We start from the raw sequence: 72,089 nt of genomic DNA on the forward strand, positions 1-72,089 counted from the left end.
GAAGTACCAGCAAGGAAAGAGGAAAGCCTTGGTGTCTTAGAAGCAAAAAGGGTAGTGAAATTCAAGAAGAAAGTAGCTAACGACGCCAAATGTTGCTAAGCAATCAGGCAAGCATGAGGACTTAAAAGTGTCCACTGGATTTTGCATCTGGAAATTATTATTGACATTAAAAAGGGCAGTCCCAGAGGAGCACAGGGGCAAGAGGCAGATTTCAGTGAATTAAAGAAGTGACAGTAGCAACTGCTAGTGTAGGCTACTCACTTAGGAGGTCTGATTATGAGGTGAAAGAGAGGGATGGGGAATTAACCACTGCAAAAGATACAACATGAATAATATCTTTATTGATGGGAGATGCCTATGCATGTTTGCATACTGGTGGAGATTAAGCAGAAAAGAGGAAGTTAAAAGTCTTTAAATGAGAGGAGCTCACTAGGGGAGAGAGGTATAAAAGGACACAAGAAAAGGTGGGCTCTTGAGAGGAGATGGAGATAGACTTGTAGACATATAGGAAACACTGTCTCTTTGGAGAAACAAGATGTATAAGGAGAAAGGGGGAGTGGAGGGAAAAGGAGGAAGGATGGAAAAGTCAAGGAGAGAAGGGTCAAGGCTGGCTCTGCCTGTAAACATGTTGACAGTGGGAATGTGAGGTGGGGAAAACCCAGGCCGGAGTGTTTTCTGTGCAGTCAGGTGCAGGGTCAGCCTCTGCTGAAAACGAGAGGGGATATGGGAAAAATATGTCCAAGAGGAAACTTGGAGACTTGGAATAGGAAACGAAGTTGACCAGAAACACATAGGGCAGCAAATGGTGTGTGTTTTGGTCAAAGTTGTTCATCAGTCTTGGAATGATCTGGTCTGGGGGATGGGGATGGTGGATTTTGTTTGAAAGGGAGAATAGCAAGGACATTTAAGGCCATAGTTGCAGCTAGAGTAGACCATGGGGACCAGGCTGGAGGGAGGAGTAGAAAAGCTAAGAGGAGAAGCCTGTCTTGACTAGGGTCAAAAGGAAGCCACCTAGGAGCCAGCTACCTGTGGAAAAAAAAAAAAAAAAGCACTGGTAGAGAAGGTAAAGGCATGACAGGGGAATAATTACATATGATAAAAGGTGAAGGTGAAGAATGCTTAAGTAGAGCAGAAACCAACCCTGCTGAATGTGGCCTAGAAGACAGACTGATGACACAAACAGTAGTGGCTAGAGCTGCAGTGGAGAAGATGGCTTCTAGTTAGCAAGACAGGGTCTCTATCACCTGTCACTAGATGGGGCCCTTCCCAATATGTGACCAGGCAGTTGTATGTGTCATTGGGTGGCACAAGGACCTCGACCTTCCATGATTGCCATTTGCAATGTGATCATGTTATACAATTCAGAGATTACTCACCCATCCAGTGCCTTGATGTTTAGGATACCAAAAGCTGCTCATGAGATGAAAATGTAGACTGGGTGGAAAATTCACATGACTAGCTACAGAATTACCACTAAGCAAGTGCCAATCTCCTCTGAGAGTATCTGCTCACAAACAGCACGGTTTTTCATGTTTAGTTTTCCCCATAGAGACCAGCCTGCAGCTGTAGGAAAGTATGTACAAGACTATAGAATGTCCTGCTCTATGACCAAGGCCCTGAAGTCCCATGTTCATGGATAGCAGCATCCTCTATATCTGCCTATCAAATCAACGGCAGTACTTTAGTGTGTGCACCAACAGATTCTGTGGAAATTATTATAACAACTAGGCTGTGTCCTGTTTCTGATTTTGGAGCAAACCCCAGGATGGCACAATTTCCCCTTATGCCTGTGGCCACAATGAGGAAGCATGTGGTGGGGGGTGGGGGTGTCAGGAGACACATCTAAGCAACAAGTCAACAGAATTTATGAAGCACCTGAGCTGTATTAAATAAATTTGAAAATGTGCTGCCACAAAAATGGGCTATTCATTATATTTCTTTACTCTTTTTTGATCCACAGACACACAGCCAACCCCATTTGCCTACCTTGCCTACCCCACCATTCCCAGACTCCTCCACATACCCACATGACAAAAGATGCCTGTGTGCCTGTGAGGTATGAAGGTTAAAGGTTAAATACATCCAAACCTCCTAATCCATTCAAATGGCAAAAAAAAAAAAAAAAAAAAAAAAAGGGAAAAAAAGAAAAGTATTCACCACCTGCCCCCTTCACTCACCCAAGGCATTCCTGTAACAGGCTTCTCTATGGCTCTCAGATTTGCAAATTGTCTCCCATTCAATTCCCTTGAGCAGATGTTTATTGAAAACTTCCTAGGTGCTCAGCATTAAAGAGCATGGGCTCTAGAGCCAAGATATGCAAGTTCAAATTTAGACTTTGCCAGTTTGACAAGTTAACTTAAAAATCCCTTCGTTAGTTTCCTTCCGAGAAAAATGTAGAGAACGGTAACACTCTACATCATAAGATTGTTGTGAGTATGAGACGAATCATGGAAAGACCTTAGCATGCCACCTGGCAGACAATGAATACTCAGCCAACGCTTGCTATTTCTAATGCTATCCCATTTTTAAATTTTTATTTGTTTATTTTTTAAATATCTTATTTATTTGAAAGAGAAAGCACATGAGGTGGGGGAGGAGTAGAGGGAGAAGCAGACTTTCATTTGAGCGGGGAGTCCCATGTGGGGCTGGATCCCAGGACCCTGAGATCATGACCTGAGCTGAAGGTGGATGCCTAACTGACTAAGCTACCCAGGTGCCCCCTAATGCTATCAAATTTTTTAAAAGTACAGTATATGATATAATCTTGCTCTCACTTTTGTGTAGGGCGGTAAGAGAATGACAGAAGAGAAGTGAAACAAAACAGGTATAATATATACTGAACTGTGTAAATAATCTGAATGAGAAATAAATCAGTGTTAGAGGTCTCATATAAAACAGCTATATGATACAAATTAACAAGAAGTAGAAGGGCTCAACTAAATAAAAATGAGAAAAGGGGACATTTCAGAAAAGGATTTAAAAAAATAGACCAAGAAGGCATAAAGATAGGAATGATTGTATAAGGCAGAGGGAAAGAAGGAGAACCATATGCCCTCTAAGCAACATGCTGAAATTCAGGGAAATTGGATGGAAAGATTGGCATTCCAAAGCAATATTGCAAGAACACCAAAATGTGATAACTGTGTCTTGGTGAGTGCAAGACACACACTCTGGCATGTTGGGAAAGAGAAGTCTGGTTCTGTGATTCTGTCTATGAACCTCCTCCAGTTTTCTCACCACATCACAAACTCCTGAAACAGACCATACCTTCCTCTTCGTCAAAACCACAGCTCCTCACTATGACTGACACAAAGCAAGTATTCGATAAATTACGATAAATTGTAGGATTAAAAGAAATGGAGGGAAGAGGGGAGGAGGAAAAGAAGGGAAGGAAGGAAGGAAGGAAGGAAGGAAGGAAGGAAGGAAGGAAGGAAGGAAGGAAGGAAGGAAGGAAGGGGGGAGGAAGGAAGGGGGGTAGGGAGGAAGGGGGGGAGGGAGGAAGGGAGGAGAAAGAGGACTTTTCTATGTCAGAGCAGGTGGATATAAGGCTGCTCCGGGAACAAGGGGTATGTATCCGACTGGACAGCCCCCCACTCCTAATGAGGTCTGTGAGTTTTTACGGGGAGGAGACTCTTTCAACTCCTTGTTTTTGCTGCTGATTGAGCTTGGGCTGGAAATTCCACCATTTTTCTCCCCTTTCGCTTCTGAGGACTGTCCCAGGGTATTCCATTCAGAAGCAGCCCCAACCCTAAGGAGGCAGGTCTGTGCTCCAGGCAGATTATTAAGTATGCTATTTTTAATGCCATTAAGCAGTTAGGTGCCAAAAGACGAGCTAAAATAAGAGTGTAACTGAGCAATGAGATGGAAGCTGAGTAACTTCATGATAGAAAACAAATGTAGCAGAACAGACTCCCCTCTCCTTTCCTCTTTCTGTAAATACGAAATTTACTAACACTTCAGCTTTCCTCGGCGAGCTGCAGAAGGCTGGAAATATCTGTGTATATAGTCGCTGTGAGCGCAGCAAGAATTGAAGACTCTAGGTGGTAAACAGTAGGGGCTCATCACAGTCCCCGTCAGTAAGGACCGCAGGCGACCGTGATTGGTCTCCTTGAGGAGGAAAGGATGCTTCTCGGAAAGACAGAAATCTCCACCGGCCGCTCCAAGACCAACGTGGAGAGTGAGCCAGGAAAGGGACCAGGCGCTTCCCCTGCGGGAGGGAGCCTGTAGGCCTCGGGGTTAGCAGTGATCGAGCCAGCGCCAGCCGGGCCCTTCCCCGGTGAACGGTTCCTCCACTTGTGATTACCTGAGCTTTGCATGCTTTCTGTGTCAGAAGATTTTCAGTTCTTTTCAAAATTCCACGCGCAAGCCACCGGGGCTCCGAACAACAGAGCGGAGAAATGGGAAGGAGTCCTACCAAGGGGGAGGGGGTGGGCAAAACCAAAGCCTGAGCCTCATCTGTTTCTTTTTTGTTGTTGTTTTTTAAAATAAAGCTGCAATTGGCCTGGCGCGATCTGATAAGCGTCTTATTATAAACTTGAACATCACGATGAGAGATAAAAAAAGATGATGAAACTTGCAACTAAAAAACAGAAAGAAAGAAAGAAAGAAAAGGGGTCTAAATGACTGGCAGTTCCCATTTCTTTACAAGTGTTACATTTCAGTCCCCTGCCACTACCACATGTTTCCTGTTCACAGATAATTTGTACAACATATTTTATCATTCAGTTTTAGACACAGTTGAAAGGCTTTTGCCTAAGGCTTGGAACACTTTGAAAATTGTATACCATTTGCAAGGCTTTCTTCTGCTTCACTGTGCAATTAGGTGACTGTCTTTCTACAGACGTCGAATTTATCATTTATGGGATAGTGGATGTGTGTGTGTGTGTGTGTGTGCGCGCGCGCGTGTGTTTGTGCGTGCATGTGTGTTTAAAACCAAGGTGAACTGGAGAATGAATGGGAGTAGTTTTCAGTAACCTACAGATGAGGGATTGAAGAAGCAAAACCGGGATTTCAGATCCTTGAAGAACTAGAGTTTGCAAACAGCAAGTGGGTTTTCTCCCCTAAAGAAACTGGGTTCTGGAAGGTGTTAGTTCCAAACGGTGTTTACATATTTACTAGGCTCCGCATTCTCTACTAGTAGTTAAATTATGGTGTAATGATCCTAAAGAAACCCAGTGTCATTAATCTCTGGGAAAGCGATTGCAGAACATTTTCTTAGCTTCCCCTGTCTGCTTCTTTGCCCTGTCTTGTCGGAGTCTCGCAGTTTCCCTGTGAAGCACTGACGTGCTCAGAGCTTCCCCTGGTGGAAGTTGCTGGCAAAAGGTGTTCTAGCCAAGAAGGGAAAGTCTGGGACTTGCTCCCAGGAATGGGCTCAACGGAGTGTTCAGTTGCCCAAGAACAGAGAGTACATAATGTGACTTGAGGTTCTGATTGAATTTCCTATGAGTTTCTATGTTTTACATAACCTGAATTTTAAAGTCAGATTTGATAAAAGATAACTTATTCCCATCATTATGCCACTTTGTATTTTTCCACTGAATAATGCAAACGAAAAGAGAGAGCGAAGGAGCCTAATTCAACCCTGCCAAGAAGAGGCTGACTTCCCTCTGAGGTTGAACTCCGCGTCTATCATTAAGTGGTGATGTGCTTTCCTGTATTTTAAAAACACGGCAAAAAAAAAAAAAAAATGGTGTTGGGAGAGTCTGAACAGCATTTATTCTTCTGATGAGAGGATCTCCAGTCCTGCATATGCACTTTCAAGGATTTCTCTTCTTTCCCGGTCAAAAAGCAAACTTCCCATGTTAATTCCCCTTGGAATGTGTTTCTCGAATTCCTGTTAGCCTATACATCCCAACCGTATCCGTGTATGTGTTTTAGGTGATGAGGATTTCCACCGCAGGTTCTTAAGGAAGGTTTAGAGAGCTGACGACAGTCCATTAATAAACGTGGCCACTGTTGATAATTATGCCAAGGATGACAGATTTGTAATTTGTGTCGGGGGTGGGAAAGAAGCAACAGAATTTGAAATCGATTTAGAAAATCTTCACCAGCCTAAAACAAAACTTAGCCTTAAACAACGTGAGTAGGGAAGGGAAACAGATAATGCTTTGTCTGGCACTGTTATTTGTTTCAGGAGACATTATCGGCCCAATAACATTGAGTTTTTGCAACAACTAATCATTAGATTTAAATAATTTTATAGTCCATATCACTCTGAATGCTAAGTAGGCTAGAAATGCCAGAAACGTGTTCTGATGTAAATCTATTTAAATAATTGCCTAAGTAATACACTTTCTACGATTATGTATTACAGATACACACACACACACACACACACACACACAATTAACAATTATACTTAAAGAATAAGTCCACCTAACCATAATGACCCTGTCGATTCAGAAATAGGAGCCGGTCCAGGGAGAGCTCCGAGGTCCCCCGATTCCCACAGACTGTTTGACTCTCTTACCTCTTTAAAAAAAAATTAAGAATAATCTAAAATAAAGCCACTTAGAAACGCTATCCTCTGTAAGTAATAAGAAAGGACGATTAAAGCTGTACAGACATTTTTTAGATTTATACATGTGCACAGAGCCAACACCAAGGGGTTTGGGTCAGTCAGAATGTCATTGTAACAATAATTTATGGAAGGGCAGCCGCAGACGGAAGTAGCAAAGACACCAATGGCTGAAAGAGCCATCCTGAATAAAGTGTCACTTTCCTTTTGAAATCCATCCAGGACACTCTGCAATGACATAGACTTTTGGACCCAAGAAATCAGGATAGTCTAAGTAATCATTTTAACAAAAGCCTGCTGTCCCCAGGGGCACCTGCCTGCTGGACATATGCACTCAACACCACTGCTTCTCAGCAGGGCTCACTCACTGCTTCTTCCAGTTTCTGGAAGGCAGTCACACAATTCTGAAATATGTGCTTTAACTTTCCTAATCAGCTCAGCTCATGGGGCTTACATGAGGGCCTCTCCTAGCTAAAGAGGCCATAAGGGACTCCACCATTCTTCACTGGCTGTGTAGGGATGGAAGTGGAGGAAGGGGGTTCTCTTTTTAAAACTGTTGCTTCCTTAACATATGGCCCAAGTAAGAGCAAATCCTCAGAGATGAGAAAACAGCATATTTTAAAGATCTGATCATCTTATCAATATGGAGTTTGAAGAAGATTTAGGGAGAGTCAAAAATAGGCAACCTCCACCTAATAGGCAACCTCCCAGATGCCAAGTTCACGGGCCTATGTGCCATGAGGACTGGCCTTCCCAGGTGTGCAGGCCACTGAATTCGCATGCAGGAATTGTCCTGGAAAGTGAGCCACTGTGGGCTGGGCTTAAAGAAGCAGGACTCTCTTGGGAAGCCTGAGTGGCTCAGCGGTTGAGTGTCTGCCTTTGGCTCAGGGCGTGATCCTGGAGTCCTGGGATCGAGTCCCACATCGGGCTCCCAGCATGCAGCCTGCTTCTCCCTATGCCTGTGTCTCTGCCTCTCTCTCTATCTCTGTGTGTGTCTCTCATGAATAAATAAATAAAAACCTTTAAAAAAAAATAAAGAAAGTAGGACTCTCGGGATCCAGAGTTGAACCTATTCTTGCCACTGACTTTCTATATGACCTTGGACAAATCATTTAACCTGTAGGTGCCTCCACTACAAGGGTACCCTGATTCTTGGTCAAGATGCAATTTCAGAACAGAAACTCCATCTTAATTTTTCTTCCCTTTTCACTGCTTGATCTCATCATTGCAATGCAGCGGGCTGCTCTCATGGCACTTTGTGATTAACCTACCTGACAGCGGTATTAGAAGCCCTTGTTGTTCCCGCTGGGCTGACACAGTGCACACCTAGCAGGAAGGGGACTCTCCTGACGCTAGGACGTAGCCAGCTCACTGTACCACACAGGGGAGCTCCCCTATGGACTAGCCAGTGTGCCCCTCACCACATCACCAAGCAAGTGAACCAAAGGGTCTGACGTCAACTTATTTACTCTGTGCCTCAGCCCTTCCGTGACTGTTGGCATACACAGATAGCAATATAGTCATACCTCCTGAGTGCAAGAGAGGAGGAAACATGCTGCTTAAAACCTCCTCTTGGGGCACCTAGGTGGCTCAGCGGTTGAGCATCTGCCTTTGGCTCAGGGAGTGATCCTGGAGTCTCCCGGGATCGAGTCCTGCATCGGGCTCCCTGCATGGAGCCTGCTTCTCCCTCTGCCTGTGTCTCTGTCTCTCTCTCTCTGTGTGTCTCTCATAAATAAATAAAATCTTAAAAAAAAAAAAAAAAAAACCTTCTCTTTGGTAGGAACAGCTCTGAATTCAAATCCTGAAGCTGCCCTTTACCAGGTATGAGACTTTCAAGGACCCCTTGAAACTCCCATTATCTCTACTATAGCATGTGGAGAGGAATAACCCCAAACTCTTGAGTCCTGAGAAGTAAAGGGCACATACGACATGTCTGGCATGCACATGATACTCAATGACCCATGACTGTTATAGATTTGCCTATTTCAATCTTCCATTTTTCCAATGGCCCTTTTACACTCCATCATTGAGACCAAGATTCTCCATCTTTCCCTCTACAAATATGAAAATGCAGCAGTAATGCTGGAGATGTAGCATGAGCCCTGGTCTCAAGAGTCTCTGTTCAGTGCTTTTTCTCCCAAACGACATGGTGCTCCTCCTCCCCTGCTTCAAGACTGGTAGGTGACATTTGGTGCATTCTCCACATTCTGCTCATCCCCCTGGTTGCATGGCTACCTGGGAGCTCAGGATTCCATTTTATTTTTGCATTTAAGGTCTGCTAGTCAATAAGCATTTTGGTTTACTTCATTTGAGTTCAGTTGGACAAACATCTCTTCTGGGATCAGAAATCCTGGCACCCATGCTAGACTGGGAGGTAAAAGATGAGAAAAGAGTGTGGATAGTATAAACAATTGGCCTAGGATCACACAGCTACTGAACAATGCAGGGAATTGAACCCAGGCCTGCCTAAATGAAGCATGGTCACCATTGTTTGAGTGAGTGGGAAGACAGACAATATGCCCAGATTCTAGATCTTGACTGCCATGTAGGGCAGGGTTATACCAAAGTGCAGATAAGGGCCCTCAGCCCTACCTGGTTTTATAGGGATGGCTTATGAGCTAAGACTTTGATGTGCATGAGAGAGATCTAGGTGAATCAGAGAAAGACAGTGATCCAGGAGAGGGTATCCAAAACAGGTTGATGGAGGCACTGAATATATGGGGATGAAGAGTGGACAGACCTACCCACAAAACAGTATTACTTGGCCAGCTGGCTCTAGTGTTTCCTCCTTAATTGGTCTGGAGGGAGCCCAAGAATTTGCATTTCTAGCAAGTTCTTAGGTGATGCTGATTCTGCTGGTCCAGGGACTGCTCGTTGAGAGCCTCTGGCCCTAGGGCATGATTGCATATATGTCTTCCCAAGATAGAGAATTGAGGAAGGTCCTTACTTTTCTCTTAACATTCCCTATTCTAGAAAGAGCCAGATGCTTCAGGTTTCCTTCTGTGACCTGAGTGTGAGGTTGGAAATTCCCAGCACGACTGCTACTCCAGAATGAAGTCTTGGCATGACCTCTGTGGGTGTGCCCTGAAGAGACACCAGGCATTTCTCAGCTCTTGGGGGCACCGCAGAACACAAGCTCTTATCTTTACATTGTAATAAAGAATCCCTGCACTAATGGCATCCACTTGCCTCAGCCAGTAATGGAGCAAGTACAGAAGTTTCTTGAGCTACTTCAGGAAGTAGCACCTTGGTGCTGCTTTGGTGCTCAGGGATAATAGACTGCACCCTACCATTGACACAAGCTGTCTTCTAAGTCTCAAGTGTTTAATATATTGAACTCAAAGGCTTTTAAAACATTTGAAAAACCTAAGAATGTCCCGTAGAAATCAGATCTATTGATCTTACGATCTTCCATTTCAGGTGCCTCTTTAAACCCACGCACATATTTTCCCCATGTATTCTGCAACTGTTAATTGGCTTAATAGTACTCAATTTGTGTACCATTTTTGGAATGATTTTATACATCAGGTACCTGGTTATATTAAATTCGACTTTTTTTTCTAAATCTAAGTTCTCCCAGCTAATAGAACTTAGAGGAGCTATGAAAATTAACTTTCTTTTCAAAGAAAGTCTTCATCCAATATCACCCTATTTGTCAATTCTCATTGGCTGCATGACAAAAATAATCCAATTTTTCCTTTCCTTGAGTATTTCTTTGATTACTATTCTTGTGCTTTATAAAAAATGATTAATATAGTAGCTGTTTCCCCACGGGAAATGCAATAACTCACACTGCATTATATAGAAAACAAAATAAAGAAATGGAAACTTACAAAACTACACAATACTTTAATAAAAGTAGACCCCAGTGGCCCTTATGTTCCTCTGAATACTTCCAAAATCTCCAAAGTTCATTAGAGGTCACGTCCAATGGATTGCATTATTTTTTGTGCTGTACCCTACATATCTTTAAATTCAGACCTGACACATTCAGTGTATTTTAGGCTGAGAGTAAATTCAAACTCCATGTTTCCTCACACATTTTCTCAATATAATCACTGTAAGTGTGATCTCACAGTGGATACCATTTACTTTTGTTGAGAGGTCAACATTAATTGAATAATCATAAATACAAGCTTCCTGAGAACTCCTTTAAAATACAAAGTTTAGAAGGGCAGAGGCATGGTTCAAAATTTAAAGTGCTCTAAGTCATGAATTTCAGACATAAGTCTTATGTTCTGAATTCTATGTTTTATTCTAGAAATTTCCCCCATGTCTAAGGAAGGATTGACACAATTTCATGCAATAATGAGATACCTAAAGACAAGGTGTGAGATTTTGTGGGTAGAAAAAAACACTAAGTATCAGGTTTGCCTCTGAGCTTGAAAACACCTTACCAGCTATGCCCAGGACAAGCCCTTCCCACTCTGAGCCACTGTCCTCACCTCAAAAAGGAAATAACATGAAAATAATCCTGTTAAATAAACAAGGAAGTGTATCCAAAGAGCTTTTAAAGCAATTTTGGGGTCCCAAGCTGACTCACTCAGTAAACCATTCTTGGGATTGTATTGTATTTTGGGATTGTATTTTGGGATTTGTAAATTTGAGCCCCATATTGAGTATAGAGATTACTTAAAAATAAAATCTTGGGGCACCTGGGTGGCTGAGTCAGTTACACATCTGCCTTCGACTCAGGTCATGATCCCAGGATCCTGGGATTGAGCACCATATGGGACTCCCTGCTCAAATGGAGTCTGCTTGTTCCTCTCCTTCTGCACCTCTTCCCAACTTGTGCTCTCTCTCTCACTTGCTCTTTCTTTCAAACAAATAAAATCTTCATAAAAAATAAAATAAAATCTTTTTTTTAAGTAAAGCCATTTATAAACTTTAACAAGCTATCAGACTTGCCCATGATGTTGAAAATCCAATGTGCTTTAGAAATGCAACACACAGACTAATAGATACTGCTTTGGTTGTTATACCAGGACAAAAATTCTAAGTATGAATTCCCACTTTTCCTTAGTCTCTTTCCTACTGCTAAATGGAGATCATCCCATCTTTGTGTCAAATGCAGCATGTGTTCAAATACCTCACGATCATCTTTCACAGGAATTCTTTCCAAGTGAGAAAGCAAGTAATGGGGTCATGGGCTTTCTGAAGTAATACAACCCAGGCTGCCAGTGTGATTTTGATTAGTAAATTCTGTCCTCAGTGTTACTGTGTGTGGGTAAGCTGCAGTGTATGATTTCCTGCATTTTTCTGAAGGAAAAGAGGAAACTTAGCAATAGCTATTTTATACCTGCTCCTAAGAAAAGATCCCGAAATTCACATGGAGTCATTTTAAGACAGCCCACTGCTGTCTTAAAATGCAGGCAATTAATCATGATGCAAATGACAAGCCATGAATTAACATATAATGCAGCCTGATCTCTGCGGTCACAAGGTTGTCATCATCCCTGTCACTCTGGTCATCCTCCTCCTCATCTCCATCATCCATGGCAGAAGTAGTAAAATATGGCAGAGCGGGGAGGGAAAGGGGGGGCACTGATCTCTTCTGTTTTCTTTCTTAAAAAATCCAAGTCAAATGAGTATCAGACCAAGCCAAGCTGGCTTATAGATTTTATCCTATGTTGAGAGAAGTTTCTATAGCTCTTTCTATCCTCTTCTACATTTTTTTAAGTCCTTCACTCAAGTATTGAGTCAATCACACACAAAAAGAACACATATGAAGGTATATATGTCTGTCGTTAAACATCGTGTTCTTGATCTGCACATAGTACCTCACATTATTCCAGATGTTGCCTGTTTACTATAGGGCCTCAGTAATTCGTGTTGGCATTAACAAAATTCAGAAGTATGGAAATAAAAAAAATCTTTTTTTTTTTTTTTCAAGTAACTTTGATTCACTCTTTAACAAACTCAGGTTGCTAACAACTTTAGCTACCCTAAAATTAGACCTCATCTGTAAACCATTAGGGTAGATTTTAGAGCAAAACCAGAAATTTTTGCAATACATTCTTCTTTGGCAGAAATCACTCTGCCTATAAGTTAATTCGGGTAGTATTGCCATGTAGTTACTCATGGCTGGATTGTACATAGCAACAAGGGGAAAAACTCATATTAGCTTGGTGAATAAGAAACGTTCCATTGAAATGCCAGAATAACAAATTAGCTGATAAATAAGCTGCTCTGGATTCAGAGTGTCCAGAAGGGCCTGGGAGTCAACACAGCTCACTCCTTGTCTCATGTCTCCATGACTTCTAAAAGCTTGCTCATAGGAGATGAATTTGGGAACAGAGTTTGGTGGATCTGGTTATAAAAAAAACAAAAGTACATCTCTGGCACATAAACTATTTTCAAGTGCTAATTCCAACATGAGTGTTTTAGACATGTAAAGAGAAGTTTTTAAATTATTATTATTTAAAGATTTTCTTTATTTATTTATGAGAGAGACACAGAGAGAGAGAGAGGCACAGACACAGGCAGAGGGAGAAGCAGGCTTCAAGCAGGGAGCCCGATGTGGGACTCGTTCCTGGGTCTCCAGGATCACACCCTGGGCCGAAGGCAGGCGCCAAACCGCTGAGCCACCCGGGCTACCCATGTAAAGAGAAGTTTGATGGAACAATAGACACTGTGAATCTCTCCGCAGCAAGAAGCCACTTGAACAGAATCTATCATATCTATACACACATGCATGCACATACATATATGTACACGCACATGCACATTCATATTTGCACAGGTTGAAATCTCGCATTCCAACCTCTATGAGTGAATTATAAATTGCTAACACCTCCAAGACCAGGAGTAGGAGGAATTGCTTTCTCAAGGTGGCCACTCTGTGGAATAACAAAAAAGCTTTGTGGCCAGAGGGGCCTGACTTGGACATAACCACATAACCAAAGCCAAGTCCCCCAACCTCTCAGATCCTCAATTCCTTCTTCTGTAAACTGGGGATAAAAGCATACTTCATAATGAAGACTTCATGAGTTATGTCCAAGGAGCACCCCCAGCCCAGTGGTGTTCAGAAAGTGATGCAAATCATTAAGGGAAGTGCAGCAATGCTTGCAAAATGACCCACCTAAGAGTCTAGCCAACTTCCCAAGGAAGAAAGAGATCGAGGGAAGGGATAAAAGAATCTGGTTCCACTTCATGTGAAAAACTCAATCAATAAGACAAGGAGGCCTGTCACAGCCCAGAGGTCCAAGTCTTTACCCTATTTCAAAACAACTGCCTACTCTCTTAGCCAGCGAGCACATTTGAAGTTCTACCAAACTGCAAGTCACATGCTATAGAAAATAAAGGGATTTGTTTAATTTTTCCATAGCATCGTGCTGTACATGGAGTGAATAAAACAACTTACCATCCTTAAGCTAAAAAAATGGAATTATTCTACTGCTTCTTCCATCTCCAGGAGTACAAGTGAACAGAGAAGCCCCGTCCTTAATCTCTCCATCCTGGAACTTCTGGTTTCCCATTATATAGACAGAACTTTGGATCTACCAAAGACCTGGTGGGCTGCTGGTGGCCCAGAATCCAGCATGGTGAGCTTCCAGTCATCTTGCCGCAGTCCTGTATCCCTCTCATCTTCTTGATGACTACCGTATTTTATTTAGTTTGTAAGAGACGTGCTTTCGATCTATCTTAGAATTCCAACACTTTTCAATTCTTTATGCTGTTGCTAGCCCTGTACTGACTGTTCCTTTTCTCACCCTTTAGGCCTTTTCTTTCAGTTTTCAAAATATTTAGTGGACATTGCAATTTCTCTTCCTGCAGTTCTCCATCAAAGCAGCAGCGTACAACGGCAGTGATGCTGCATGCTCTGATCCACTTCCAGAGACTGTTGGACACTCATTATAACATCTTAGGACACTGTGCAATTGAATCATATTCAGGAAATCTCATTTTCTACATTTCATCTTCATTTCTATTTTCTACATTTCATTCAGGAATGTTCTTTCTACTTGGTTGATCCATATTCTGTCATTTCACTGTACCTCATATAAAATTTTAGGAGGGAAAGGGGGAAAGGAGGAAATTGTGAAGAACAAAAAGAGGAAGTTTTGCTACCTGGATTCCAACTCATTGGATTTAGAAAAAAGATTTGCTTCCCAAATTTGATCAAGATTAATGAAGACCACATATGTTAAAGTGCAAATTTAATTTCTCATCATCTTCTTTTTAAACATTTGAGATAGAGTAGGTTCAAAAAGTGGATCTGAATTTGATGTATCATCTGCTATAGCGCAGAGTTCATGTGGAGTCTGGTGTGTTTTATCTGGTCTACATCTGCCCATGGCTTTAATAATTCAGTTCGTTCTGAGTTTGGGGCACGTGTGTTTGTGAAGGTTCTCTTTTGTTCAAAGGGATTTTCTGTGACCCAAATCACAGGTTCTTCCTTTAACTGTGTCCTTCCAGCTCCACACAGAAGATGTCATATTTTTATTTATAAGGACCTCCTCACCACTTTTTTTCTGTATAGTGGATATAAATCATTTTATCTTAAAAATTATATTTTCCCAATGTTTTTACCATGATTGAGTCTGATGCCCTCAGGAGCATTTCTTTAGAAAGTGCATATTTCACTGAAAATCATCTAAAATCCAATTGCACTGGGCTATTAATCCTATTTAGGTTAAAGGCATGTTTAATTATCCATTTACTTTATTTCTTACCAAAGGACTTCAGGACCCTGATTTATCTCACAGAATCACTATCTTAGGTAACTGCTGCTCTGGTACTGTTTAAAAGAATCCCATGAGATTGATGCTAGGACTTCGCAAAAAAAAAAAAAAAAAAAAAAAAAAAGGAAAATGAAGAAGAAAGAAAGAAACAAAGAAAGAAAGTATAATTTATTTTGGAAATTACATTGATTGCAGTTAAATCTTTGTGAAAGAGAGGAGGATTGAAATAAGCATGAAAGAAAATGTTTCTGCCCTATCCCTCTAACTTCCATAAAGGGTATGGCCCATAAACACTCCTGCCTTTGCCCTAATCACACCCCCTCCTTCTGGAGACGAAGTGAGTTACCTGATGCCAGACTGGAGATGTGCCCATTGGTGTGGCTGGCCCTCTCCCTTTCTGGAAGCCAGGTCCCCACAGGAAGCAATCATTCTTGGCTCTCCTCTGTCATTTGTTTCACAGGAGCAGACCCCCAGCCGGGACCCACACTGCCTATGATTGCTGGAGTTCTGTAGTGGAAAGCCTACTTTGCTGCACACCCAAACCATGTTCTACAGAATCAGCTTTATGACAAGTTAGGGAATCTAATTATAGACTCCATAAGAGCCCTCTCCTTCATAATATGTTGCCCTCCAAAACATGCACATATAATTAGTGATCTGTGGCACCTTCCTCCTCTCTGTTCTTTATCGCCCAGCCAACCAGTGCACCCCAGGTCTGGACCCAAAGCACTTTTCTGTAGTCACCTGGGGATTATACATGGCCCCAACTTTTACAATACTTCCCAACATCTAACCTATATCTCTCCCTTTATTGCTAGAGTGTGGAGTGAAGGTAAGGTAAGTAAAAAGCACAGTGTTCTCAGCATAGAAAACATTTGACAAATCCACAATGATGAAACAATGATGATAATGCACTTTAACACTTGAGTTACCTGGGACTATCAATGGATGAGCTGATCCAGATGGCTAAATATTTCTGGAAGCTGTTAAAAAATAAATAAATTCAGCTGAGTAAATTTAAAGATCTAATTGGCTTTATTGAACAATTCATGAATCAGGCAACATCCCATCTAGCAAGGAGAAAAGAACTCTGCCAAGCTGTAGAAAAGGAAAGGTTTTTAAAGGTGGAAAGGGGCCAGAGAAAGAAAATTATTGGCAAAGAACTGATTGTTTCAGGAAAGATGGCCTTCCCAAAAAGAGCCAAAGGGATCTATCAGGTGGGTTATCTCACTGGTGCTGACTAGATAATTCCATATTAACTGGTTAAGGTTTACATGTCTGGGGATGAGGTGAAGGTTGAAACTGCAGCTAGTTGAGGTATTAAATCTTGGTTTACTGACATGGGGCTTAGCATAAGTGACTCCATTTGAGACTTATTGTCAGTATCTTTTTAAACAAAGTCAGTGAAAACCTAATAGCAGAAAGCCAGAGTTCAGATCCTGGCTCATTTTGTTCACCTGAGGGATTTTATAGAATCTACTCCCCTTTTTAAGACACTTAATTAATATTCAAATGGAGAAAACAGCTAGCCCATTGTAAAGATCTGCTGAGCTAATAAAGATGAAATGATGTGATACTATGAGTAGTATTCTAAATACTTGAGAATTAATACCTCAAACTAATAAAACCTTATTTATGTCATTATAATTTAACTTCTAATAAAAATAATAATTTGACCATTTTTAAATTTTTCTCATTATAAAACAAGTACATACTTAGAAGAATTTAGCATGAGAGAAAAAATTAAAATCACTCATAAATTCCACTATTCAGAAATATTCTCTTTACATGGCACCATCATTTTATCTGATTGTTTTAAATGTATCACATACAGTTTTTATCTGGCCTTACGTTTAGCTAACTCAGTGGTTCTCAAGGGAAATGATTTTTGCCTCCTCCCCCAGTGACATTTGGCAATGTCTAAAAGTATTTTCTTTTTTATGTGTATATGGGTAGGGGCATGTTACTGGTATCTAATGAGTAAAAGCAAGAGATGCTGCTAAACATCCTACAATGCACAGAATGGTCCCTCAAAATGAAGAATTATCAAGTCCATAACGTCAATAGTGCCAAGATTGAGAAACCTCAGGCTAACCTCATATCCGAAAGCATCAGGGCAGCTTTTCCTCCCCAAAACAGTCACTGTTATTTGGTGCTGTTATCCACCATGGGATGGATAATATTTAGAAAAACTATTAGAAAATTGAATGGAGAGGATACCAACTGCCATCTGATCTCCATCGTTCAACTCCAAATCCATAACATCAATACATCATACAAGCGTCATTGCAAAAAAAAAAAAAAAAAAAGCCAAAACCATCATCCACCAGGCCACACATCTGATTAACCACTTTGTATAAGTAGTTATTCATTATAATTCCCAAAATATCTAATTCTATTAAAGATTTCTCTCCTGACATTTTCATCTTGTTATGGGAAATTTCTTAGATTTGACATTATTTTCTCTGACAATTTGTTCAAATTAAAAAAACAACCAGTCTCCACTTCCACCTCTTGGATCCTTTCGTCCATCTCCCCCTCCCCAGTCCTGAGCCACCATCCACTTTAGCATTTTGTTTTCATATTCTGTTTCTATTAGATTGGAAATCCTGATGGAAGGGCATCAATTTTTATTTCAAACTATGTAAATACTAGGAATGAGAAGACCTGAATCCAGTTTTCTTTCTTACTCTTTATCATTAAATAGGTTACTTAATCTCACATCCCATCTGCTTGGATATAAAATGATTGAGTTCCAAGAATTACCCTGATGACCTCAAAGCATTGCTATAAAGTTCAAATGAAAAGATATGCCTTGAGGTCTTTGCAAAATAATCAAAAGTGAAGACAGTAAGTTTGCAGTAGTCAGAATTTAAGATGGCCCTGTGGATCTGCATTGCCAGAACTCATGTGTAATCCCCTCCCCCAGGGTCTGGGGCTAAATATATAAAATCACGTACAATGATTAGAATATGGCAGGAGAGACAGGACATCACTTTTAAGATGTGATTATAAAAACACAATGGCCTCTGCCTTAGACGCTCTCTTGGGTCACTCACTCTGGGAGAACACAGTTGTGTGAAGTAGCCTTGTGGGAAAATCTATACAAATGAGCTGTGGGGCCTTCCAGCAGCTGTGTGAATGAGCTTAGGAGCAGAGCCTACACCATTGGAACTTTGAGACCAGTGCAGCCCTAGCTAACACCTTTGATTACAAGCTAGAAAGAGACTCTAAACCATAAAGACACAGCTAATCCATTCCCGGATTCCTGACCCACTAGGAAATAATAAATGTGTGTTGTTCCCAAATGCTAAGTTTTGGGGTTGTTTGTTCAAGTGTCAGTTTAAGGTCTCCTACCATTCCTCAGCATACTGATGATATTCCAATGGTTTTGACTGATCTTTTCTTTCAGTTCTTCGGACAAGGCCCTCTGCCATCTCATAGTCTGCTCTCTTCACTCTGGAGTCCCAGAGAGAAGTATGGTCACTGACCCTTTGAAGGCAGCAAACCTTTGGGGAAGACACACATCCTTTAGCAAGCTTGGTGAGAATTTGAAGTTTCAGATGTTAATTCAGAATCTATATTGTTTGTCACTACCTTAGAGCTCTCTGCTTCAAGTGATAAGAGGTGCAAAAGAGAAAACTGGGGGGAAAAGTGAAAGCTTAACTACATCTTCATATTCAAATATTAAAGAATGTCCTTAAAAGTGAATTGCTATATAATTCAGGGAATACTATTATTTTTAGGGAAGTTATACATAGAACCGATGAGTATCTTTGGTTATATTTTCTCTCTTTTTCACCATGTTTGGCAACAACATTGTTTATCAATGTATTTAGCTATGCACCTTCATTTCTGTAATTATATTTCAATATATTTGACTTTTCTTTGCATTAAGTGTATCCATGCTGTAAGGTGCAACTTCTGCATTCCTTTATGTGGACATTACTAATAATACTGAGAGCCAGTTTAGTCTAGTAAATGCTTTTTTGTCTCTGTTCCTCAGTTGCTAAAGTCAACCCATGAATTAGTTTTTATTTTACACACATTTATGCCTTGTGTCTTTAGAAATGCCATGAATTCTCAATTATCTGTGTAGTTTTAGTGAATTGTATGAAGAATTTTAAATTTCCTGGAGTTTCTGCCTCTGTTCAGCCTGTTTTCAATCAGTTCCCTTTCTCTACTTGGTGATTTTGTACCTGTGAGTACACATATCTTTATATTTTGATATTAGCCATAATAAAATGACAGAAGTAGTGCAAATATGATGGAAATCTGTGCTTATTTAGTATATTCCCTGGGAAAAAAAAATAAAAACACCTCTTTAATGTCTGTGCTGTGGGTAGATCCCTTTACTAATTCAGCTAATCAAGTTTTAAATGCATTTCTGCTCTTTCCTACCCCTGTGCCAAGGCTCATGGAAAAAGAAATGTAGGAAATAGTATGGAATTTGTGTTGGTAGCACTTTTGCTCTACATTTACAACTGTGGCAGAGAGATGGTTGTGATTTTAATTTGAACATGAGTAAAAATAAGACAGACCTGAGGACTCAGGAGAAGAGATAGAGTGGGGTGATTTTTTTCCAGGTACTGTCCCAAATTCTCCGATTTATGTCACTGGAGATCTGATCACTGTATCTTAATATTGAACAGGAAAAAAAGGTAAGGCGTTTGGTACTCCTGAGCAGAACAGAAGGCAGCTCATTTCCTATCGTCATGGAACTTCTGAAAATTTCAACAATAATGTATATTTGATGAAAGAGATGGGTTTTCGGCCTTTATGCAACTCTGTATTAACATAGCACACTTGGTACGGTGCCTGTATACTTCAGTGATAAATGGCATCCGTTCAGCTTTTCCAAACGCAGAAGGAAGGATAATTAAAACCATCCAATCTCTTATCTCAGAGATGTGTGAAGATTAATAAAATGATTTCTGTAAAGGTCCCTGAGCTTTCGGAAAGAAGAATACACCATACAACGTATTACTATGTAGTTTAATCTGTAGTTATGCAAGGTAGTTTATAAGCACTTTACATCAAATGAAAAACATAATTAGTGCTACATTAATGCTTCAAAGGTCATTTTATACACAAGGCAATAAATGTAAAATTTGAGGATTTAATCATGAATTAATTTATTGCACAACATATGTTGTGTATATTAAGAGATAGGTTTTAGAATTTAATTAATAATAAAAATGATGAAATAAGAACAATGCAGGTGAGCTACTTGGTTTTCTTCAACTCAAAACTACATGAAAATACATTGAGGCATCCCTTACTGCTATTTCTGTGTGAATTCCAGAATAAGGACAGGCTTCAGCAGACAATAGAGTCAAAAGTTGGAAGAGAACTTGTTCCAACTTTTAATCTAGTTGCAGTGGACCAGCTGGATTGGATTTGAGAGAAGGTAGAGGTGAATAGATTGGATTGGTCTGATGCACTGGTTCACACAAGTAATACGGGCCTGGACATTGATAGTGATGGTGAAAATGGAAAGCATGGACCAGAAGAAATATTATTAAAGAATAGCCAGGTCTTGCAACTAATAACACAAAAGAGGTCCTTTTGCTGTAGAGACACAGCCCATATGGAGATTTGGAACAGGGCCGTCTCAGTGCTTTGGGGCTGCTATAACAAAACACTACAGACAGGTGTTATAAACATTTATAAACAGCAAACATTTCTTTCTCACAGATGCAGAGACTGAGAAGTCCAGGATCGTGGCACTGACATTTGATATTTAGTGAAGGCTTCCTGGTTCATAAATGGAGCCTTCTTGCTGTGTCCTCAACATGGTGGAAGGGGCTAGGGAGCTCTGCAGGGCCTTTCTTAATAATGGTACTGACAATATTCACCAGGGCTTCAGCCTCATGACCTAATACTCCCTAAAGACCCCACCTCCTAAATACCATCACACTGGGCATTAGGTTTCAACATATACATTTTGGGAAGAAGACATTCAAATCATAGCATTCCATCCCTGGCCCCCCAAAATTTGTGTTCTTCTTCCATGTCTCAGCTCAAAAATCTAAGTCCAAAGTCTCATCTAAATAAGACATAGGTGAGACTCCAGTTGTGAACCTAAGAAATCCAACATGTTATGAGCTTCCAAAATACAACATTGGGATTGGCATAGGAGAGATATTCCCATTCTGAAGGGAAGAAATATAAAAGGAAAATGAGTAATGGGTTCAAGGTAAGTCCAAACCTACAGGATAAACACTAAACCCAAGTCTCAAGAACCCGTCCTCCTTGGTTCAATGCCCAGCCTTATGGACCCACTAGTGTGGGAGTTGGGCATCCAAGACTCAGGGAAGTTTTCTGATCCCATGGCTGCTAAGTCCAGCCCACACAGCCACAGTCAAGCAGTAGAGTGCCTACATCTTTCCCAGGAAAGAATCGAATGCCTTGACTCTATAGGTCTGAGTGGAATTGGTCCTGTCTTCCAATCAGCTGGGCTTTGCCTTAATGGAGGCTCTCTACAGCAGCCCTACACCCATAGCAGCCCTCTGCCTGGGTGGCATAACCTGCTAGCTGGGGAAGCCTTGGGTGGCTCCAGCCTGCTCAGTCCCTCAAATTCTAGGTGGAGGTAGCTATGCCCCCTAAGCTTTGCTGGACTCAGTGCGTACCACCTTGGGGGCCTGCTAGAGTCACATCTGGGGCAGCTGAGGAGCATGGCACCGGAATTTAGGGAGTAGAGCCCATAATATCAGGAGGTGCCTTGCAGGGACGGCTTCCCGTTTGAATTTGTTCTGATCCCCAGACCCTTGGATTCTGAGCCTGAGAAGGGAGAGTCAGCCCTTAAAGTCTGAGTTGCCTTGGGGGTCATTCTTCCATTATCTTGGACAACAATGGTTGGTCCTGGTATGTTTAGGTGGCTGACTAATCTCCCCATCCATCATTTTCTTGAATAGCTTTTAGCTTCCAAAGGGATGGCCAATCCACGCTCACATCCTTATCAAATTTGGCCTCCCCCTTTCTGTTCTCTACCAAGGAAGCTTTTTTATGCCTTTCGATATGGTTAGGCTGAGAATTTTTAAACTCATATTCTGCTTCCTTTTTGATGAATAATTTCAACCTAATTCATTTGTCTCCTGTGGCGCCTAGGTGGCTCAGTTGGTTAAGTGTCTGCCTTCAGTTCAGGTCATGTTCTCAGGGTCCTGGAATGGATCCCCATGTTGGGCTCCCTGCTCAGTAAGGAGTCTGCTTCTCTCTCTGCCCCTCCCCCCACTCATGTGCATGTGTGCGTGCATGCTTGCACACAATCTCTCTCCCTCTCTCTCAAATAAATAAAATAAATCATTTCTCTCTTGTCACATTTTACTATAGGCATTCTAGAGATCCCAAGTTGTACCTTTAAGAATTTGCTCAAATATTTTCTCAGCCAAATATCCAATTTTATTGTTCACAAGTTCTACTTTCTACAAAACACTAAGATATGAACACATTTCAGCCAAGTTTCTTGCCATGTTTTCATAAGGATTGCCTTTCCTTCAGTTTTCAGTAACATTTTCTTCATTTCTGTCTGCATTCTCATCAAAATGGCCTTTAACATTTATATTTCCACCAACATTCCATTCAAGACCATTTAGGTATTCTCTAAGAAGATCTCAGCTTTGTCTAGCAGGCACTTCCAAGCTCTCTTAGCGTCTATGCATTACTCAATTGTAAACTCTAACTGCTTCTACATTTTTAGGTATGTGTTACAGCAGCATTCCTACATTTTGATGCCAGTTTTCTGTATTAGGGTTCTCCGGAGAAAGAGAAGCAATGGTAGGTAGGTAGGTAGGTAGATAGATCTAAGGGAATTTATTATAAGGAATTGGCTCATATGGTTAGAGGCTGTAAAGTCCCATGATCTGCAGTCTTCAAGTTAGAGAACCAGGAAAGCCAGTAGTACAACTCAGTCCGAGTCTGAAATCATGAGGAATGCGGTGCTGATGGTATAAACTACGATCTGCATTTGAAGGACTGAGAACCAGGACAGCTGGTGTCTGAGGAATGGGGAAGGTAGATGTCTTAATTCCAACAGAAAGAGAATGAATTAGTTCTGCCTTTGTCTTTTCATTCTATCCAGGCCCTCAAGGGATTAGATGATACCCACCCGTATTTGGGAATCCCATCTGCTTGACTCAGCTCACCAATCAAATGCTAATTCTTTCAGGGGATACCTTGAAATACACACCTAGAAATGATGTTTTACCAGCTCTCTGGGCATCCCTTACCCAATCAAGTTGACACGTAAAATTCAGCATCGCAAGTGCATTTAAAAGAGCTTTCAACAATGATGGAAATGTGCTATATTTACACTCTCCACTATGGTAGCTACTAGGCACGGGTGGCTATTGCATCCTTGAAAAGTGATGTGTAGTGTAACTGAGGAATGGGTAAAGTAGAACTTCATTATATTTAATTTTGATTAATTTAAGCTTAAAATGAAAAAGTCCCATGTGGCTAATCATGATCATATTGGTCAGTGCAAATGAAGAATAATTAATAGCATCAGAAGTGCTGTTAGTTGGAATAGAGAAGCCAAGGCCAAAAGTTTGCTTGGGAACTGGTAAGGAGCACAGACCGTGCATGAGTATATGACAAAAGAAAAAAACATATTGTAATGTCATGTTGTGGAAAATGAGGATAAGAACTACACATAGGCCCTTAAAAGAAATTTATGTGAACTCTCCACTATCCTTGGTGCCCTTCGGAATTCACTGTTTGTCGTCTCTGTCTGTCTGTCTGTCTCTCTCTCTCTGCCTCTCTCTCTTTTTTGTATGTATCATTCCTCTGGCACATCTTCCATTCACACTATTGATAGCCAAACACACTACCCGGAGGTCATGTGAGGGAGGAAGAAATTCAGACCTTGTAAAATCAAGCAGATACTAAAACCTCAGGGGCAGAATTTCTTGGAGTGAGTCTATCCCACTTCCTTAGGTCCTCATACCAATATTTATTAGTGGCACATGCCTCTGCTATGCAAGCCCCAAGTATCCTACGATATAGTCAGAACAAATACATGGAATAAAATTCAGAGAACAGTAATAAAGGCTTTTCACGATCACAATAATAACTCATAAAGGAGTAGACTTATTTGGTGCAAAAAATGTCTTAAGTTACATCTGCTAACCTAACAGAATCAAAGTACATCTTCTCTTCCCCTACATCCCAATTTCCAACATCTCCTTGAGGTTAATTTGAGGTTAATATGTAATTAAACAGTTTACTATCTACTGGAAGTTTGCTTTTTTTTTTTTTTAATTTTAGCTACTTTCCAAGAAATAAATAAAATGTGTCCCATATTGTTTTGAAATTGCAAGTTCTGTAGGCATGATAAAAATGAATGTGCATAATGGAAAATTTTCAAGATTTTTTTAATCTCAATGGATTTTATAAAGGTACAAAATATTATATCTGCATACATGGGAGCAATTTACTTATACCATGAGCATATTTGTACAAAAGTTGATTACTTCTGTATTTATAGCTTCTGGTTGGCAAACAACTTCCAAAATCCGGCATACCCTATCAGCATTCTGTTATATGTAACCATAATAATGAAACAGTTTACCAAGTGCATCCCAGAAGTATGAGCCTTCAACTTATATGTGAGTAAGGCTTTATCACGATGTGATATGACGGTATAAGGCCCTTTCCGGCTTCAGTATTCTATGGGTCTATAATGTTCAGTGAAGGAAAATGCCACACATTGCTTATTAGATTGTTTTTCAGTTCACAGTTACAAACACAAAAATGTCTGTTAGATTTGTTTCTACACTTTTCCTGGTGATGATGTAAAGGTATGATGGGTTCAATTCACCCTGTGCTTCTATAGTGATATATCCTACTAATGAAGTAGTTTCCATACTATATTATTATCCAGGCTGCAGGGAGATAGGGGGACACACTTCAGGTAGATCTCAAAGCTTCCTTGCTTTTGCCTTGACCCAAACAGTTTGGTTTTAATGTTTCATCTGTTGACATTTCTTGTAAGATTTTGTTACAAAAGTGGTCTAGTTTAAGATCAAAGAATAAAAAGAGACCCTATATTGCAAAGACACACACAAACTACACATTTGTATAGACACGCACTACACATATACACGCATGCACACTCAGCAGGCATCTGTGATTTTTTCCTCCCACTTGTTCTAGATCCACTCCTTTCCCATCCCTACCCTGCCCTGTATTCCAGGAGGCTAGTTTCTAGAAACAAGTCATGAGCTTCCTTGTGTGTTGCCCCTACATCCACATAGATTTAGGCCAAGGGAGGCCTGCAGGAACCCTCAGAGCAGGAAAGATAGAAATCAAGTATTTCTCTCTCTTCTCTCTCCCTGCAGAGTTCCAGGGGATGGCTGTGTCCTCTGCAAAGAGAAGAACTATCCTCTCCAGGTCACTAAGTGGCCCTTTCCAGGTCCTACCAGGCCTTGTGTGAAGATAGTGCACTACCTTTTTCAATCTCCTAAACCCTCATCACAACTCTTGTAAAGAATAGTTTATCAAACTCCTCCCAAGTGGGGACGTTGGGTAGCTCAGTGGTTGAGCATCTGCCTTTGGCTCACAGTGTGATCCTGGGGTCCTGGGATCAAGTTCCACATCAGGCTCCCCAGATGGAGCCTGCTTCTCCCTCTGCCTATGTCTCTGCCTCTCTCTCTGTGTCTCTCATAAGTAAATAAATAAAATCTTAAAAAAAAAAAAAAACTCCTATCAAGTAACCCAGGTTGAGTGTCATTTGTTTCTTGAAGGGACTCTAAATAATAAACACATGAATACTCATATACATTGAGTTATATGCATATGTGAGCACACACACACACATACACACACACACCTCCAAGCAAACTACCACAATATCAAAAATCACAGTAAAAAAATTCAAATACCATTGAGAAAGGAGAAGATACTCATCAATCCTATGCTTAATTTCTCTAAATGTATTTTTTTCCTGGATTACATAGGAAATTCACTTTTACAGAGATACAGTGTTGTTTTAAAAAAATATGAGAATCAGTTTATTTAATGCTTTGGGGTTTTTTTTCAATTACTCTTTTATAATATGGATTGGACATTTCCTTCAAATCAGTAATAACACGTCTATTAAAATACTTTTGGAAAATGCTCAAGTGCACAAATATGTATGTTTAAGGTAATGGAGGAAACAGGAGTATAGTATAAAATAACAAAAATTGGGAAATTCTTAATGGTAATCATTAGGGAAACACATGTTTTAATGCTATGTAATAGTATAGAAAGAATACAAAAAATAAAAATATAATCTGAACTAAAAAGAGGTTGAAACAGGTTGAATTAATAATAATGTATATGGTATTATTCCCATTTGTTAAAAAAAAATCCCTCATGGCTGGGTGTATTATAAATGTGAAGTGCTATGGGTGGTTCTGCAGGGTGTTTTGAGTGGTTGTCCCTAGAGAGGAGGTTGCAGGGTGAAGGGAGCACCAAGGTGGTGGTGAATGGGGATTGCACACAGTTAAAAAAGGGTGAGGAGAGCTGAAATAATTGGAAAATAAATCCAGTAGATGAATCCAAACTACGTACCTCTAATAGTATTTTTTCATTTCTTAATTTTTTAGTGTAGGTGAATATGAATGAGCAAGTATGGACACATTTACCTGCCCATGCCTGTTGTTAGAATTGTGTATGTGGGCATTTTTCCTTGTGTTCTTTTATTTTTTGTTGTCCTATGTGTTGGTAACTCACATCACCCAAAGCTCCTTATAGGTACTTTTACAAACTTGTGTTTGGATGGGAAGGTAAATTTCCTAATTTATCTTACTAATTTTATACCTTAAACTTCATTTTTTAAAATCCAGTTACAACTATTTTCTCTTTATAAACCATTATTAGTCAAATTTAGGGACTATCACTCAATTGTAGGTTTATGGAGAAAAGTAAAAATTCAGAATAATAACTTAATATGGAATCATCTTGATAAGTTTTTCTCACTTTGTTTCATTTTCCAATGTTTTAAAACTTTCCAAAATATTTTTCAAAATAAAAGCAAACAGAAAAAGCTAATCTTTCACTGGGGTTGCATGTTTATATATTCTTTATGTAAAGTGCTTTATGAATGCTAATGAATTATTTTATAAGGTGAAAATATGACCAAATAAGGAAATCAGGTATCCTTTGCTATGAAGAAATGAAAATATCAAGGCGATATAATTTAGAAAGCAAATAATATTGCCTAAATCCTACAAGGAAAGTTTTAGAAAAATAATATAACAGTAGTTATCAAAATTTGAACTAGTTTAAAATGTTTATTTTAAGCGTGTTTATTTTTTGATAGTTCACATTAAGTTAGTATAGTTATAAAATTATAGTATATAATTTTATTTATAGTATATAGTACAGTATAAAGTTAATACAGTCAAATTTCGGTAATAGACCAGCACTGGCATGATTGTTTCAATATGAGCTAAAGATATATTTGCAGAAGCACAAAAACAAGTAGAAATAAATGTAAATGGAAACCTGACTGGCATACATTCACAGAAAATACGAAAAGTTGATGAAAAGTCTGACAGGTAAAAGCTTAAAAATGCTTAAAATTTTGAAAAACTCTCCCATGGTTTTCAAAAATAGCCCATATGTAAAATTAAAAGGTTGATTGCAAAATATTCTTTTTATATTTGTTTATCAGTGAATTTTCTGGTAATTCATCTACTTTGAACCTCTGAGTGATTATGTAGGATTCAAGACAGATAAAAGAAAACTAAGCAGGAGCCGCATGATGATATGGACCTTGTATATCATCCTAAGCCATTTGCTATAAGGAGGGTTATTGTATGGTTTTGAAAGTAAATGCTTTAGGTTATCTGATGTGCTTTTTGGAATGATTCTTTTATCACTGAATGGAAGAAAGGTGAGATCAAGATCACTATCAAACAAGTCAAGTTAGTTAGAAAATTATGAAGATAATCCAGCCGAAGGAAAAAATGGACAAAACTGAATGAGTTAGAATCAATAAGATTTGAATACTGGGTATAGAGGAAAATGAGCCTAACATAACTGCCAATCTCAAGAAACCTGTGGGTAGCAAAAGAATCTCCTTTGTCCTTTAGGATGTCACTTTCCACTATCCTTTGTATATCAGTCTCTCCCTACAGTGATCGGAGCCCTGTTGAGACCAGGAATGTATGGTTACACCAATTATCAAGGTGAGGGTCATCTTAACATAGGCTTCGACTCTGGACCTTTGGCTGGAGGAGGGAACACTGATTTTCTGTCTCACCTAGAGCATTTGTCTAGACCCATTCAGAGACAGTGATTGTCAGGAAATAACTCCAAAGCAGGGTTGTGATTGGTGGGGTCGACATGCAGTCCCACATTTTAGCTCAGGAGATATGGCTCCTGAAAGTCAAGCAAGGTAAGCAGGTACAGAAAGCACAGATTCTCTAGAAGTAGTTCATGCTATTTTGGTCTGTGACAACATAGATTTATTAGGAAATCAACCAGCAGGTGGGAGGAGGTACCCTGACAGTAGTGCGGAACTGCATCAGAGGAACATCCGCTGACATGGAAGATTGAAGTAGAGCATCATATATCCACCAGCTTTCTACTGCATGCCTGAGCAAAGCTGATCGTCACTCAGTGCATGGAGCGGGCAGTCGAGAAAAATCGACCTTGGAAAAAAACATGGCTAGGTGGATTATCCCACCTTTTAACATGATTAAATTTTTAAATTGCTGAGAAATAACATTCATGAGACAGAAAACAAAACAAACAAAAATGCCCAACTTACTTGAAGAACAAAGGAAACAGGGAAGCATCCAGAGAAAGTTCACTAAAAATGACACAGGGTAACAAATACAAGAAAATTTCAAAGCAAATCCTCAAGAGAAGGCAAGATGACAGGTCTCTCTCAATCAGGAGCACTGGACAATGAGGAGGGAGGAGGTTAAGGTAAATAAGCAGTGAGAATTGATAAAATAAAAAACATGAAGAAGGAAAGAGATTATATTAAGAAGTCTAACAAGGAGGGGATCCCTGGGTAGCTTAGTGGTTTAGCGCCTGCCTTTGGCCGAGGGCATGATCCTGGAGTCCCGGGATCGAGTCCCACGTCGGGCTCCCGGCATGGAGCCTGCTTCTCCCTCTTCCTGTGTCTCTGCCTCTCTCTCTCTCTCTATTTCTATCATAAACAAATAAATACATAAATCTTTAAAAAAAAAAGAAGACTAACAAGGAAAATAAAAATACAAACTAAAAGAAAATCCAGATTAAATGCAATAAGGAACAGAACACATAAGGTAGGCGTCTAATAAGTGATGGGACAAATTTGTGAGAAGCTTTTCCAAAGCACAAGAAAAGTTTAAAGAGAGTTTGATTAGTACCAAGATCATTTCTATTCTTGAAGAGGAGATGAAAGCAAATAGATCAGAAGCAATAATCAAAGAGATGAAAGAGTCCTCACTAGGCAGATTTACAGTTGCTCACCTTATTGTAGGCAAAATTAATTAAAAATATTTCCACAGGTGGTATTCCTGAACAGAGAGAATTTAAAACATACCATTTGCTTTCACTCTGAAAATTAGAGCAGTAAAACAATAAGGATAATATAAATACTGGAAATGTCTAACATGTTTTGATATCTTCACATTGTGCTAGTGGTACTAGGCACATTATGTGCATGGATCCATTTAATCGTGTTATTTTTCCTGCTTTACAGATGAGGAAACAGCCTCAGAAACGGCAAGGAACTTGACAAAGATCACACAGTCAGCAGGCATCAGGAGTGAATTACAAAACTAAGTCGTGTAACTCTGGCTTTAGAGCTTCAAGAATATTTTTAAAAACTAAAAATAGAAAATCTTGTAGAATAGAGCACAGAATAATAATAATAATAATAATAATAATAATAACTAAATAATAATTTATAATAATTATAAATTATTATTATAATTATATATATTATTATATAATAATTATATATTATTATAATAACAATAAATAATAACTAAAATGTACACATTCCAAAATTGATTAAATATATTAGTTATTGTAAAGGGAAAGGAATTTAAAGGTTTATGTCCATAAACAATGAGTGGCCCAAATACTTTATATAGTTCAATTCTTCCAGAACTTCAAAGTAAAAAAAAAAAAAATTATGTTTTTTCAAATGTTCACAACACATAGAAAATAATGATTATTTTCACAAGTAATCTTGATACCAGTATCTGACAAAGGTAGTGACCAAAATAAAATAAAAATGCAGAACTCTTATATAAACTACTAGCAAATCAAACTCACCAATATATTACAAAGGACAATATTCAGTGACCAGCTTTGCTCAGAAATGCAAAAGGCTTTCACATTAGAAAATCAAAATATGTGACATACTGCATTAAGAGCAAGAAAAACTGTTCAATTTAAGCAGTATAACTATGTGGGAGTAAGATATCTTGATGAGAATGGAAACTGTAGTCTTCCCCTAACAAAACACTCACACACACACGCACACAGAATGCCAAGGCTTTCTTTCAAGACTTGTGCAAACTGACAATTCATTATCCATTCTTGATTTTTTAAAACAATAATAATTTTCCCAATTTACTAATAAAAGTATGCTTCCTTAACATTGTATCTAATGGCAAAAAGCCAAAAAAGTTTTATGATGTACTCAGAAATATAAATACATGTGTGTATTATTGCAAATGTTTTCCAATTGTTCTAGCCAGTTTAATAAAGCCATAGAAAGAAATGAGGTATAAGTAGTAGAAATGAGATAAAATTATAATTATATGTTGATGATGAGATCGCCTATCTATAAAGTTATAGACTCAACTGAAAAACAAAATGAATATGAAAATCTAATAAGATGGCCAACTCTAACACACACACACAAAAACACACACACACACCAAACATGAGCTTTTTCATGTACCAGAAATAACTAGAGAACATAACTGAAAATGTTTCTCTTCACAAAGCTAATACAAAATATATCCAGAAACAAGATTTTAAAAACTGAAAGATTTCAAGAAAATTCTATCATTTACAATGAGGAATGAGACAAACCTTCAATAAATAAATGGTTGATATATCATTCTTGATGGAGAAGTGTGATTTTATAAATCTATCAATTATTCCTAATTATAATTGTGTTTATAATTTATCAATATTTATAATTATAATTTTCCAATAATATAATGTAACATAACTTATTATCATTCAAGATTTGTAATATAAAATTGTAATTGTGAATATCATTCACAGGCCAAAAATACAACATAACCTTGAAAAAAGCCTTAGTATTTAGAAACATTTAGTATATGACATTGATAGCATTTCAGATAAATAAAGGAAGAACAGAAAGTTTGAAAAATTGTGTTATGACATTGGCTAGCCAGATAAGATTATCTTTCATGAAAATGTTCCATTCATAAAAGTAGTTTTATTTTTTTAAAGATTTTATTTATTTATTCATAAGAGACACAGAAAGAGAGCCAGAGACATAGGCAGAGGGTAGAAGCAGGCTCCTCACAAGGAGCCCGATGTGGGACTCAATCCCAGGACACCAGGATCTTGACCTGAGCCAGAGGCAGATGCTTAACCACTGAGCCACCCAGGTGCCCTCCATTCATAAAAGTAATTTTTTAAAAATCACGAACAAATGTTTAAAAGTGTGAGACTCATTTTGAGAAAACTCTAAGTAGATTCAGGTAATCAGAAATGAATTCAATAGTCCAAAATGTAATGCATCAGAATAGTGAATACCTTTTCAAGCAAATGGCCAAGCTAAATTTACAAAGTAAATGTCATACTACTACATGAAATTTAAAATATTCGTGCAAAAGTATAAATGTATGGGTGTGTCAATAAAAAGGTAAATGATAAAAGAGAAAAAGAAGAAAAATACTTGCGATATGAGATTTCAAATGATTGCTAATTTCCGTGAGCATAGGCTTTTGGAGCACGATTATACAAAAGCATCAAAAGCCTTAAAAACCTTTCTATTACTCCGAAAAGCATAATGTTTCATCATCAACTCTTGGGAAATTTTCCTAAGAAATTAATCATACATATGTGTATGTATGTTCAAAACTTGTCCACTAGGACTTCATTGCAGCATTTAGAAAGGTTTTTAAAAGTTGAATCAATCTGGTTGGTTATGCCAAATCAGTGATTCATAATTGCCTGCTTCTTATAGGGATGTGCGTGGGCACAAGAGAAAGCCATCCTCTCCATGATACCCCCAAAGAATCTCCAATACAGATCTACCAAGAAGGGTCTTGTAGGGGAGGTAGTTCTCTCCCCTTCCTTTACGTAGGACCTGTCTTCTGGCTCTTGATGCCTGCCTCGTGAATTTTCCAACTGACCCTTCACAGCCCTCTTCCATTTTTATGCACAGAGCAGTTTGGCTATGCCCCCACTCCTCCCTCCAAATTGGTCCACTCAGACCAATAGCATATCCAGCAAACCCCAAGCTCTTGAAAGATGAGAACTACCTTCATCAGAAGACAGCAGAGGCTTGCAAATAAAATGTTTCTTTATAAATAAACTAACTAGCTATCCCTAATAAATATTTATGTATGTATAAAAATGTATATGTGTGCGGATGCATATGGACACATACATAATGACTAGAATATGCATTCATCAGTTTCATAAGATCTTCAGTTTCTTCTGTGATAGACATAGCTCCATCCAACAAAAATGTATTCTCTGCTTTCCCAGTTATCTTAGGCTCCCAGAAACAGACTCGGAGAGAGAATTTAATGTAGAAACTGTACTGGGGCGTGCTCTCAGGATACACACGTATAAAGAATGAGAGGCAGGAGGCAGTCGAGAGAGAAGTTGACACACATACAGTGCACCTGATTTCTCAGCCAATCCTGGAACCGAGACTGCCCTTCAGGAATTTCCCCAAATTAATTCTAGGGGCCTGGGTGTGTGAATTCCTGCCCTGGCCACCCAGAAGACACAGAGAATGCCCAATGAAAAGAACCAGCTGTGAGTCTTCAGTTCCCAACTTCAGAAAGTTCCCAGCAGCCTGAGTCGGAGTACCACCAGATCTTACACAACTATGTGGAGAAGTTGCTGGAAGAGGTTGCTCTGACAAAAACGACCTCTGGAAGGACCAAGGGTCGAGCTCTCACCAGTAAAATGTGTGTGGAAGTGATGTTTGCTGCTTTGGGGCAAGGTGGTGAAAAATAGGCAAATCTTCCTGCATTGATCAGGAGAGGCTAAGCTAGGCTCTCATAACAAACTACCCTCAAATCCCACTGATTGAGCACACAAAAAAAGTCTATTTCTTGTTAATATGATGTCCACTGTGCGTTCAGACATTTCTCACAGGCAGCTGTTCTCTATCTGGTGACACAGGGACCCGATCTGTTTCATTTGTTTGCCTCTGTTTTCTCAAACATGAGCCATCCATAGTCACTGTGCAAAAAAGAGACTGAAGAATTAAATTGTGCTGGGGCTTCTCACTGTCACCTCCTGGAAGTGACACACATTGTTTCCACTCACATTTCAATGGTCAGGGCTGATCAAATTAACACCACATAATGGCAAGGGACAGAGAAGTGTAGTCTTCTGAGAATAAGAGATAAGAAATGGAATCTCATGAACACAGCTTTGCCTCTGCCACATTTCTCCACTCATTTCTGGCTGTCTGCTAGCAAAGCAGAAATGATACTAGCAAAGCTAGACCCGCCTGGCTTGGTCTGTAGAGCAACTCTTGATCTCAGAGTCATGAGTTTGAGCCCCATGTTGGGTATAAAGATTACTTTAAAAAAAAAAAGCGGAAATGACTCTTCTACAGGGGTCTGATCATTTATCTAGGATTTGCCTTTATAACCAAAGCAACGAGATCACTGCCTGGCAGGTAGTAGGTGCTCAGTGTTTGTTGTGAAATATATGGCCACTGACCAAAAATAAGAGCAGTCAAAATATCCAACCAAGCTCAGTGCTGCAGAGGAATCTCTGTTGCTTACTGCTGCTCTTAGAACACCTATACTTGTAGCTTGACCTTCAGGACCATACACATTGCGACAGAACCCTCCTCTCTGGGGCCATTTCCTATCACTTGAGCACACGTAGTTTGTAAGATCGTTATACAGAATTCTGTGTGATTTTTTGAACAGTCATTGTGTCTTTTCTCACACTCCTGACCTCATGCCTAGGCAGTACCCTCTGCCTGAAATGCCATTTTTCTCTTTATGCTCCTAGCCAACACTAGCTCAACTTTCAGGATGTAGAATAAATGTCTTCTCCTTTAGAAGGATTTCCGGTAAATAATCTCTCCCCCCCCCCACCCCCATCTCTCTCCATAGTGCTTACCCACGCCTCTGCCTCTGCCGCGGCATTACAGCTGTGACCTTGCCTCCAGGCATGTTCTTGTTTGCACATCCCTCTTTCCCATGAGACTAGAACCCAGTGAGGGCAGCTTCCTCTTTGCCCTAGGATCATATTCAATTGTCTCATACTCCAGGATTCTTTCCTATCACCTATCGCAGTGCCTGACACTGAACAGACATTTCAATATACATTCATTAAATAATTACCTAGGGTCGAGTGGGAAGACTTTCTTCTTTTCCTTCTTGTGCTTTAACTTTTGAGGTTCTTGTGCCTCTGCTTATTGAAATTAGGACACTTAATACTTGAGGCCTACGGAGGGCTCAGTGACTCCGCCTCCACCGGGGCCTTGTCTGAAGCTGAGGTTTGGACTCTCCTATGGAATCTGGGAAGCCCTGTTATCTGGGGACCTGCAGAATAAGCCTGCTTGCTCCTTTTGGTCTGGGGGAGGGGCGGTATGCCATAAAAGTAACACTTAGATTGTGGTCCATTTAAATTATCTGAAAATGTAACCTGGAGCTCTTGTCTTGCCACCATCACACCATCAAAAAAAAAAAAAAAAAGAAGAAGAAGAAAACAAAACAGCAAACAAAAGCCATACCAAAATTGTATTGCTATTTTCAGGGTCATATTTTCAATTGTCTTTACAATCTAGTCATTGGGGTACTTTTTTTTTTTTTAAGATTTTATTTATTTATGAGAGACACAGAGAGAGAGGCAGAGATACAGGCAGAAGGAGAACCAGGCTCTCTGTGAGGAGCCCGATGTGGGACTCGATCCTGGATACCAGGATCATGCCCCGAGCCGAAGGCAGAAGCTCAACCACCGAGCCACCATTGGGGTACTTTTAAAGATGCTTTACAGGATATGGTAAATTGGATTTAAATTTCTTAATGTAATTTATTTTAAAAATAGGGAGAATTTAATGGGCTCAGTAAAAAAAAAAAAAGTCTAACTCATCACATTTCTCTCAGTGTTAAATGTCTTTCAATGGGAATATTGTCACGTGCTAGTAATTATGGAGAATATAGTTTTCAAACATCAAGTACAATAAAAATTTTGAGATCTGAAAATTTAAAGTAACCTCTTAAGAATTTTAAATTAAACCACTACTATTTGATTTTTTATTATCAAGTCATCTCTAACTTACTCCTGTGTGCCTCACCCTCAAAGGATAGAAGTTATGTCATATACATGAACACACACCCACATACACATTTGATTAACCTTTCTGTTAAATATTTAGGTAGGTTATTTTATCACAATTGTCAGTCATGTTACCTACAAAGGTTTTTAAGATAGTTCTGTGCTCTTTAAACTTTGAGCGACTGTTGTAGGTTACATAAGATTCATGATGATATAATCACTTATCTTTAAAATATTTGTTTCTAAATAAAGTGTTATACAGAAATACATTTAATGGAAACAGACTTTCTAACCTTTTTTTTTAGGAATCTAAGATATAATAGGGAATTTTAAATTCAGCATATTTACTCTTGACATATAATTTCTGTAGATCCTTAGGTATAATCAGAGTAAGAAATCTATCAATTAAAACTATTTATTATATAATTTCATCCAGCCACGGGAGTAGATTCTTATGTACGTATATCATCTGGAAATATGTACTCATAAAAAGAAGAAGTCTATAGCTACTTTTATTCTCTTGGTTTGAATAACATTTTGTGTTTACATAAAGGACATTGTAGCTAATCATCTATTTGTAACTTACCCACCCATTCTTAAACTCCAAATTTTATAATTGCTGAGTAACTGGGTAGGAAATATTAAATTTGTATATAAAATTGCAAAATATTGTAACATAAATTTTTAATATTGAGAATATGAATATTTTAGGAGTAATATATTTAGACATAAAAATTACCACAGTGAATGTAGCATCACTGAATTTTAAATATTTCTAGATTACAATTACATTATATAATATTTAGCCAGAGATTCAACAAATAACATTTAGTCCAGATTTTAAATACTTGTTTTTATTTCACACTTACAAAAACCTATGGATTTTTTGGATTTACAAGTCGAATTTCTATTTTATGTATTCCCACAAGCAAATCCTCACTTTTCCATTTTTCCCCATGGGGGGAAAGAAACAACATCAATGTCAAAATCCTCTGAAATAGAAAGATCCAGAGAGCTGGCAAACTAGACAGTCACGAGATCAAGTTCAATAGATTATCCGAGGAGAATTGCTAACTTTGTGTAATTATTTTAATATGTATCATTAGGCCATATTTTTTGTAGTGTGCAGTTTTACATTGTTTCCTTGTTTTTAGCCCAAGGACATATTTCAGTGTCATAATTTGTTCCTCTTAATGTGACTATTAGTTGTGTTTTAGGAGTGATTTGTAGATTTTTTGACAAGGGACCAGGGTTCTTCATATTATAAATAAATTACAGAAAATCGGACCCAAACTACTATTACTCATCATTATGCTGACAATTTAGAGAAGTCGCAGCTCATGAGCTTTGCTGACTTACATTTTCAGTCCCTCCTCTCTCTCTTAAAAATTTCTGTTTCTCCATCATTGTTGACAGGGCTTTCTCCTCTATAAATGGCTTGCCTATTACCACTGACCTGCCTTGCCTGCATTAAAAAAATGGTAAGGCTCGAAGGGGCTCCATCTTCTGGTCTAAAACCATCTCCTAACGCCTGAGCAAACCAGAACAAAGAGGATCTATGGTTGTGCCTACTGACTTAGTCAATCCATCTAAAGTCTCCCTTCATTTTCAGGTGAGAAAACTGGGACCAGAGATAATGAGAGCCCATACAAGGGGTCTCAGCTGGGAGACCTGCCAGCGAGCCAACCACCATCCGAATGCCACCAGGTTTCTCATCCCCAGTCCTACATCTCACCTCTACTAGGCTAGGAGAGATGGTGCATTAGTGGTGAGTAGAGTAATGTTTTAGCATTTCTTCATCTAAAATTACCATTTTAGTTTCATCAGCCAGCGAGACCATAACAAAGTGAAGTCTGAGACCAACACCACACTGTGGCACCAAGACATTACAAACTCAAGCGTGTCCACCTCAGTTGGCTAGATGTTGCAGGTGCATATTTGCACCTGGGGAAGATGATACCTCTAATATAAGGCAGAGACCAGCTCCCCAACATTCCTTTTATTTCTTCTCTCTCCTCCGAAGCACTGAGTACAATTCTGATCCTTGGGAACCGAGACAGCTTCAGGCTGTCAGCCCCAACAGAAGGCTCCCTCGTAAAAGGATGAGTATTATGTCTCTTTCATAAGAATTAAAGATCTAATCTGACCACAGCTCCATTGATGCTGATCAGGGAGAGGGGCTTCTTCACAAATGGAAGACACATGATTACCTTTTATGGGTGAGATATTCTAATTATTCAGTGGGGATTCATTTCAGGTTACAGGATTTTTATTGGAAATCATTTAATTTTCAGTACCTGTCATTTGAAGTGGACAACGAAGAGGCACATATAAGAATTACTGGAGCACAAGGCCAGGCCCCCTGCAATTTGCATACACCCATATAATATAATTTTTATCTTCTTTTCACATAGGAAGGTTGCGAAATTGCACATATCATCCACAGAATGCTGCATAGCATATTGGTTGGAGCAAACCATTAATAATAATAATAATAATGCAGGAAATTCAATTTTAGGAACTGGCTATATTTATCCACACAAGAAAAGCCTTAGATGCTAACTAGAGCAAAGTAGAGCAAAGGGAGGGGAGAAAGTATATTTTCTCCTGTTCTACATTTTTTTTTTTTTACTGTTCACCACATCCAAATGAAACCTAGTGCATAATTTCCCACAGCATACTTGGTCATTTTAGTAATGAAGATTAAACAAAAAGCAGACAGATAAGTAAGAAAAAAACTGTAAGCAAATAAGCAAGAGTTGAAATCTATAAGTTGTTTCACTAATGTATGCCACTGGTTGATCCTAGGTCTATTAAAGCAATTTGTGAAGCTATTACGTTTGGTTTGTGCAGCTGAGGAGTATCACCAGAGTCAGACAGCGAATACTCTCGCACGAAGCACTTACACTCGTGCCTGCTCATATCCTGAGAGATGCTGTTTGTCACCATTCAAATGAGGCTTCCAGAAGACACCTTGTCTTCAGAAAATATCACCTTGTCAATAAATTTGCATTTCATATGTTGCAGAATTATTCTAGGAAGTGCCTTTTAGAATGGCGTTCCTAAGGCACTGCCTTTCCAACTGTTTAAGATTCATACAGCTTTGCCTTAAAGGCTTCTTCTCAAGCTCCCTCTGCACATTTTCCACTCGCTCATGTTATCCTGTAAACACCACCACCACCCAGGCCAGGAAGAGACAGATGAGATCCCCGGGACCTTGGATGTCAAGTGACACTACTTTCCTTCTTTGGGAGGAGCTGTGGGCCTGCCCCCAGAGGAGTCGCTCAATAAATGTGGATAAAGAACTGATGACTGTGAGCTGAAATGGAAGGATGGTGAACATCCATACTGGCGATGAGAGAGAGGGCTGGGGGTGGGGGTGGGGGGCACACGCAAAAGGACGCCAGGGCAAGACATGACCACGAGACAGCTATGGGCCTTCTGCCTGAGTCCTTGCCAGCAGGTCCTAGCATCCCGATCCTCGACTCCAGAAATACTGATTAAATAGGTGGTCATTAGAACGGATTTGTTCTTCTATGGACTCTAACATAAGCTTCAACATAGCCTATAAATGAGGGCTTTGAGGAACATGTAAGGATTAAGAGTATGAGAAGAAGGTAATAAATTATTGTCAAAGGTCAAAGGGACCTGGCACCTTTCTAATGAATTCATTCTTTACTAACTGAAGGCCTTATCACCCTCTGAAATTTGTCCGTTGCCCACTATGAGGTTAACTTGGATACAAGCACGTCAAACCAGTGGCTTACAGGTATGCATGACGCTCTATTAAACAGGACCGTTCCCTATCATCATGTCCTCTTTGCCAGCTCACTCAGTGATCCCCGACCAGCCTCCCAGCACTGAAGTCTTCAATGCACACCACCTGTGAGCAGGGATTCAGGGAACATCATCTGAAGAGAGCCCGGTGTCAAAAAATTCATATCGACACTTTGATCACAAGCAGCGTGGGACTGAAAAGTTTTTGAACAACAAACCATTTGAGTGTGTGTAACGTGCTTGTGAAAATATTCAAGGCATAATTAGATAAATAACAGATCCAGTGTCTATTTTTACTTTGCCTTGATGAGAAGCTTTGCAGGAGAGACTGCTGGTAGTTAATTCTCCTTAACAACAATCTGTGTAATCACAAACCCCAATTAGCCGTGCCTGTTCTATGCTATACAAACTATTTCCTTAGCGCTTCACATCACTACTTTGTAATTAGCTTTCATCTACACGAGCTTTGACTAAAAAAATATAAAAGAGTGTAAGTGATTGTACTGCCACTCAGTATTCTGAGAAATAATCGCCTGCGATTTCAATCAGATTAATTTTATCACCCGTATTAAGGAAAATTACCTCCCTCTTCACTCTCTACAGCTGAGGGCTATTTCATTTCCTGAGATGTTCATAAAAGCATAATATAAAGCAATCTGTAATTGTAAATATCCTTCCCTAATAACTTTGAGATATTTCCTTAATACATCTTTACATTTGGAGTTTCCGTTCCATAAAATACAGTAACAAGTGCTCTATTATGTTTTAAGTGTGTGCTGTTAAGCTGGACAACTCAGTGCTGTCCTTCCTGTTTTTACATAGGGTTATATTTAACTTGCAGATAATGGGAACAAGGTTTAAAAGTGATGGAGCGGAATAATGGCGTTACAGCAATAATATATCTTGCCTTTGTGAGGAATAGAACTTTACAGCCCTATTTCAGGTCAGCCAACACTGATGCCATTTTTCACAGCCTGACAATTTCACCTTCACCCAAACTCCAAATGGGTTTTAAACACCCTTTCCAGCCAAGACACAGGCTTCTTGCTACCGGTGTGTCCTTTCTTGTGGACCCCTTTGAGAAGAAACAAAAAAGGAGGGAGGGAAAAGTGAGGAAAAAAAAAAAAAAAGACTATCCTTGAGATCCCCAAATGTGACAATCCAAAGGGTGGAGACCTTCTGCTAAGAGTGAGTGATCACAGGAAGGGTTTCGATCCTGGATGTGAGGGTGTATAGAACTTCCTACTGGACTCAGGGAATTCTCACAGTTCCCTTTATCAGGCCCAGAGCAGACAGGTGCTCTGATGTGGTAGCAGGCGGCCGCCTGTGCCGTGCTGAACACTACACTGCAGCCCACTGCCTGCCTGACAAGACGATTTATTAGGTGGGTCATTCCATCAGAGCTGTAACTGGAAGGTGAATTTTAGAACTGCTCAGGATTCTGAGCTCAAAAGCATGTCAGAGCCCCAAAGCTGGGGACCCTGGGGAGTCTACTTGAATCCTTGCTGATAATATTAAAATATAATTTGTATCCTGAGCTCCCAATCCATAGTTTCATGCATAAAAAGTCTACCAGCATCTAAGACCCAGCACACCTAGACAACGCGCACAACTGTATATATCTGTCCTGGTGGGCATAGGTCATTTAAATTTGATAAAGACCACAGGGGGTAGGCTGGCGAGGACGGGAAGTTCCATTGCTCTGTGCAGTGGACCTTGAATTGTTCTCATATAGTCAGGCCCCGTAGGGAAATGAAGTGTTTAGACGGCTTTAATCTGCTCCCCTGCAGCAAACACAGTGGCTTTTGCTAGCTCAACTCAAAAGTGTTCTCCCTTGCTTAACATTCTTCATGCCTCTCTGTCTCCTGGCAGGTTTGCACAGGTTTTGTGGGGTTTTTTTCCCCCTGTAAAATCATGTAATGTGGACCAAAACTTTGGAGTTCAAAATGGGAAAGGGAAAGAAAATTAAGTAAAAACCATTTGTTTTATTCTCAGTCTTCCAATGTAAGAGACGATGCAACAGAGACAAGCATTTGTGTGTGCAAGAATGTGGCATGAGAACAGTAGAGAGTGCCCATTTCCCATATTGCTAGTTTTCTTCAACAGTGTTCTGACCCCTGAGTACTGAAGTAGGCGATACTGGGGAGTATCACCCGAGATCTATGGCAACCTGTGACATCTTGCTACCTCTGAGGACAGGCCTTCCAGGATGTGAGCAGTGGAACAAAACTGAGACCCTGCAAACTAATTAGCTCCTTCACTTTATTTGCCTCGTTGTCACTGTGGTCAAAAGAAAAGGCTTTAACATGTGTTCTTGCCTTGTCTATTTTAATGCTTCCATCGTGACAGAAGACCTTTTAGAACATGAAGATGTCATTTGCAATTATGAAGAAGACTTGGGTTTGTGCATTGCACAAGAAATCCAGCGTCCTCTCAGACACTGCTGTAGGGCTGCCATTCTGTGGCATTGACTTGAAAACATCAGTGAGAACTACATCGAGTTGGAGTCTAGCATAAAATCCTGACCCTGACCCAGGAAACCTTGGTTTATGATAGCTAAAGACCTAAGTCCTACTTTAACCTACTGATTACGCCTCCCAACATTCCAATTACTCATGGACTGTTGCAAGGTCAAATAATTTAGGACCAACATATTAGAGATCAAAGAAGTATGTGTGTATGTAGGGGAATAAAAACTTTATATGGCACAAGTGGATGCTTCCAAAAGAAAATCTAAATTTTGAACACCATTCTGTTGGGCATTAAAAATGAAAGTGGTCTTTTGGAGGAAGTTGGATCTTCTGCTATTTTCTCTGAAGCGCTACAGTGCTAAGGAAAATCCAAAAAGCCTACAAATATATATAGAAACATATATTCACACCAGTCAAGCTGGTGAGTGAGGATCAGAGATGACCAAAGAAATGAATAACACTTCAGGTATGACCATCCATACTGTCCTGTGAGGTGGGCTCCCTTAGTTTTCCTCTTTGCTTTAATGGAGATCAAATAACACAACCAACATACTTTTCTTTCACAATGTAAGAAAATTATTCAGAGAAAAAGATTTAGATATTTAAATATTTCTTAACCTGTGAATTTTGTAAGCTTGTAAAGGGCAGTTTGGTTTAGAGTCATCACTTTCAAATAAAGCTTTCAAGAGTTATGACACTTTATTTCATAATTCCTTGGGTGATGATTTTTATTGAACACTTACTATATACCGATGATATTCTAACAGCTGACTATTAGAGGGAGGATCTTTTTCTAATACAGTAAATCGAAAAGATATTCAAAAACCTTTCCTTCTTTTCTTTTCTTTCTTTTTTTTCTTTTTTTTTTTTTTGGCATTCGGTCACTTTACAAAGGTTACTAATTTGAGGAAGAGATTCGATTCAAAGCCTGAAAACTATGAAATCTTTTTATAAGTTTTTGCTTCGTGTAAACAGGAGACATTTCTTCCAGAGGTTAAGAGTGGAGAAATTCTCATAATCTAGAACATTTAAAATTTGCTTTTGCAATAATAAAAGCAACTGAAAATTAAAGTATCTACACTGATTGAAGTTATTCATTCAAATGAGAAAAACCAGAAATGCATAATCTTATTTTTAAGTGATGCTATTCAGTAAATAACAAAAAACAAACAAACAAAACAGCCTCATTAGCAGAGGTATGCTAACTGCATGACCCAGACTCACCGCCCAGCCTAGTGGCTAGGAACTGTCTTGCTCTCATTCAGTGCCATCTGTCAGAATTGGCTTAAAAGGAGGGTTGGCTACAATGGTAGTGAGAACCCATTTAGTTTATAGGCAGGAATTGCTGACATGACTCTCTTCAGCATGGAGCACTGTTGACAGGCAACGAAAGCAGAATGACAAGTATTGAAACAATATTCACTTAAGCAGGAAAAGTAAAGTTTCATTTAAAAAAGAAGAAGACGACGACAATGACAAGGCCACTGGGAATTGCACTGTATGTTTACAGTGTATGAATTCTTCCTGTAGGCTGTCTGACCTAGAAGAGAAGGCAACTGAAACCCAGTCCCACTAGCGGTACCATAGGGGTTATTCAAGATTGAGGGGCACAGGGGCACCTAGGTGGCTCAGTGGTTGAGCATCTGCCTTTGGTTCAGATTGTGATCCCAGGGTCCTGAGATTGAGTTCTGCATTGGACTCCCCAGAGAAGGCCTGCTTCTCTCTCTGCCTATGTCTCTGCCTCTCTCTCTCTCTGTATCTCTCATGAATACATAAATTTTTTTTAAATCTTTAAATAAAGATTGTGATGTACACAAGTCCAAAATTAGAAGTGATGGGAAAATCACCAAATTTACCCCTAATTTCAATCCATGAGGTTGCAAATTACATGAGGGTAATGGTTTCAAAATATACTGCTTCCGTTGCTCAGGGATGTCTTAGTCCACTCAGGCTACTATAACTAATACCACAGAGTAGGTGGTTTAAACAACAGAAATGTATTTCTTCACTATTCAGGGTGCCAGCAGGATTAGTGTCTGGTGAGATCTTCCTCTTTGGATTGCAGGGAGCTTCTTTTTGTTGTGTCTTCATATAGCCTTTCCTCAATGAGTGTTATCACACACACGTACATGTATACAGGGAGAGAGAGAGAGATTTCTTACATCTCTTTTCATAAAGACACTAATACTACTGGATCAGTGGCCCACCCTTATGCTCTCAATTAATCTTAATTACATTCTTAGGGGCCTTATTTCCAAAGTCAGCCTCAAGTTTTCTGATTACCTTAGATACTTTCACAAAATAGAGATGGGGAGAATAAAAATAGGTGAAAAAGTGTAAGTGCATCATGCCATCGAAGAATAACAGCTGCTGACTACATTTGTAAGAACTTGCTTTGTGCAAACGTCAGACAAGGAGGAGTAAAGCATGGCCCATGTCCTCGAATTACTTACAGTCTCTCTCTCTCTCATCCCCTGTAGGATTTAATGCTCAGAGTAGTATTCTAGACTCTCCTGCAAATGGAAGTACAATGGCATGAAAATTTGACTTTTCTCTTGGAAGGCCAATGTGAGCTGTTCAACCTCACCAGACAGCACTGGCCTCGTTAGTCTGGCACCTGCTATAGCAAAGAGCAGATGTAATAGTATTCATGCATTTTTGTGGAATGAGTTTAAGAATGAAGAATTGACTTTAGACTATACACAAATATTTCAAACACATCCATGTACAGTTATATCCAGTAAAAGAACTCCTTGCTAAATATTTTCATGGTAGGATAGCTTTTAGCCGTTGGCTTTTTGTTTTGTCTGTTTTGTGTGTGCATGCATGTTATTTTCTTGCTTTTCTGTCTGATATTTATTTGTTCTTAGCTGCATCTTTTAGTTTTCCCCCTTAGTCTCTCTAGCCTCTAAACTATGCATCTTTAATTTATCCCAACTATTTACATTAAAATAATATCTTGACCCATATAAGAACCTTTCAAGGATACACTGCCATTTCCCTCTTCTCAACTTCCACACTATTGTTCTCATATATATTTTCATATATTAAGAAACCCCACAATATGTTGTTATTAATTATCCTTTTAAATAACTCTAAAAATGAAAAAACAATACATTTACTCATATATTTACTATCTTGGCATTCTTCATTTTGTATTGATCTATGTTTCCATTTGGTATTTTATATACATATATATCCCAAAAAACTTACCTTAAAGTTTCTGTTGCACAGGTCTGCTGATGACAAATTCTCTCAGTTTCTGTCATAAAATGCCTCTATGTAGTTTTTATTTTAAAGGATTTTTCACACAGAATGTCAAATTCTACATTTATTTTCTTCACTTCAGCATTTAAAAAATGTTCCATTGACTTCTGGCTTGCAAAATTTCTAAATAGAATTAGTATTAATTCTTATCTTCATTTCCCTTTACATAATATGATTCTTTTCAATCTAATTTCAAGAGTTTTGACTTTGTCACTGGTTTTCAGCAACCTGACTACCATGGACTCTGCTGTTTATCCTGAGATTTTTTTTCATTTCTTGGATCAATGGTTTCATCATTTTTATTATACTTAGAAATTTTAGGCCACTATTTTTTCAATTATTTTGCTCTTTATTCTCTGTCCTTTCTTTCCGGACTCCAAATATACATATGATAGGCTACTTTGTATTGTCCCTCAGGTCTATCTGTTTCTTAACCTTTTTTCCTCTGTGCTCTTTGTATATTTTCTATTGTTTTGCCTTCGAGTTTACTGATCTTTTCTTCTGCAGTGTCTAAGCTGCTATTAATTCCCTCCAGTGAATTTCTCACCTCAAACATCATGTTTTTCAGTTCTGTGGTTTCAATTTCTTTTAGTTGTTTCCATTTCTATCTCTATCATGTTCATTATTTTTCTTTATATTCTGAAATATAATACCATTTTAAATTCCTTATCTGCTAATTATATCATCACTGTCATTTCTGTGGCTGTTTCTATTGACTGATTTTTTTCTTTAGGTTATGGGCCATATTTTCCTGTTTCCTCAAATGTCTAGCAATTTTTAGTGGATACTGAACATTGTGGTTGTTATATTGTTGAGTACTTGGATTTTGTGGCCTTGTCATAAAGTATTGAGCTTTATTCTGACAGACAGTTAAGTTAGTTGTAGGTTAGCTTTTTTCTTTGGAAGTTTGTTTTTAAGCTACTCTAGGGTGAGTGTAGAGTAGCCTTTTGATGGCTAGTTTTGTCATGCTAATAAGGCCTTACCCTACTGGAGTCTCAACTGAATGCCCTGCTTATGCAACAAAAGTTCTTCACTTGCATTGTTTTGGAATATGATTATCTCCCAGTGCTGTGTGAGCTCTGGGAAGTGTTCAGCTTACAATTCTGGGTGGCAATTTTTGCCCTGATAATGGGGTTTCACTCTGCACATGTGCAACTTTGTAGATAGTCAAAGCCTTATGGAGTCTCCTTTGAGATCTCTCTTTCTCTCTCTCTTTTTATCTCTCTCTTTCTCTCACTTCCCACCTGTCTCCCCTCTGGTACTCTTTTTGCAAATTCTAGCCACATGAAACTACTTGTACTCCAATCTCTGATTTGTCAGTGCAATAAAACCACTCTTCTTTGTCTACATTTTCCTTCTTTATGCCACAGTCTGGAAAATGCCTGTCAGCAGTAAGCTGGGTTGACCATAGGACTCAATTTGTCTGTTTTCTTTACTCTTTAGTATTTTAGTCCTGTAGTATCTGGTATTCAGCGTCTAAAAATAATTGTTTCAGGGCACCTGAATGTCTCCGTCAATTAAGTGTCCAACTCTTGTTTTTGGCCCAGGTCATAATCTCAGGATCTTGAGATTGAGGCCCAGGTCAGGCTCCAGATTCTCTCTCTCTCTCTCTCCCTAAGCCCTTCTGCCCCTGCTTTCACTCTCTCCCTCTCTAAAATAAATAAATAAAATAAAATAAAAAAACAGTGTCATAGGTTTTGTCTAGTTTTCCAAGTTTTTATGACATGTGTGAAAGTTGGTTGCATCAACATGACCAAGAAACAATCCTCCTTTTCATTTTTTAATATTAGGGCTACATTACTTATCTTTGTCTATCAAGAGAATGTTTTCTTGGCAAATGTTTATATATAAGAATATTACAATTATATCATATATATTAATATATTTTATATATATTAATTAATTATATAATTGTGAAAATTCAATACAACATATTGAACAAAACAATATGAAGAAAAATCTTGAGATATATTCCATATACAATTTGTAAAATATGTGTAGCTGTGCTGAAATTCACACCGTCATAAAAAAATGATACATACTTCAAGTGTTAGAGCTAAGAGAAGCCATGCAATCATACAAAAAACAACTATTGGCTAACAACCTAGTTAATATTTTGGTGATCTAAAAGTAGTGTTAACCTTATGCATATTAACATAGTAGTTTATTACATGTACATGGGGGCCGTTAATGTGCTTTTGTTATATTTTAAGATATTAGCTAGGAATATGTATTTATATGTAAAGCCATACTTTTCCCCCGTTAAAGGTATTGGAAAGTGGCCATCCAGTCAGTGTTGTCAGGCAGATACCTATTTTTCTGGTTAGGATTCCTTACAATAAGTATAAAATGACTGTATTTCCCCATGGCAAAGCCTTCTCCCAAAAGGAGAATATTCCCAGGGGAGCATGTACTGATTCTCAGCAAGGCTCAATTACTATCTAAACATTTAGAGAATTATTTTTTAGGATCCAATTGAACAAAATCATAAAAACATTGTTTGAGGAATATTTGAATTCTAACATTTGGGTACTGCTGAAAGATGAGTAATTAAACCATTAAGACAGGTACACTCTGAGCTGGCTTTAATAAATAAAAGAAAAAAATCAAGAGAGAACCTGAAGCCTTTGAACCTAAAGAAGAATTAATAGCAAAAGAAGCTTGTATGATGAGTATATATGGAAATCCTTATTGCAAAAAAGATGATTGTTCATTACACAAAACTTCTGATATATGTATTAAAACAACAGAAAAATCCAGTACCAGGGACTGGTGACTCAATATTCATAGAATGGTTATTTTTTACCAAAACTCATTGATTTGAAACAGTTAAATAAGAACAAAACCTTTTAAAACACAAGCACCCAATTTACTAATGATTTGTACCTACACGCAAATCAAATTAATTGCACTATTTCTGGAAATATTACAAGTAGAGAGGAAAATTTCACATTTATCAAACCCATTTAAATCCATTTGGAACCCTTTTTGAGAGGCATTAAAAAGATTTAGCTGTTTAAAGAGTGAGCAGGGCTATTTGGACACAATTATTTAAAAGTATTAAAACACGCTTCTGGTCTCCCCTTAATTTAGTAGTGTGATGTCCAGGACCTCTCAGATGCAGTGAATCCATCGTATGTTTGACATTGGCCTCAGTTGTTTTATTTTAGCAAAGATTCTGGCATCATAAGAGCCCAGACCACTTTCTCCTTCAAGAAATATATATTATTATGTCTCTAATTAGAAAGGAATCAAGAAAGAAGCTGTCAGCTGAAATTTACGATTACTTATAAAATGCTAAGGGCCACAATGGTTCATTTTAAAATGCTGGCTGCCACTAACATTTCCCGTCCTTCTGCTGTAATCACTTAACAAAGGAAAGCATTTCTGAGCCTCAAAAAATTACATCTAAGAACTCACAGGAGTGATGCTCGATGAAGTACTTTGCAGGACGGAATCTAATCATTTTGATGGGATTGGGTTTTAGTCTCCCTTACCGAGCTTCTGTTTTATAGGCCCCTCAAGACTCTTTGGGGGGAAAATGCAACCATTTCCCCAAATTTCAAATGTCCTACTTTAGTGGCATTAATAGACATATTGAGGAGAGGCTAGGAGGGGGGCAGAGTAGATGGGCAAAAGAGGCAAGAGAGGAATTTGGTACAGAGCAGGCGCGTTTAACAGCAGGCCTGCCATTTCTGTTAATAGAAATCATGTGGATATAGCCCCATTCACCCAGTGGACAAGCACAGTACCCCGGCTTGTCCTATTACAGCTTTTCATTAGGGAACAGCCACATCTCTCCTTTCTCTATGTGAAACACAGGCTGCACTTTGTGCAAAGAAAGACCCAAGGTATCAGACCAGTGACTTGGCTCCAGCTTTGACTTTGTTTACCTCTGGGTAGAGTCATTTCTGCTGTGTGGTGAGGCAGACACGTACAGGCAGCGGAGGGCAAGTCTGGACACACAGATACCGCTCCTCCGAAGAGCATGCTCAGGATTCTGAGCGGAATGAGCTTTGCCAACTGCCTTATTCCATCTGCTTATAGCGACCTACACACCATAGCCATTAACAGAAAAGCTTCCCGTGATATTAAAATAAATGGGCCCAGCAGGGTTTTTTTTTTTTTTTTTTTTAGATGTATGTTTTGAAATGCACATAAGTCTGGGCAAATCACACAAATATGCCTAATGCCAGTTACAGAGCTGGCCCTTTGGTGCTTTCAACTTTTCTAAATCTATTGTCCTATTTTGGAGAATATTTTAAATTTACCTTTTAAAAACGTCCTTATGCTTAGCACTACATGGCCCCATAAAAAGACTGGGGAATTTTTCACAATGTCAGAAGGTTAGGCAGAGTTCCCAGGTCTAACAGATCCTATTCTCTCTCCATCATCCTAATTCCTAAAGTGTAGAAAGGTCCCAGTTTATCACCTAGGCAACATTCTGATCCAACTTCAACTTCTGAATGAATTTCTTTGGTGAGATGCTTGTACAGGTAACCAGGCTGCCTTCTAGTGATACCCCCAGACATCTCCGCAGTGCTTCATGCTGTTTCCAATTCTTTCTCATGGCCAGCCTTAGCTCTGAGATTTGTTGATCTTCTAAAGCTGGGAAGTGCCCACACTATTTGAATTGGGTCAAACACATTGCTGGTAGACTTGGCCAAGAAATATTGAGCTCCATTGTTTCTAGTATCTTCTCTACTTTCAAAAAGCCCACATCATGCCCCATGAAGCAGTTGCCTTAAATCTCACTTTGGGATTCTTATTCCCTTGTTCTGTACCTAAACCTCTATGTCCCCTAGTTTCCACTGCTTTCCCATCTCTCATTCTACCTCCACCAAAGCTTCAAGGTCCCCTGTTACATTTAAAGAATCATGGACTTCCAGGGATCATAAATAAATTAGAGGCCACCTCACTCACGTTTCCCATCTTACAGATAAGGAAATGGAAGAGAACACTAATGAAGTGAGTTGTCCAAGGTCATGGAGCTAGTCAATGACACAACTCTTCTTGGGAATTCTAACACTTGGGAATTCTTGGTGCTTTCCCTGTGTGAAGGCTGGGTCTTGGGGACACCTGGGTGCTCAGTGGTTGAACGTCTGCCTTCAGCTCAGGGCATGATCTGGGGGTCCTGGGGCTGAGTCCCACGTCGGGCTCCCTGCAAGGAGTCTGCTTCTCCCTCTACCTGTGTCTCTGCCTCTCTCTGTGTGTCTCTCATGAATAAATAAATAAATACATGAATAAATAAATAAATAAATAATAAAATCTTTTTTTTTTTTTTTTAAAAAAGGCTGTGTCTTGCCCAGTAACTAGTCATTCATGTTTCTGCAATGAGCTAGGTGTTTAAATACCAAGCCAGTCAGCTTTCTAAAACAATAAATGTGTGTTTAAATAAACAGCTCTTTTGTGCTCCAATTGAGTAAGAGTTAAATGGAGAAGCTACAGATGCCAGGCCTTTCATCTGTGGTCCCCTTCTGCACTGGCAGCCACTTCCACTGAGACTGCTATCAACCACAAAGAAAAAAAAAATCCACTACCAATTCTTTTGTCATGGGGGTCTTCTCCTTTAGGGACAATGTTGTCATAGATCATTTGTGTCTTCTACCCTCCAGTTTAATTTTTTTTAAGATTTTTATTGGGACACCTGGGTGGCTCAGCGGTTGAGCGCGTCTGCCTTTGGCTCACGGCATGATCCCGGAGCATCCTGGAACTCCAGAATCACACCCTGAGCCGAAGGCAGAGGCGCTCAACTGCTGAGCCACTCAGGAATCCCTACCCTCCAGTTTAACATCCAAAAATTTTCATCAGCTTCCTGGGCAAAGGAAACATACGCAACTTTCTTATGAGGAGTGTGGAAGAGCTGAAATGCCAGGACATTCAAGGATGGCTGGAAGAAAGGATTCACCAGGGGGAAACTTTCAATTGTAAAAGACACAAGGCACTGGACCAGAGACTGTTGGTGGCTGCAGCACTGGAAAGCCTTTGAGTCACTGCCCCGATCACACTCAAAACATTTTTGATCAACAAGTGGTTGTCCTGATGAAATATGACCTCATACTACTGTGCCCAATGGCAATGACCTCCCTGTCACCGGAAGTGGTCAGGCAGGGATAGGAAAGAAGAAATCCTGCCTTTGAAAGGTTTCACTCCATGACTGTTATGGCTCTGTGGTTTTATTACAGATATTTCACAGTAATGATCTGGATTATTGCAACTGATATAGAAAGCTGTCCACATTAGTAGCCAGATCCCACCATAGCATCTGTACACATTTCAGCTCTGTGTACGTCCTCGTACCAATGAAGGGGCTATTATTTTTCTGACCTTTTAGTCTGGCGTCCATTTTTACCCTTTTTTTTTTTCTTTTTTCTTCAGAAGTCAATGACAGTCTTCTTTTATAAGAATCAGTCTTCTAAGAATCAAATAACCACTTTGTAGACCAAGAACTATCAGCCTATATGGTATTATACTTTTTTGGGGGGTGGGGGAAGAAGTGGAGAAATAAAAACAATGCACACATTGACAGGAAAAGTGATTCCTCTGAAAAGTAAGTAGATTTGCTTTTAAAATACAAATAATCAAACCACGTCAGCCTCCACGCCAAACACCACCATCAACAAATTAAGAGCCTTCCACCTTCACACTACAAATTCAAAAAGCCTCAATATTTAGGTGCAGGAAAAGCCATAACTATATAATTTAAGACACAGACACCTGACTTGTAAATACAAATACATATTTTTGAATCCACAGAAACTTATATGTGAAAAAGAAAATCACACATGCAAACACATTGGCTGCTTCCGAAAACTTGGCCCTGAAAGTTGACTATATTTTGCCATCGGCAGATGTTGTTGTTGTTTTATCATTGGAGACGTCGGTATTTTTACACACTTCAGAAAGGATCGCTGAAATCACGAATGCTTTTTAAAACAAACTTAAAGTAATCATTTACATTCAGGGTCCTAGACAAGGTGCACGTAGGAGCAGGCACTTTAATGAGATGTCCCTTTTCCACCCCCTTCCCTAAACAAATGCAGAATGATGTGCGATTCACTTTTCAAGCCAGGTCACCTTTAAGAGCCCAGGGATGGCTGTTGCCACTGAATGACTTGCCAGCCCTCGCCAGAGATGTCTGCCCGTGCAAAGCCTGTGACAAAGGACTGAAATGACAGCACTCTGACTCACTCCTACATTGTGTTTGTTTAGGAAGGTCCTAGAAATTGTATTTCACCAACCACATTCGCTATCAACACACAATTATCTGGCTTAATCATGTGGAACAGTGGCAAATTCACCTGGGGCTTAAGAACTAATGACATTCTCGTCTGAGCTGCTTTAGTGAAATGGCCTAGCACCTGAAGCAGGAACAGCAAGATTGCTCAAGAAAATTTGGTTTTCTGTTTTCATTTCACAGCATAGGGCCTCTGCTCAAATCAACAAACACTCCTGATTAAATAGCTGTGGTAGTCAACTTCTTCGCACTCGTGTGCGTGGCTCTGAATGTACATCGAGCACCCCAACCTTTACAGGAAGAGAATTGTCTGTGACTTGTTGGTGATGCATTGTCTTTTTGATGAGGAAAATAAGTAAATAAATTGGCATTGAATAATTTGGGTATGATTACAGTTATGAGCGTGGACGACCCCTCTGTGGCTGGAAGCAACTCCTACACGGTAGCCCCTACAACGCGTGAATACGCTCAGGTATATATTTTCATTTCCTCTTGCCATCTGCAGCAAGGGCATTAAGATTCTGCTTACTCCTGAAAAATCCAGCCCCTACCCGCGGCCTTAACCCCCAGTGTGCAGGGGCTTTGTAGAGTCACTGCTGACTCTGCTGCTAAATCCCAAGGAGAGGAGAGGCCAATTTTCAAAAGCTGGCAGTGGCAAGAAATTGAGTGTTCAGACTTCCAAATGCTTCAAAGAAAGGGTCAGGTGCAGTGTTCCTCCTGGAGGGCTGCAGGAGAAATGGCCTTCATTTATCAGAATAATGATTTATTTTCATTAACATGCAAAGGCAGACCAGGATAGCGTGCCAAATTCCTGACTTCCCTCTTAGTGTGTATTCCACACCAAATGTCCTTTTATGTTTATTTTTGTCTTATTCCTCTTGTTAGCAAGGGCCATGGGGCTCGAAGGTGATAAGCAGAATGCTTTCACGTTAGGTAAATTATTTGGTGTCATTGCTAGCTCTGGACTGGGCTTCCTCCTCCATCAGAGCCCCAAAGCCTGCCACTTAGAGAAATTTCAGAAGTCCCTGGGTAGTTTCTATGTGCTCTGCCTCTAATTCATCTGTGCTTTCCCTCTCTGCTTCCCAACTAACCACTCCTAGTTCCCACTGACTATTAACCCTACCCCCCAGCGAACACGCAGAAATACAGAAACCGGTATAAACAGTTCTCAGGGCAAAAGTAATAATAATGATGATAACCCCAAAAGAATAAATTTTTAAAAAACAAATAAAAGTTAAGAATTAGCAAGAGTCTGAAGATTTGTCATCATACTGACTGTGAATGTTACATTTTTTAAAAGGGGGCATTTTATAGAAAAGTCTTTTGGTTCTTGACAAACTAAACATCTTTTGATTGCACTCCAAAATTACCCTGCCTCATAATAAAATGCCTAATGGCACAAATAGTGGTTCTCCAAGGACCCAGAGTGGGTAGATTCAGCACACTATTTTCACCGGCCAAGTAAAGTACATATGGTTCCTTGGTAGACACCCACCCACCCCATAGCTTCGATTGCTATGAGACAAAATGTAATCAACCTTCATTGTACAGTTCACATAAAGGTACTGTACACTCACCACAAAAGTGCGTGGCTACTAATTATTGGCCAGAAGCAGGAGCTCCTGGCTTCACCAGAAAGAAAGCACAATGTAGTTCAAGATTAGAAAGAATAATGGGATATTTCTCTTAATAAGTAAGTATTTATATATCAAGCAGTTTACATATGAGGAATCAGGGCTGAGATAGGAAGTACTATTAATTCAAAATCAAATACCTATGAGAAGTATATCTACATCCTGCACTGGGACTTTCTCAAGTATTTCTACGGAGTTTCAGAAGTAAAAATTGCTTAGAAAAATTGAAATTCACACTCTTCCAAAATAGCATATATCCAAAAGGCCCTCACCTTGGTAAAGAGCTTGGTAAAGAGTTGTGTTGTTTGTGAAACTCTTCTAGCTGGAATCTTCACCCCAAAATCTCTTCTTCACCAGTTCCCCCACTACCCACCCACAACGTTAATGTCATTTACCCATCACCCACTGTAAGAAAGGGACCTGCAAGCTAACAAGACACCTTTCTGCCATGAAGAAGACCACAATGGGAGTATTATGATGAGTATACAGAAATAAAACTAATAAATTTTATAGCATCTGCTGAAACTATAGAGAAAAATGCCAGGGTTAGGAAGGAGAAGTGAAAACAACTGTTTTTTTTTTTTTTTTCTATTGAAAGATGAAAGTGTAGAAACTTTCCACAAGAAAAAAAAATGGTATTTTGCACAGGTCCTTAAAGGATCACCAAGAGTTTTGTTTTAATTTCATTTTAGAGGAAATGGCATTCCAAGTGGAAGAAATAGCATTCATTCACCCACTCCTTTATTCCCTCAATGATAGTTAGCGGTGCCTTAGACACTGAAAATAGAATCGTGGGGGAAATGATATGATTCCTGCTCTCATGAACTGGAAGTCTACTGGGGAGACATGAAATTATGCGATAATTACATAGTCACAAATTGTGCTGAATGACATGAAGAAAAATAGCAACAGCAGTTTAGAGCAGTGATAGGCCTTTTTGAAAAGGTGACATGTGAGCTTAGACATCAAGGATGAAACTGAGAGAGCTGCATGCACAATGGGGAAGACCCCACAGGCAGAGAAGAAGACCCCTTCTAAGAGCTGTTTCACTGACACTTAGACCACTGAAATCTATCAGTGAAGAGTCGAGACCTCTGGCCCCAAACGGATGAACTATGTAAACAGCGCTCTTCCCAGAATTCTGACTTTACTCTTCTCTCACTACTTTTGTGTTCCATAGAACCATCTGTGAATTCACTTCTTTCATGCATCTACTTTGAGACATAAGCAATAAAAAGAAAAAGCTGAAATAGGATTATAAAGTAATGAAAGAAAATTGGTAAATAAAAATTTAAAAGTCTATCTCCTGAAAGCTATGGCTTTCTCTTGACATTACCAAATTTTCCTCTCCTTCTATAGTCCTGTGGCAGAAATGGTCTTTCCTCAAAATGAAAATTTTTCACCATTTCCCACAAGTTGAATTATAAGTCCCATCTGACCACTCAAACCCACATGAAGTACTTGTCTAAAACAAAAACCTTTTTATGTTGCTCCATAATCCACAGGTTTCAAAAACAATCTCATAATTTCTAATTAAATGGGCTAAATTAAAAACACCCAAACTAATTCATTACCAAAAAAAAAGAAGCCCCATTGCTTTTTAACCTTAGAAACATATTTTAAGTTGCAAAAGGAAAATGGCATTCATGAACTATAACTATAAGCTAATGACTATCAGTAAATGGTGGGGATAATTTATCATTGAAGACAAGGGGAGAAGTTCTTGTTTACCAAGTTGGAAAAACTCAGGAATAGGAATAAACAGAAACATAAATACTGTTCTGCTGTTGATCAGCTCTGTTACTGTGTAAATCCTCCAAAATTCCTTTTTTTTTTTTTTTTTTTTTTTTTTGCTTCAGATTCTTCATCAAAGGTAGATGACCCCTGGTCTTGCAAACTACTTGGGCAATGAAAAAATCAAATGAACTTCCATGGTTTAAAAAACATGCTTTTCAAAAATCATCTAACTAAATGGTCATTAAATCATCTTTCCAAAAGAGGTTCCTTAGATCATTAAAAGATGGTAACACAGCTCCTGGATGGCTCAGTTAAGTATCTACCCTTTCTGCTCGGGTCATGATCCAAGGGTCCTGGGATCAAGCCCCACGTAGGCTCCCTGCTCAGCAGGGAGTCTGCTTCTCCCTCTCTCTCTCTGTCCCTCCTATGTCCCCTGCTCTCTCTCTCTTTCAAAAAGATAAATAAAATCTTTAAAAACAAGAAAGATGGCAACAGGAGTTCCATATGGGAACATAGTTGTGGGAAAGCTTTCTGAAGATAAAAAGGGACATGCACAGAAGATTATACAGCACTATGAACCAACCCAAAATCAGCTTGTATGTGCTTCTCCTTAAGAATTACCTCTAAAGGACCCAGTATATATTCCAAAATAATCTCTTACCCATTACCAAAAATCCCTTTGCCACTGCTTATAAAATGTTAATATTGGTCTGTCTAAATATTTTTGCCAAAAGTTTCTTCCCAGAGATAAGAAGAGTACATTGCTCAATAGAAAGAGCTGAAATGCTCCTCTAGTCCCACTCCTAAAGATTCTGATTCAGTTGATGGGCACGAGATCCCAAAGACCTGGATATTTAACAAATATCACAGGTGATTCTATCAGATAGTTTGAGAAACACCACTGTGGCCATGGTGAGCCACTGAAGAGTTTTTAGCAGGAACCAGGCACTACCCATACTATGCTGAAACCAATTTATACATGCCACTATCTGGAGAGTTCAATACTTTGAGTCTGAGATTGGCTTCTTGGAATTTGCTAGGGAGCTGTTAAAAATCCCAACACCCAGACCAGACTACCTTAGACCCATTACCAAAGAACCTCTAGGGGTAGTAACCAAGCACAGCATTTTTTTGTTTTGTTTTTTTTTAAATGGAGACAGAGAAGACATTTTATCCTGACATGTTACAGTTACAATAACTTTCAAACTCCAAAAGATCAAGTAAAACAGAATTTTACAAATTAAAAGCATACAATTTATGTACACAATAAAACTAGCTAACATTACTACATAAACCAATGACCCAAACAAAAACAAAAAAAAAAAAAAAAGGAAGCTACTACAGTTGAAGTGACCCGCTTCACAGGTATGATGCAATACTGCACCTTACGGCCACAGGGCCCAGGTAGATGCCTCTGGCCTTTCCAGAAGCTATCTTGTCTCTGAAGGCCATGTCAGTGAACAATTTTGCATCAGAAATATCTTATGCTTGGCTGGGTCAAACAAGCAAGTGTCCATCCCAGCCAGGAACCATTAGTTAAACAAGGACATGAGCAAATTATCAGCCTGAGTGCCAAGGTCCCACAGTCGGGAGGGACTCTTGCTCTCCTACCCAACCATTTACCTCAGCTCGAAACCACAAAACACCAACCTGGAGATGAAATGCAGAAAACTGTCTCTAACCAACCCCAGAGCCTCCTCCGTGGATTTTCTTTATGGACATGCCCTATCACCCAGAGGTGAGATGTTGACAACATGGGTTTCTCACTATCAAAAGAGTTGGGCTTCTAGTTATTTTGTTACAAGTGCAGGCACACTTTAAGGCTCTCCAAGTGATTCTGATGCACAACCAAGTTTGAACTGATGGAATACTGAGCATCGCTGTCCCTGGCTCCTTACTCAAACAGAATGACCCTCCTATTTCTCTGGTAGGCTTTTGGCTCCAGTAATGAAAGCTAAACCTCATTGGATTAGTCATTGGATTTATTTTTCGTCATAGATCTTATCACTACCTAACATTTTAATATACTTAGATAGTACACACAGGGGTACCTGGGTGGTTCAATCAGTTAAGCACCTGACTCTTGATTTCGGCTCAGGTCCTGATATAGGGGTCATAAGCTAGAGCTCTGCATAGAGCTCTGCACTGGGTGTGGAGCCTACTTAAGATTCTCTCTCTCTCCTCCTTCTACCCCTCCTCCCTGCTCCTGCTCTCTCTCTCTCTTTCTCTCTCTCTCTCAAAAAAAAAAAAAAAAAGTATACACACACACAAAGTCCATTTGCCCTCCAAAGTGCATGTTTCATTAGATTGGGGACTTCTAGTATATATTTACATTTTTTATTATCAAATTGATGCTATATATATTAACCAATATATATATTGGATGGGGGAGGTAAATATAGCCAAAGCAGACAGATTTTTCTAGATGAAAAGAAAGAAGAAATTAACTAAGGATTAAGATCTTACTGGCAATGGTAACAGAGAGAAATCTTATATGTAGCAAGAAAAATTGCCCCAAATATGGGCCTGCTAATATTAGTAATGCCAGCATATTGATAAGGAATCTTCCCCTCCTTCAAGAGAAAAATTTGCATAAATAGCCAACCATTGTTAAATTTTTGTATCGCCAAGTCTTTTGAATAATACAAATATTTAAGTATATCTAAACTCTTTGTGCTCACAACTTCTTATACCTCTAATAAACTCAAATCAAACACTAACTAAACCACAAACCAATAAAATATAATTTAACAAAATTAATTTAGTGTGCTACATTCTGTTACCCGGCAGAAAAAAAAAAAGTGCTAGTTCTGCATTTAACAGGAGAAAGTTGTATTTGTGTTTTTATTTTTAACTTGTCCTTTTGGTTCTTTTTATTTTGAGTAGATGGAATATCATCTAAATTACTTTTGTTCAGATGTTGTTATTCTCTTGTTGAACAATAAATTTGTAATTTAAATGTAATCCTTAGCTTTAATGAGCACATATATTTAATAGTGCACCTTAAAATATAGTGCTGACAAAATGTAAAATGCCAGTTGAATCAAGCTCTTCACTCTGTCACAACTATGATATCGACAATAAATATAAATTGTTATTTGTGGAGATTGAATCTCCTTATACTGCAAATATGATGCAACATAAGGACTCAGGTTACCAAATGATAGTAGGAACCATTTATGTTTGTGTGCGTATATTTTTTTGAATAAACATGAAACAATAGATGGAAATATTCCAAAAAGGCCAACAGCAGTATGTCAGAATTGTGAGATCATAGATCATTTTGGATTTTTGTTTTTGTTTTGTTTCCAAAATGCATTAGTTGAATAATAAAAAGCTCTCCCTTTTCCTAAATATCCTATTGCAAAGCGAAGGGTTTTGGAAAGTTATAGGTAGTATGAGCTGATTCTATAAGGAAAAAATAATACAAATGTATTTCAGTGTTTTGAAAAATGTCTATATGTATACATACCTAAAACTTAATAACTCTCTTTGGGTGGTAAGATTACAGATGATTTTTTTAAAGATTTTATTTATTTATTCATGAGAGACACAGAGAAAGAAGCAGAAACATAAGCAGAGGGAGAAGTAAGCTCCCTGCAGGGAGCCCGACATGGGACTTGATCCCAGAACCCTGGGATCATGCCCTGACCCAACGGCAGATGCTCAACCACTGAGCCACCCAGAAGTCCCAGATTACAGATGATTTTTTTTTAATTTTTTTTCCTCCATGCTCTTATGTATATGGCCATCACCTCCTACAATTGCTGCCAATGAATCTCATACCCAGCAGTTGAGCTACTGCGTTATCTGCTCCCTTGAAAGGTGAGCAAGATTTACTGACATGCTTTTAACAAACAGAATACAGTAGATGTGATGGAATGTCACTCTTGAGATGAGGTTTAAAAAAAAAAAAAAAAACAGTGCTTCCATCTTGAGCTCTCTTCTTTCTTGGGACACTCATCCTGGGGAAGCTAGCTCCTGTATTGTAAGGCAGCCATATGAGAGGCTCATGTGGTGGAGGACCAACCTGTCTGAATGAGTGTAGAAACAAGTCTACACTGCTGTTCCCTCCCCATCCCCAGCAAAACCTTCAGATAAGACCACAGTCCTGGCTGTCATCTTAACTGCAACCTCATGAGAGAGCTGGGGGCAGGCACATTCAGCGTGGCTGTACCCAGACCCTTGAAACAGATAGTAAATGTTATTGTTCAAGCCACTAAAGGTTAGAGTAATTTGTTATGCAGCAATAGATGACAATAAAATATAGTTTTTCCATTAAAAAAATAGACACAAACAAAATGAAACAAAAACAAAAACATACTAACTTTATAATCAGAAAGAGAGTCTTGGTCAGATAGGTTCCCATTTCCTTCCTTTTTTTTCAACTCTTCTCTTTTCCAGAATAATAGGGTTAAGTAGCATCACTCAGACTAATCTCAGTGGCCTTTGCTAACACTGCACTCCAACTCCCTGTCCTCTTGTTCTGATTTCAATTGGACCCACATCTGTCATTTCCCATTTAAACTGTTGTTAAAATCTGCAAGTTTACACTTTTTAAAAAAAGATTTATTTTTATTTATTTATGATAAACATGAGAGAGAGAGAGGCAGAGGCACAGGCAGAGGGAGAAGCAGGCTCCATGCCAGGAGCCCTACGTGGGACTCGATCCCGGGACTCCAGGATCGCGCCCTGGGCCAAAGGCAGGCGCGAAACTGCTGAGCCACCCATGGATCCCCAAGTTTACACTTTTTAAATAGATGGACTATATAAAGATGTGACCCTATACTCCAGGAGACTGGTATCACTCTAACAATAATCCCAACCCACCTCTTGAAACCATTTTTGGAGTGAATAGGTACAAGAATCCTACACTCTGATGTTTTCCCTGGGATTCCTCATCATAAAGGCAGAGCAGCAATTTTTTCACAAGTGACACAATTAATGGTTTAAGTTAATCCCCAAATACTAAATAAATATATCTATTCCCTTCCCTAGTCAGAGACACAAAAATTGGAATCTTAAAGATGAAGAGGAAATGATGGAAAGCGAGAGAGGAGCCATGTGATTAGACACCCAAATGGAGGTATGCAAGCATGTCCCATCACGAATGGCACCAAGCACTACTTCCTGCACAGAAGCTACCGTATATACGGCACTTATCACTGATCCCAGATTCCTTATGACATGCCTGAATCAGGAATAATATGGTAATTTTCACAGTTACAGAGTGGAAAATATTTATGGTGTAGCAGCTGAATGTGTCTTTATTTCATATTCTAAGGAATCATGCTACAGGATGGAAGCAAAAACATTTTGAATAAGATGTGGACAAGCCCCAGAATTCCTGCCTCAGAAACAAGATAGCTTTTTGATAGAAAACACTCTCTCTGTTCATCAGGGTTGCTAGCCTATCGTGAGCTTAATTAAAATCAATGGAGAAAAAAATTGAATGCTGAGAAGCACTATTTGGGGCTCACAAAATGTAAATGAGTCAAAATATGAAATACCCAAGTAAGCTTGGATCTGGGGCTTTGTTTAGTGATCACCTTATTGATCCATTGAAAGCCATCTTTCTTCTTTCCTTCTCTTCTGCTAACTCTGAGAGAACTGAGACATGGGATAGCTTCTAGTTCTGAAACAAGATTTCCCGTATTACTTCCTTGGGTGCACACTCTCCCCATCTTCCATTCACCTTCTGTTTCTCTTAGCTTTTTTTTTTCACTATCTCTGTTGCTCTTTTATTCATACCTACATAGCAGAAAGATGCCAGCAAGCTGCAGAAAAAAGGTTGTGCTTCCGAGTGGCCTGGAGCTGAACACATCTCTTGATTCCCAACACGAGGGAAAATGGACAGTTATTCCTTCCTTTTACCTCATTTAGGCATGAGAGTTTCATTTTATGCGCATATGATTAAAAGTCATACAGAAGTAAATTGAACCCCAAGGACAGTCAATTCATTGTAACCGATACTCCTTTATTTTCATGAGACTTATTTAATAGCAACTGTACAAGTCACAAAACTGGCCACATTCCTCATCCTTCCCTCTCACCATGCCCTTTGCCATGTGAGTTTTGAAGTTCTTTCTCTAAAGACATAGTCTATTTCTCTAACCTGTCTTTTTTCATTGGGTTAATAAAAGAGAGTGGAAAGTGTCCGTTCCAAGTCAAGACCTTAGGAGCCTGCAGGCTTCCACTTTCCCACACTCACAATTCTGGCCATCAACAGGGGATACACTCAGGCTAGCCTGCTGGAGAATGAAAAGCACATGGAGCAGGGCCAAGTTGCCCTATGCGTCCAAGTAGAGGCCATCCTAGATCACACAATAGCCAATTCCCAAACACGTGATCAAGCCTACCCAAGAGCATCAGGGCCACTCAACCTACCCTTACCTGACCCCAGACAAATAAGCAATAAATGCTTTTTTCTTGTGTGCCACTGAAGGTTCTGTGACTTAGTTACAGAGCATTATAATGGCAGTAGATAACAGGTACAGCAGAGTTTCAGTATCTCCTCTCACTAAAAACAAGACTCACTGTAGAGACTGATTTGGGAGGTAAATTGGCATATCTGCATCGCTAGGGCACGTGTGTGTGTGTGGTGTGTGTGTGTGTGTGTGGATGAAACAGAGAGAAAGGGCATGATCAATGTGTCCTTGCATAGACAATTACAGACCACACTTATTTCTTTTAATCTTCAAGATGACACTTGGTAGCTTGCCTGCTTATTCATTTATTCATTCATTCATTGACTAACAATAATTATCAAGTAGTTCCAGCATACTAGACATCAGAGACATAAAGGTGAGTAGGTTGTGGTCACTGCTCTTGAAGAACCTTCTGTCTATGTACCTGATAACATGCTGGAAAATACAATGGTGGAATGAATGCTCTGCGTTCTCTCTTTTGTAAATTATCAGCATGAACTGACGTTGTGCTGTAGCTAATTGTTATTAGACTCTGCAAATACTATCTTCCGTCTAATCTTCTATGAAGAAAATGGTCCAAATGAAAAAAAAAAGTCAATCTGTGTATTCTTAGTGTGTAATGTCACACCTCAAGGTAAGACTCCCTTGAAAATATGAAACTCTTGACATTGGCGGTATGGAAAAATAAAGTACATGTCGCTCAGTGGGTGCCAGGGACCTATATTATGTCCTACTGTTGGTTACAGAATTTTCAATATTTCCTTATCCTTTTTCACTCATATGAACTGCAGCTTATAGCAGTGGTAATCATTTCCTGTGTTTGAAAAAGAGATGAAAGCATTCATGGATGAAAGCAAGTTGGATTTAATCTCCTTCTCTCTCATCCAGTGCACTGTACTGATCATTTTCCAAAAAAACAAGACTTAAGCTCATTTTTGTCATGACAAAACTAGTTTCATAATAATCAGATGGCAATTCCTAGTGTACACAATTCTAATATAATTACTAGGAGGAAATGTAGAGGGAGTTGCAGGTTCGAGATAAAGAAAAGCCTGTGAATTTTGTATTAATGTCTCAGACTCTCTTATTTGTGCAAGTAATCAATCTTTCAGGGAGTAGAATAGTAATTCTTTGTGAAAAAAATGACAAGAGTCAGAGGAAGAAAGAAGATAATCTGAGTTCCATTCGGTACACAGCAGGTCAGCTGTGATTGACAAAGCTCATCACAAAACTATAGCTCACGGAATAATCCCAGTAGCAGAGTCTCATTTGCAGCCCAAGCAGTGTTAATGACATGTTTAACAGCTGCTTGTTGAAGTTTGGAATCTGCATTAACCCGCAGAGCAGTGAACAGAGAAATGAGGGAAAGTATTGAAATCAAGCCTTCATTATTCTGACAGCCCAGGTGAAAGGGTGTCCGGAGGTTGTGGAGAGGCGGGGAGGAGGGTCTGGAAGGTGGAGGGTTCAATTGCATGGGAGGACAGTCCTGGAGATGACAGGGTCCGATCAATAAACACAGAAGACTGCAAAAGCAAACTGACATGCTCCACTCAGACAATGAGGCAGGAGAGCGGGGCACTTGGAATGAAGTCCTGCCTTGGGACACCAAATATTATGCTGGCATTTATGATCGCTGTAGATCAACTCAGTGTCAGCTTTTGCCACTTTGGGAAGGCCAAGCGATGCCACATCTTCAGGCTCCTTTAACCCCAAGAAGAGCATTTATTCATCCCAGCTCCAAAAGCAAAGGAGTATATGTACAACAACCTATTTTCTAGACTTCTCAAAATAGAATTTCCTGAATTAGCTTAAATGAACTACTGAATGTGTTTTCCTTAAATGTGACTCTTTATGATGGCCCATTGGCTCTGTAGAAGTATATCTCTGGCCTTGCTGTTGGCAGAGGGCATCCATTACTGAGGGCAAAGAATGAGGGCCCAGGGGAAGTGTCAGAGGTTTGGGGCAAATCCCTGCTTCTCCATACTTTTTAAAGATAGACTTCGGCAGCATTTGCAAATGCCCCATGCTTCAGTGGTCTTACCCATAAAATGAGATGATAACACCCACCTTATAGAGTTATTGTAAGGATTTAAGTAAAATGTGTAAAACCCCTAGTACAAGTAGACACTTCATAAAGAGCTGCCATTATTTTTAGTGAGGTTGATCACTGTCAGTATGCCAGATGTGGTCCCTCTGCCCAAAGGGCCTCATTGGTGTAAAGTGGCGCACACACACACACACACACACACACTTACATACCCCTGCCACTTGATAGAATGTCAACTCCATGACACTAGTGCATTTGTTTCTACTTTGTTCACTGATTCATCCCAAATACCCCCAAACAGTGCGCTGGCATATAATAGTCGCTCAAGAAAATATTTGTGGGTGACTAACTCTGCCGTAATCAGCAGTCAGCGTCTTTCAGCACACTGTATTTTGCTTCTATTTCATCCTTTTTTCATTTGAAAAAGGAAAAGAAAGTGGAATTTTTTAATCATAGGATCGTGGAGCTTATTTCATCAACTCTTTTATTTGAAAATGGGGAGCCGAATGAAGCCCAGAGAAAAGCTGAGGTTCTCTTGGCAAAACAAGTTAATGAATGAAGATTCCACCACATTATGGGATTTCACAACCTTATGCATTCCTTCACATTATGTATGGGATGCTGTTGCTTTAACTAAAGCATGAGACGCTAGAATTGCCATGGTCATTGCAGTTCTCGAAGCAGGCTTGTTCACAAGGCCTTCTTTCTTTAGCCACAACTTGTTTTTCCTCCTAGGTCTTACATATCCCCTCACATCAAGTGAGGAGATTTGGGAAGTCCCTGTTTTCACACTGTTCTCTGTGGAACTGGGTGGTTCTGGTGAAAGGCTATGTCGGGTAGCTCTATGTCCACTTCCCAACCTTTTATTTCATTTGAAATAAAGCACTTCTTTCTTCAAAACTATTTTATATACCCAGATTTTATATGAGATTTGTTAAGGATTTTAAAAAGCCAGTCTCTCCAGATACATAGCAATGTGACTAAAAGGTCTCAAGGCTACCTTCCCTCTTGTCCATTTTGACAGTAGAAAGAGTACAGTCAATCTGTCCAGAAGCCACTGGTTCACCACCTTCTTCACAAGGGACAAGAGTCCAAACAGAGAGAGCAAGAGGGAGAAGAGGGTAGGGAAGAAGAGAACAAGAAGAAAGAACAAGAAGTAAGAGAGAAAAAAGCAAACAGTTCTGTAGCACTTCAAACTTTCTTGGGTCATGTATTTCTGTCCCTATCATCTCATTTCATCTTCACAAAAACCCTGACACATAAGCATCAAAGGTATTATTTTCATTTATCTTGGAAGGAGACTGAAACACTAGAAGAAATAAGATAACAAGTCACCTCACTCAGGTTGCTTCCTTAAGGCAATTTGTCTTCACATATTTAGAAAACAAGAATGATCCAATGGTTTATGTCTTTGAAGTCTCAAAACACAGTCAGTGCTCCTTTCCCACAGATCACGACATGTGTCTGAAGTAGCCAAACATCCTTACAGAACTCTGTCACTGCAACCAATACCACGTGCATTTGGTCCAACTCAGTGTCTGGGTAGTGAGAGCTCTGTTGCAGATATACTAGCTAGTCATGAGGCCAATAAACAGTTAACGTAGCAGGAGAGATCATACTTCACTCCTTTTGTGGCATGCAAATGAAGATAATTAGATATTCTGCAATTGCAAGACATGCCAAGTGTTTAGAGCACCGAGGTTCCTATTTCTGGTTTTGTGACATTCTGAGATTCTCCCCCACTCCACCCCCACCTTCCCCTAAGACCTCAAGACCTTTCTTAAACTTCTTAAAATGTCTTCAAATGCAAATGGTTTCAATTCACATTTCACATATATCTACATTTATGTTGGCGTAACTGTAAATATTGACTTTACACATATGTCCATGTATGTCTATTTTTAAAGACATCTACAGAGGTCACATACCTCAGTCCTTTATAAAAACCAAATTCAGAGAGTCACCTGGGACGTGATGGGAAAGTTTTGGGGTATCCCTGGCTCCCCCCTGCCCTAGTATAGTGTCCCCCCATTAATTATAGCCGATCTCAGCCTTTCCCACTCTCAGCACTAAAATGTGAGGCTTCTCCTCTTTTTCTCCCCACTTGATACTAATAGTAATAACACCTACACATTACCATGTATTAGGTACCATGTTGGATATTTTATATGCATTACCTCTTATAATCCTACCAAAAGTGAGAGTGTTCCCACTATCTGCCTTTTATAAGGAGAAATGAAAGTTTAGAGGCTAAATAAATGTCGAAGGGCACAGAAATACCAAGAGAGAGGACTGATACTCAAATCTAGCTTTCCCTAAAGCCCAGAATGCTAACCATTGAAATGTGTGCCCATGTCCTTCCGTCTCAGAATCTTCCCATGGATGAATATAACCTTAATTCATTTAACCAATGTTTATTGAATGCCTGTTCTCTGTCACACACATAGTCTTATAGTGGATGAAACTGACAAAAGTCCCTGTGTTCACAGAGCCCACATTCTGGAGGAGAAGACCAACAATACAGAAAATGAGCAATCTGACACACTGATTCTTATTTCATGGGTAAATATTGCTGAATCTATTACTGACCAGGAAGTACTGGCCTTTCCACACAGTCCTCTGCCCGGTTAAAGAGAATGGCTTAGAAAGCCAGGAAAGGAGGTAAGGTACTTTGGCATGGGAGCTCTGGAAATCAGACTTCCCAGCAATCAGCTTCTTGCACAATCCCTGCCAATCCCTGCTACTTCAAAAGTTTGGAAATCACTCTTTTTAAGTACTTAAGTCCGTGGAGTCCCAAGGACTCAATGTCAAATGAGAACTAAGAAGCATTTGGGGGTGCACAGGTTAGTTTAGGATAAAGATTGTGTAAATGGAACACACATCATCAAGACTTCCATGAAAAAAAAAAATGTGCAGACAACACCAGCAGGAGGTAAAATGTCAGTTACCCACTAAGACCTGGGCACCTGCCAGGCTCTTTTACTTTACCTCATTCCTTTCACTACTAATAGATGCTTTAAAAAATAAATTTATTAAAAGTTTTATGCTTTGCTATTTATTTTTATATAATAAAGCTGATTCAAAAAGAGCAGTACTCTAGTTCACCTACGAAGTTATACATCAAACACAGATATGAGAGTCCTCCAGGATATACTCAATCAGTTGGGCATAGAGTATGCATATTTTGTATCACTGATGGTGAGCTGCTAGTATTCTCGTATATAGTAATATTTAATATTTCTTATGAGGTTCAAAATAGGAAACTATTTAATTTCTTATCCCAATAACGTCTTCTTGTAAAGTGGGATCAAAAAAATGAACTTCACACCTTGACCATATTCTCATTAAAATTCATTTTCTTGGTACTGTTTTCAATTGATAAAATGTAACTCATCACAAGATATTAGTGAAAAAAAGATAAGAAAGAGCTACTTTATTACATCTGTAAACACACCAATTCTTTCAGCCCCAACCCATTCCTATCCCAAGCAGAGTTTTAGGAGCCTCCTAGGCTGTTGTAGCAATTAGCACCATTCACCAACTCCAGCTCTCTGCCTTTGGGAACACAGTAGGGTTTCACTCCCTGCCTGCTTGAAGCAGGCTGTGGCCATGTGACTTGGGCTAATGAAATGTAAGCAAAAATGCTACTTCCAGGTAGAAGATTTAAGAACCTGGTATGATTCACCACCTTCCCAGCCTTCTGCTTCAGTGGTCCTGGAGGTAAATAGTGGGAAGGCACCTGATTCTCCAACTCATTCTTCCCCTTGCTAGCCCATGGCAGGCAATGTAAGATAAATGAGACAGAATCTTCGGGTGGGTTAAGACACAATAATGTGGGGGCTATTTGTTACCACCACTAGCCCATCCTGGTGAATTCAGCTCAGAAGTGTCACAAACCCTCCCAGTCCAAGAGTCAACTCATAAGAACCCTTCCGACTTCGGATGATTTCAGTGCCAGCTCTCTTCATCCACTGTAGAGGTTGTTCAGAGTGGGAGATAGCACATAGACTCCGGCCCTCAAAGTACTGATTCAGAAAGCTCATTTTACATCTTGCATTAATTCACCAGCCCTGTGCTCCTGAATCCCACCTCAACCCTCTACCCCAGACACAATATTGTAGCAACTCACATCTGGGTGTTTCTTTCTACATCACATGGCAACCAAATAATTATAATAGAGTTAATCTTGCATGCTGTTTCCTCCTCTTCTAATATCTTATGGCAGAGAAACGAGAAAATGCAAGCAGAAGAAAAATGTAGGCAGCTGAGACTCTGTGAAGCTGAGCAGGTTGGATTTAAAATCCATGGGTTAAAAAAATAATAATAAAATAAAATCCATGGGTTTCATGAATATAATTCCTGGACATAAATGTAAATCTTCATTCCCACAGTTTATATATAGCTCAATAAAATAGAAATTGTGTCTTAGATTTCACATTTAGCTCTCTTGTAATGGAAATCTACAAAATATTAATCTACTGCCTGCCCCTTTCCTGCTTCTGGCTGAGAATTTCCCTGGGTGTTGCTTGTGATGAGCCTGCTGGCCTCTATCAGACTCAAGCAAAGCAGCAGGTGGCTGAGCATTGACTTGAGAAAAGGAAATGTGAGACATATTAAATGGGACTTTTCTTGTGATCCTGGCTGAGAATCCAAAGGAGAGGACAGGATGGAGAGAATTGCCTCCTTTATTCTCAAGAACAGCCAAACCATCTGTATTAGGTTTTTTTTTTTATTCTTGTTGTAATAGAGCTCCAAAAATTTAGCAGTTTGAAACAACACATATTAATATCTCGTGGCTTTTTCATTCATAAATCTGGGAAAACTTGATGGGTTCTCTTCTTAGGGTCTCACAGGGTAAAATGAAGATGTCAGTAGAACTGGGTTTTTAACTGGAGGCTCTAGAGGAGCATCTGCTCTCAGGTCATCGAGGAGCTATGCAGAATTCAATCCTTGCACTTGTTGAACAGAGGTCCCCATTTTTTGGCTGGCTGCCAGCTAGGGGTCATTCTCACTTTTAGAGGCCACCTTTATTCTCTGGCTCTGGCTTTCTTTGTCTTCAAAAACAGCAGCAATGGGTAGAATCCTTCTTATACTTCCAATCTCTGTTGACCTTATCTTCTACTTCTACTTCATCTCTACTGCCTCTTGCCAGAAAAGATTCTCTCCTTTTAAGGGAACATTGAACACATTGGAATAATCCAGTATTACGTATTTTTCTTTAGGGACATAACCTTAATTACATCTGCAAAGTCTTTTTAGCCATCTACTATACATATTCACAGCTTCCAGAAATTAGGCCATGGACATCTTTGCTGGTCCATTTCACCAGTACCACACCATCTGTCTTAGTTTGGGCTTGTATAACAAAGTACCATAAACTGAGTGGCTAATGAACAACAGAAACTTATTTAGGACACTTCTGCAGACTGAAGTCAGGGTGTTGGTATGGCTGGGATTCTGTGAGGGTCATCTTCCAGGCTGCAAATGTCTGACTTCACCTAGTATCCTTACCTGGTGGAAAGAAAGCTAGCAACTGTCTAGCTTCTTTTCATAAGGTATTAATCCCATCCATGAGGGCTCTACCCTCATGAACTAATTACTTCCCAAAGACCACACCTCCAGATACTACTACATTAGGGATTAAACTTAAACATGTGAATTTGGGGGAGACACAGACATTTAGTCCATAACACTATGTCTCACTAAGCTAAAAGGTGGCCCAACCCCAATTCTGTGGCCTCTTTACCAATAACCATCCACCAACCTACAGGTACAAAGACTAGAATTTTATAGAGAAGGTGGATGTGGAGAGAGAGAGAGAGAGAGAGAGAGAGATTTACTTGAAGACATACAGACTGGCATGTGTCTCTAGGGAAGAGAAGCATCTTACTGTGTTAGAGGATGGTATAGAAGGATGCTTACACTCATTCTAACTCAAGTGAAGTGGCTTTGTTGCCTGGGGAATGATGAGAATCTCTGGGAAAAATTAATCTGTGTTCCTAAGGCTTGAGGAAGCCAGAGACCATACGCTGAAGTATATGAAGGCAAGAAGCTACCAATGACCACAGAGCCATGAAGACAGACTACAACGGGAGACCTTGTACTCTTCATGTTGGGCAAATCATGGATGGTTTTCCAGGACCTGCCAGGCAAACCTCCTCTCCAGAAATAGGCTATAAGCCAGAGAGCAAGATGGGGTGTCATTAAGACATAGGAAAGAAAACAGAGTGGCCAAGTTGGTCGACAAGAGTATGATGATTAATTTATGTATATCACTTTGACTGGCTCCCGGAGAGCACAGATTAAACATTACTTTAGGTGTGTTTGTGAGGGTGTTTCTGGAAGAGATCAGAATTTGAATCGGTAGACTGAATGAAGTGCATTGTTCTCCCCACCATGACTGGGCATCACCCAATCCACTGAGGAAAAATGAACAGAGGAGGTATGAACTCTTTCTGATTTGTTATCCTGGGTCAGGAAAGGGACTCCACGATAAGTTGTTTGTGATAGTAGTGAGAAATCATGAAGTTGTTTCTAGCTTGCTTACCAAGTCCATTCCATTTGATAAACCAGTTAGATTTTATTTCCTTTATGATACATGGAAACATGAAAATGCATACAAATATATTTAATCCTGTATTTGAACTTTAATTGGCATGTAGTATGTTTATTTTATGGGACAAACCTCTGGAAAATGAGGTACCAGAACACTTAGGTAATTCTAAAAAAAGAAATTCTGGCATACTTCCTTACTTACTACCTTCTATGCTTATATATCAGAGTCTTTGTTCGACGCCAAGATGGAATTCTTGAAAATATTGGTTGGAGGACATCTAGTATTCAGAAATGGTAGGATGTGTTTGAGACAGGAGCTCTAACTTAGGCCTTCATGGATTACCACCATCGACTTTACTTTTATTTATCTTTTTGAAGATAGTAAGAAAAGCAGCAATATTTGTGGAATCGTGAATTCTCTAAATAGTACCTAATCTCTCTCATCCTCGACTTTATTTTTTTTTCAACTTTATTTTTTAATCAATAAAATAGAGACATTAATGCTGGGCTTACAGGAGTGCTGTTAGTATTAAATGAAATAAATAACATCCATAAAGGACTGAGCACAGTACATGGTGGGTGCTCAAGAAATGACAGCTATTAACATATACGATTCTCCGCTTGGAAATAGATGTAGATATTTTTAGTGCTATAGTTGCAATGCAGGCAAATTGAAAGCTAATTCATTCCACAGACTTTTATTGAGCATCTAAATGCTAGGAGAACGAGCTGGGAGGGAAATGAGCTCTACCTGAAGACAGAGAAATACCTAATTTTTTCTGAAGAAATAGGCATAGAAAATATTTAATTCACTAGGAGAGGCACATGTAAACTGGCAATCCAATGCAGTGTGACAGTTATCTTGCACAAATGTACAAACTACTCAGACCCACTGATAAGTGAATGACTAGGCTGTGTAGGTCACTGGAAAGGCAGTAGAGAGGTTAAAGAAAAAAAGTATCCCAGAGGGAAAATTCCACAGTCTTGAACAATATTGATCAGAGGGTCACATGGAGAACTGAACAAATATCTGTGTTGGGACAGAGCCAGTCACTATCCAAAAGGCTATAGTAGTATGTGGGAAATTGAAGGGGTGGACAGGATCAAACTTCTTTTTTTTTTTTTTTTTAAGATCTATTTATTTGAGTTATTCAACTCTCTCTCTCTCTCAAGAGGAGGGGTGCGATTAGCGAGACGGCTCCATCTCACTACCCATGAGATCATGACCCGAGTTGGAAGCTTAACCGACTGAACCACTCAGGACCCCCAGGA

Source organism: Canis lupus, chromosome 10 (assembly GCF_011100685.1).
Source record: "Canis lupus familiaris isolate Mischka breed German Shepherd chromosome 10, alternate assembly UU_Cfam_GSD_1.0, whole genome shotgun sequence".
NCBI classification, from domain to species: domain Eukaryota; kingdom Metazoa; phylum Chordata; class Mammalia; order Carnivora; family Canidae; genus Canis; species Canis lupus.